The sequence below is a fragment of the Tupaia chinensis genome, unplaced genomic scaffold (assembly GCF_000334495.1).
Source record: "Tupaia chinensis unplaced genomic scaffold, TupChi_1.0 Scaffold000418_1, whole genome shotgun sequence".
NCBI lineage: Eukaryota > Metazoa > Chordata > Mammalia > Scandentia > Tupaiidae > Tupaia > Tupaia belangeri.
The window spans coordinates 478,999-534,580 of record NW_006159923.1 but is presented as its reverse complement, the minus strand read 5'-3'; the positions used below and the strand labels follow the sequence as shown (position 1 = coordinate 534,580).

The 55,582-nt window shown below is 38.7% G+C and overlaps 2 protein-coding genes across 3 annotated transcripts; both read left to right on the top strand.

Annotated features, from left to right (window-relative positions):
- Positions 1 to 17,419: 17,419 nt before the first annotated feature.
- Positions 17,420 to 25,316, top strand: LOC102477470 (beta-defensin 129-like). Its single transcript, XM_014590211.1, has 2 exons — positions 17,420 to 17,517; positions 24,717 to 25,316. The coding sequence occupies exons 1-2, from the start codon at positions 17,460 to 17,462 to the stop codon at positions 25,154 to 25,156; spliced, it is 498 nt and encodes a 165-aa protein (XP_014445697.1). The 5' UTR covers positions 17,420 to 17,459; the 3' UTR covers positions 25,157 to 25,316.
- A 14,945-nt stretch (positions 25,317 to 40,261) lies between these two features.
- Positions 40,262 to 43,000, top strand: LOC102477052 (beta-defensin 129-like). 2 transcript variants are annotated; one of them, XM_006154700.2, is made up of 2 exons: positions 40,262 to 40,400; positions 42,407 to 43,000. In XM_006154700.2, exons 1-2 carry the CDS (start codon positions 40,280 to 40,282, stop codon positions 42,844 to 42,846), a joined length of 561 nt encoding a protein of 186 aa, XP_006154762.1. In that variant the 5' UTR covers positions 40,262 to 40,279; the 3' UTR covers positions 42,847 to 43,000. The 2 variants fall into 2 exon arrangements, with proteins under 2 accessions (XP_006154762.1, XP_014445698.1); XM_014590212.1 differs by having other exon boundaries at positions 40,313 to 40,410.
- The last annotated feature ends 12,582 nt before the right edge of the window (positions 43,001 to 55,582 follow it).

Genomic DNA, 55,582 nt, shown 5'->3' with positions numbered 1-55,582 from the left:
GAAGTTAACATTCAACTCCGAACTTGTCCCTACCATTAGGCTGGCCATTCTTTTGGTTGTTTCTTGTACTCTTATTTCTGTGTACCCGACTTTAGTTTTCCTGGTATAGCACTCCCTTCAGCACTTTTTGGAGAGCTGGTATGGTGTTGATAAATTCTTTCAGGTTTTGTTTATCTGAGAATGTTTGTGTCTTTTTTTCCCATGTGAGAGATAATCTTGCTGGGTATAGTATTCTTGGTTGAAATTGTTTTTCACTTAACATTTTGAAAATATTTTCCCATTCTTTCCTTGCTTTCATTGTTTCTGATGAGAGGTCCACTATTAGACTGATGGAATATCCTTTGTAGATAACTTGATATTTCTCTCTTGCCAATCTTAGTATCTTGTCTTCATCTGTGGTTTTGGTCAATCTGACTATGATGTGCCTCGGGAAGATCTTGGGTCGATTCTATATGGGGTCCTTTGTATTTCTTGGGTCTGGATATTTGAGTACCTCTCTAGGTTTAGAAAGTTTTCTTCCAGGATTTCATGAAATAGATTATCTATGCCCTTATTAGTTTCTTCACCTCTGGGGATATCAATGATCCAGATGTTTGGGCATTTAATGGCATCTAGTATAACTTGTATGTTTTTCTCATTTTGGGGGGATTCTTTTCTCAGTCTTTTTGGTGAATTTCTCTAGGTCAGAGGTTCTTTCTCCTACATCTGAGATTCAGTCTTCCACATGGTCTAATCTGCTTTTGATATCTTCAGCAGAAGTTTTGGTTTCCTGTATTAGAGCCTTCATCTCTAACAATTCCACTTGGTTCTTTTTTCTGACGTGTATCTCGTCTTTCAGCTCTTGCACGAACTTCCTCACCTCCTGGAACTTGGTGTCTCTTTTCTCCTGCATCTTCTGGAGTTTGTTGTCTCTATTCTCTTATGTCTCTGTTAGCTTTGTCACTATGAATATTTTAAATTCTTTATCTGACATTTCTATAAGTACCCTTATATTCTTTGTGGAGGAAGAGGAGTTATTATTTTCCATTAGAGTAGAGATGTGGGAGGCTGCGCACCAACGAATATCGCCCTTAGGTTTCGGTTTCTCAGCAAACAATTACACAATGCCAAAGGTCACAATTGGCTCCCCTTCAAAACCTCACTTTCAAAACCATACTCTGATTGGCCACTAGAATCCCTCAGATTTGTATATCCGGCACCTCATGATTGGTCCAATCAACCAATCATAACCCACCTTTTACAATCCTTCATTTACATATAGAATAACCAATCACCGCCCACCAACATGTATATAACAACGATCCCTGGCCCACACTGCGTCGTCTCCGTGCTGCCCACAATAATTGGATGACCCTGAAGAGTTGTAACACTGCGCCATCTCCGTGTTGTAACACTGTGCTGTTCATCCTGTCTCTCACTCCTTCCCTCAAGAAACCTGTTCGACTGTCCTGTGGGTCCAGACATAGAGATAATGTCTTTGTTTCTCATATTTCTTGTGCTTCTGTGATGGTTTCTGGTCATCTCATGGATTATACATTTTTTTCCTATTTTTTGGAGTTAAATCTGAGCAATCAGAGGAATGCAGAAAGAGATAACCTGCATGTACACAGTACCATTTCTATCCCTTTACACAACTGATTCAATAAAAATTGAGGATTAGTCTGACCCTAAAAGTATTCAAGTATTTGGCTATTGAGCACCTAGACCTGTCTAGAAAATGAGTGTATAGAGTCTGAGCAGGGAAGTGAGAAAAGTAAAAAGAAAAAGAAAAGAAATAGAAAAAAAAGAAGAAGAAGAAAAGAAAAAAAAAGGCAAAAAAATAAGAAAAAGAAAAAAATTTTTGTCAAAAAAGAAAAAGAAAAGCGCGCAGTAAGCTAGCATGCCAGGCGAAAGGGGCTGCTTTAACTGAGATGTAGATGGTTGCTGATTGGCTTCTCCTATGGGGGCAGGGAAAAAGTAAGAATTAGAAAGACAAAAGGTCAGCAGAGAGCTAAGTTTAAATTAAAAAAACTAAAATAGAGAAAGATGGAAAGAGACAGAATAAGTAGGGTCTTCTAACCTGGCTCCTGACTAGACCAGGGAGCAGGAGGATGAAGTCTGAGCAGAGAGTCTTCCATCCAAAAGATAAAATCTTTTCAGCACAGTATTCAACTCATTATTATGAACTGGTCCTTGTTCTCTCTTGGGGTATTTTATGGAACCACTTATTTTTCTTGCCAAACAGGTCTCCCTATTTGACTTGATACTTCCATAACCTGTTTCTTTTCACATTGAAGTTTTCTTCACAAATGTTACCATATTCTTCTTCCTCTCCACCTCATTGGCCCAGTGAGCTCCTATTTTCCTTCAAGACCAAATTTAATCATTGTCTACATCGTGGAGTTGCCCTGGCACAACTAAATAGAATTACAGGCCCTCTTCCTTGCACCACCACTATACCTTGTACATATTTTTATTGGTGGTCACACTACATCATGTTCCAATTCTTTTCTTTCTTTTTTTTTTTAAGAGAGGTTTTGCTATAAGGCACATGCACTTGCCAGAGAGACAGAAAGCGAGAAATCACCCCCGGGGGGTGGAGGGGTGGCCATGCCAAAATCCTTTCTCCTCCAGTCTCCCCTCAGGATCTTGGGCATGCACACACACACACACACACACACACACACACACACGCCTCATGTGAGTTTTAAGCCACTAGGTCCAGGACTTGAACTGCGGTCGACTACGTGGGAGTCCAGCAATGTAACTATTATGCCATCTGCTGGCCCCTATTTTCTTATTTTTAATAGTCTGTGAGCACCTCAAGAGCAGGCCTTTCTGGTCTTGTTCAATTTGGAGATCTAAATTTATAGCATACACTCAAGATTATCTAAATGTAGAAAGGAGAGCCAGAAGAGTCAGCCTCCTGTCAAGATCCTGAAGTGTCACCAGAGAAAGAATTGATGATGCTGCAGGATTGACTTTGAAGATGGAGAGAGGGATCATGAGCCAAAGTACCCAAGCACAGAATCCGGAAAAGACAAGGAATTCTCTTCTAGAGCCTTCAAGGGAACAGAGTCTGGCCAACACCTTGATGGTAGCCCAGTGAGCCCATTTCAGAATTTGGAACTGTAAACCCAGATCACCCTCAGAACTGTCAGACGGTACATTTGTGTTGTTATTAAGTCACTAAAATGTGGCCCTTTGTCACAGTAGCACTCCTTACAGTGATCTGGAATAATCCTACAGCTGGATCAAGAGATCATAAGAAAGCAAGTGCTGCTAGAAGAGACATTTTGCCAATGATCTTTCACCCCCAAACTGAAACTATTTACACAAGACTAGGGGTGTCTTCTAGCCTAGAAAGTAAACCTTGGAATAACTCAGCTGTAGGGATTTTTCTTTGGGAGTTTCCCAAAGTTTTCTAAACCATAGACACATCTAATCTTTTCATAGCTTACTCCAGAAAGATCAGAGGTAGCTCTGGACTGATTTATAACCAATTACCAAGTGATGAAAGCTTGTGCTCCCAGAAGAGGGACTCTACCTATATATCCAAATGTTCAGAAAAAGTTTTAAATACATTTTTTTCCTAGAAAAATAATTTTGGCTTAAAATATTATTATTATTATTATTATTTTGGAGAGGTTTTTGCTATAGGGCGCACGCACTCGCCAGAAAGACAGAGAGAGACATAGAGACAGGAAGCGAGAAATCACCCCGCAGGGGGGATGGCCACACCGCAATCCCTTCTCCTCCATTCTCCTCTCGGGATCTTGGGCACACACGCGCCAGGCATGAGTTTAAGCCACCGGGTCCGGGACTCGAACTGCAGTCGATTACGTGGGAGTCCAGCAACATAGCCATTATGCCAACTGTTGGTCCCTTAAAATATTATTTTTTAAACATTTATTTATTTATCTGCTTATTTGTTGTGATTGTCAAGCTCCCAAGTCCGAAATTCAAACCACGACTGGTCATGTGGAAATCCAGCACCTTAATCACCACACCTGCTGGCCCCTTAAAATATTTTCTTGAAAGCCAACTATTGAGAGAAAATTATGTATCTGGGTGAAGATTCAACAAAACAGCTACCTCAACTGTTTTAGGTATAAAACAGTAGTTACAAATGGTTGTAAAATTTGGGGAGCAAAAAAATGTATATACTTCAAAACATATAGATAAGCTTTTATAAAGTTAATCCATTGCTTTATATCAGACCAAGATACAACAGAAGATAGTAGGCATACTTTTCCCAGTTGAAATAAATATATCATTCAATAATCCTGCAGTCCTTACAAAATTCATTACTGTCATGCTTCTTTGTCTTTTTCTTCAATCAGAAACTCCTTAAATAGCCCCAATTTTTATTGTCTTCTATTCAAGTGCAAATTCGGGTACTCTGGATTTCAAGTACCACTTACTGGCTAAAGCAAATTCTCTCCCCAGCCTGCTAACTAACTCCAAAACGAATATTCAGAAGGAAGCTACGTGGACAATGTCCAGCATCACCTCCAGTCTGCCCCACCAGATCCAGCAGGTTGGGAATCATGGATTCATCCCGTTCCTCGTCGGCATGCTCTCCCAGGCTGACTTTAAGACACAGAAGGAGGCTGTGTGGGCTGTGATCAACTACACAAGTGGCGAAACAGTGGAGCACATTGTATGCCTCTCCACTGTGGCATCATAGAACCGCTGATGAACCTCTTCACTGTGAAAGATACCAAAGTTATTCTTGTTATCTTGGATGCCATTTCAAATAACTTTCAGGCTGCTGAGAAGATGGGAGAAACTGAGAAACTTAGTATAATGATCGAAGAATGTGGAGACCTGGATAAAATTGAAGCCCTACAAAACCATGAAACTGAGTCTGTGTACAAGGGTTCATTAAACTTGATTGAAAGTATTTCTCTGTAGTGGAAGAGAAAGATCAGAATGTTGTGCTGGAAACTACCTCTGATGGCTGCACCTTTCAAGCGCAGGGGGAAACTACCTCTGATGGCTGCACCTTTCAAGTGCAGGGTGGGATTCCTGGGCCCTCTAACTTCTAGACTGCACAGCTGAAGCACAGAGGTGTTTGTCGTGTGTTGTGTTTGGTATCAGTTTGTCTGTTTCTCTACCAAGAACTCTTCTTAAATGTGGTTGTTATTGTAGCACTTTTTACAACGAAACTATACTTGAACAGTTCCAAACTATACATACCGTATGAAGCTTGTCCTCCAAATGGGTTTCTTATTTCTATGTGGAATTTTATACTTTGCAATGTCCTGTAAATAAAATTACATTCCAACTTTTTCTTAAAAAAAAAAAAAAAAAGAATTAATTTATTTTAGCTTTGTATGTATGTATGTATTTTAATTTGACCAGAGAAGGACAGAGCAAGAGTGAGAGAGAGAAAGTTGACCAGAGGGAATCCAGCGCCCTTAACCACCATACCACCAGCAGCCCCATTATTCTTTTACATTTATATATATATGTATACGGCACAGGCAGTCACCAGAGAGAGAAAGCAAGCTGCCAGGTCCAGGACTTGAACTGTGGGTTGGCCATGTGGGAGTCCAGTGCCTTAACCACCACTCCACCTGCTGGCCCCTTAAAAGATTTTTTTTTATTATTTTAAGGCACTAATTCACAAGAGAAAAAAATTAAAAGCGAACAATATAATGATAAACTTTTGGAAATGGGAAAGCAAATAGATAAATGAGAAGTATTTGAGGATATCACAGAAAACTGGATGCTAAGCTAACAATGGGGAAAAAAAGAGTCAACTAATTTCCTGAACAAATTCCTTTTCATAAATAACCTCCAAACGTGTGAAAAGATAGCATGTAGATAAATGGTAGACGGGGGAAAGCTTTCAGGGTAGAAACCGCTCTGTATCTTAGCTGTAGTGGCATTATAGTTCTGTATGCATTTACTAATATTATTCTGCTTGCCCAAAAAAGGAAAATTTATTGTATGTAAACAATACCACAATATCTTTAAATATATTGTTTATTTATCTAAAAGGCCTTAAAACATGTATGAAGCTTATTCAACAAACTCTTAACCTTAATTCTTTCTGGAGAGGGAGATGAGAGGAGTATCGAGGATGAAGGAACCCGTTTATCAGGTTTCTTGAGTCAATGAGGACCAAAATTCCCTACCTTGTGAAGTGATGCTTTGGTAAATGTTTTTCTTTTCTTCAGCCTCACTTTTCCCATCTGTAATGTGCATGGGTTAGACTAGATGTCCACCAAAGTCTTTGTATTTTAATCTACGAATGCAGCTTAGCCCCCGGCCATGCAGGAGAGGCCCACATAATGTCAGGTACAAGAAATCACTGGGTGGTGAGTGGACAGTGTCTCCACCATGTACACTGTAAACAGAGCCAGATATCTGAAAGTTTCATCCTCAGTATTTTCTTCTTCTGGTGACCCCCAAATTCTCCACACACATAAAGATCACAAAAGTTTCTTTTGCCTCTCTTCCCTGTTCTCGCTGCCATTAATTTTGTACCCTGACACCCAGTGTGATTCTTTTATTTAAATTTCTACAGAGCACACCCAGGGTGACTTTTTTATTTAAATTGCTACAGAGCACACGTGCTTGCCAGAGACAGAGAGAGGGAGGAAGAAAGCACCCGGTGGAACATGGTCACATGGCAATCCCTTCTCCATCTCTCCATCCTATTGGGATTTTGATCACATGTACATACATGCCTGGTGTGTTTTTCACACCACCAGGTCCAAGATTTGAACCACAGAGTCTGCCATGTGCTATCTAGCTCCCTTAGCCACCAGGCCACTGGGATGGCCCTCTTTTTTAATTCACATAATAATTGTCCATATTTATGAAGTATTGTGGGATGTTTTTGATACATCTGTACATTCAACAATCAGGTCATGGTAACTGGCATAGCCATCATCTTAAAATACTATGTGATTTTATATGAAAATTAAATTAATCTTTAAGTACTAGGAATGTGAAGGCCAAATAGATTGTTCATACCAATTAGGAAAATGAAATCTGTAGTAAACAGAAGATTAAGACTCATCAGACAAAAAACAGCTTGTGGGGCCAACAGGTGGCACGGTGGTTAAGGACACTGGACTCCCACATGACCTACTGTGGTTCAAGTCCTGGACCTGGCAACTTGCTTTTCACTCTCTCTCTCTCCCCCCGCCCTGATTGAATTTATAAATAAGTAAATAAATATAAATAAAGTTACATAAAATAATTCTTTTTAAAAAAGAAAGAAAGAGCTTGTAAAATATCCTGTGATTCCTTCAGAGGGCTCACTGGTCAGACATTCACATGCTACTCATGGGGTTAGATTATTGTAAAGTATTATGTTCCTACAAAATGCATCATGCCAACCATTACCAAGGAAAAGAGCCTCTGATGATCCATCCTAACAAGCAGGATTATGACGTACGGCAACACAAGGGCTGGGTTTCCATTCGCTACATTACAGAAGGGCATTGGCAGAATCTTACTTGTAGAGGTGACCACGACATATATCAGAAAGCCACTGTGATGTATATCAGAAAGCCTGACTACCTGGATCTACATCTCCCACTGAAGGTGATCTTCTCTGATGATTTAACGACGTCAAATACTTGCTTTGTCTTTCTGTCATAAACAAATCAATGAGTTCCAGACTTTTGGTACAAATCTATAAAAACAAAAGGAAATTATACCTCATTCACACTTAACCCCAGAAGTGATGCCCACTTCACTTCACATTCCACTGGCAAGAACAAATCACATGGCCACACAGAAGCGAAAGGAATGGGACCCCGGCAACTGCTTCCTACTGGCAGTGACATGCTATGGGAAGGCACCGTGCATTTGAGAGGCAAGTTGGTCATCTCTGCCACAGCATAGAATTCTGCAGCTATAGGGAGGGTGTTGAAAGGAGCTCGACAGTTAAAAGAAAACGTCAAACATCTAACACATAAGGTCATAGGTACTAAAAGATATGTAAGTAGAAACCCCTTTTATGTGCAAACGATAAGTCATCTGGGAAGAAAAGGCAGCAATTTCTGTTGGATATATCCCAGCATTCATCAAAACGAGACTTTTTTTTTTTAAGAGAGAGATTTTTTGCTATAGCACGTGTGCACTTGCTGAAGAGACAGAGAGAGACAGAAAGCAAGAAGTCACCCCCAGGGGATGGCCATGCCTTAATCCCTTCTGCTCTATTCTCTTCTCCAGATTTCGGGCATACATGCACATGTGCCCAGGGTGAGTTTTAAGCCACTGGATCCAGGACTCAAATCACAGTCAACCACGTGGAGTCCAGCAATGTAAGCATTAAGCCATCTGCTGGTCCCAAAGAGGCTTTTTTTAAAAGTTTATTCATTTCTTCCATGAGTAAGAGAGACAGAGAGAGAGGTAGGATTGGAGGAACAAAGAGATGGCACCCTCAAAAGTCTTGAAACTTCAGTTCCACCCAGCTTCAGATAGCCCCAAATCATGGGCACATACATGCTCAGCAATCTCAGACAGATCTCCAACACAAACTATAAACTTTGCCATGAGTGTCGGCCTTGCAAAGCATTGTCTTACTCCACCTGGTTTCAAGAAGACACATTTCTTGGACCAGCAGATGGTGTAGCGGTTACGTCACTGGATCCCCATATGGCTAACTACAGTTTGAGTCTCAGATCCGGTGTCTCAGGCCCACATCTCAAAATCACGCCAGGTGCATGTGCTTGCATGCCCAAGATCCCAGGAGGAGAATTGAGGAGAAGGGATCATGCCATAGCCATCCCCCCCTCCGAGGGGGGGATGATTTCTCACTTTCCCTCTCATTGTCTCTGTTTCTCTCTCTCTCTGGCAAGTGGGTACACTAAGATAAAAAAAAAAAAACTCTTAAAAAAAGAAAGAGAGAAAAGAGACATTTCTTACCAAAGTAATTCAAGCATCTCTGTGAACAGTTAACTAACTATAGGGCTAGATAGTCAGGACACTAACTGGCTTGGGATTTTTCAAAGTGTCTGTGTATGTTGTATGGTACTGACATGTTTTCTTTATATTTGCAGTAATAATGCAAAAGTTCTTTTCATTCACTCAAAACAAATGGCATCGTTACTTCTACTGTTTTTGCTGCTGTTACATAGTTTTATAAGCTAATCTTTCATGTTTCGGACACTTAACACATATCATTTCCTCCTCTAGGGAGTTGCAGGAGCAACTTGTCCCCATCCCACAGCAACCTGTGCACAGTCTCAGTGACTTGCAGAAGGCGTGCTGTGCTACCTTAGCTGGAGGCATGATGGTAAGTCTCTCCTAGGGCTTTGTTCTCTGGCCCATTGCAGAAGTGAGTGTACAGATCATGCTGTGCCTGGGGCGAGGGTCCATTCGTAGGACTGGGAGATGTAAGTCACAGGTACAAGGAGTTTGAGATCGATCTATCCCGCCTGGTGGGTGATTAGAGGCTCCCTGAAAAGCTCATTGTACTTTCCGCTCTGAGCTACCTTGATCACTGAAATCACCTTAGAGTCATATAACCTAGATGGAGGACCTGACTCTGTTTCTAAATGAGGAGAATCTTGGGGCCCTTTATTCTCTAGTTCCCTCACCTGCCTTTGGCATAACAGTTTCTGTATTGCCTTGTTTTGTTTCAGGGAATCGTCACCTCACTGGGACTCTAACAATAACAGGAGAAAGCAAGGGAACAAAGGAGGAGGACAAGAGGCTTCAAGGGGAGGGTGAACTAACATTCCGAGGATACCCACCACATCTAAATACTGTCATTTATGTAATAACGCAACTCAACGGAGTTTGGGCATGGCATCATTGCCGCCGTTTTTAAAATAAGAAAACCGAGGCTCAGAAGATATGAAATTAATTGTCTACGGTCTCATTAATGGATCTGCATTGCCAGTTAAATTAAACCCATTCTGTCTGACTCCAACATTCTGTGTATTTTCCTTCTTTCCCTCTTTATAACCATTTCCATTGGTGAATAAAACCTCTACAAATCAAAATTAGTCTTTCTTCCTCCTCAAAGAAGTGAAACTGTGGTTGGGCAGTGATAAATGGGTAGCAGGGGTGACAGTTTATAGAAGTTATATCACACCCTCAGTAGATTATTGCCGTTTTTAGACTTGAAGCGGTGTTGTGGGAGACTTTCTCAATGGATGTTCCTCATCTGAACCACAGATCATAGAAAATTATCTACATGCCATCTTCTCAATTCTCCCAAATATGGCACAGAAATACCATTTTGATGATTAGAAGGGAAGATAATCCAGTAGACACAATGGACATATTGGAGTGTTAGGACTTAATTCACTTGCAGAAATTTAGTTGATAAAGAAGAGTAGAGGATTTTCTAACATTAGTCAACTGTAAAATAGAGGAAATAAGATCAATTCACTTTGTCCACCAACCTGTGGAAATAAAGAGACTTGGTGGAACTGTAGAGAGAGAGTGACAAAGGTAACTTCCCGTGGTCTGGACAAACCTGAGTCCTTCTATTCGTCACATACTTGGAAGGAAACCTACTCCAGTGAACGTTGCCAGGAGTTATCACAATTAATTCTTATCTTCTTGGGAGGTACTGAAACAAATCTGTACGGAAATCTTATGACCAACAAACACCAATCTGTCACTTTTCCTCCATTTCAAACTTTGCCACTTTTAACCTCTGAAAACCCTGTTGGAAGATAATTAAATCCTGAATAAATAGAATCTCTTCATTTAACTTTCTCATTTCTCTTGTCTTAAACTAATCCTGCTTCTACCTAAAGAGATCCCTTCAACTCAGCACTCTCACTGTGAGATGAGATGCTTCTGAGCATCCAAACGATATTTCTATGCAATGTTCATTTTCCCACTCTTGCATGACACAAGGCCTAAAGGTGGGTATGGCATCTTCACCTCTCTTCATTTTTTTTTTCAATTTGCTGTCAAAAGAGAAAATGGCATCTTCACCTCTCTTCATTTTTTTTTTTTTCAATTTGCTGTCAAATGTGTATGCTCACCAAAGAGAAACAGAAAGAAACAGAGAGGGCAAGTGAGAAAGACTGCCCCAGGGGGTGTTGGTCACACAGCAGTCCCTTCTCCTGAATTCACCTCTTGGGATATTTTAGATATGTAACCATGTGTTTTTTTAAGTCATTGGGTCTAGGACTCCAACTACACAATTGACCATTTGTATCCAGCTTTATTAACCACCACACTACTGGTTGGCTCGCCAATGCTATTTTGAAAGCATTACTTGTCTAGTCTAAAATCTCTAACTATTCAACACTCACATTAGCTCCCTTTAACATATCTTTAGCATCTTCCCCTTTATATTCTAATAGCAGCCCCTCATCTATTGAGGACTTGAGCATTTTGCCTGGTTATGTCTATTCTGATTCTTTCCTTTATTATTAATGATTTCAGCATTCATGTGAAAAGCTACCCAATTCTACAAATTATCAGTTATTTGTCCTCTTTAATGTCAATAATTCACATGCTACTTCACTCCAGATCCCATGGTCATACCCTTTTGCAAACCATCACCAGTGACTACATACTCAAAATCTGAAGTTCAGATAGCACCTTCTCCAATCACACTCACACTCCCTTTCAGCTCCCCTCATTTTGCTATTATGGAATATCTTTTCTTTGAATTTATGAAGACCTCTACGTCCTTAACTCAAATACATTCCATGTATCAAGCAGACTCTTCCCTCTTCACTTTTCTTTATCAGCCTCAACTCCACGGTTCATCACTTCAAGAACTCCCTTGTCAACAACCTCAAATTCCAAACATCATTACTCTTCCGCACCCACCAGTGTGAAATAAATACGACTCCAGATCTTTTTATGTTTTTAAAGTTTAGTTCATTTCTTTTATTAGCTCATACACAATTACTTGTCTTCTGGTTTGTTGAAGCAGTGAGTCAGACAACATTTACCACAATAATATCTGTCAAAATGGCTGTCCATAAGAACTCCAGCACCACATTCATCTGAAGGGCACTCCCAATAAAGGCAACTAATTTTGCCCTTTTCATCCATCTTACTATATTTCAGGACGGCCAGCTTAACCTTCTTTCTCTTATGCTTACTCTTCTTGGGAGTGATATAAGACTTCTTAGCACCACCATGAAACCTCAACACAAGATGAAGCATGGACTCCTTTTGGATGTTGTAGTCAAAGTAACTCCATCTTACAACTACTTGCTAGCAAAGTTCAATCTTTGCTGGTCAGGAGAAATTCCTTCATTATCTTAGATTTTGGCTTTTACATTTTCTATAATATCTGACATTTCAGCCCCGAGGGTGATGGTCTTCCCCATAAAAGTTTTGTCAAAAATCTGCATATTGATGATTATGGTAAAATAGCTTAGTGCCTTACTATAAATCAAAGCAATATCTAGAAGTTAGGTGTGTCATTACCAAGCACTCACATTCTTCACAATGCCACTTTTATTAATACTTAATTAAGAATAGGCTTGATAAAACAGAGAAATTATTAATTTTATTGACTCTCTTGAGTAAAGTCTTTCTTCTTTTGTTAAAGAATTATATAATTTTTTAACTTATTGTTATTATTATTATTTCTTAAGTTGTTTTAGGGAGCTTGCACTCACCAGTAAGAGAGAGAGAGCAAGAGAGAGAAAGTGAGAAAGCAAGGCATCAAATCCAGGACTCAAACTGTGCTCAGTCATGTGAGAGTCCAGCTCCTTAACCACCATGCCACCTGCTGGCCCTGAGTAAATGTTTTTCTAATTTTCAAGTAAACTAAAGTAAACACAAGACCTGAAGTATCTCTGGGCAAACAAAGACAGGTAGGCCTCATAAATGATCTTTACTTTGTTCAATTGGCAAACATAGCAAAACTTAATTTCAGCTATATCTTGTAAATGTTTCTATGAAAGGAAAACAGAACTAAACTCAAACAATTAAAAGTAGCCAGCTACCTCATAATTATATTACTAGGGACTCTGGAGCAGAACAGGCCTAGTGGAGCCAGCAATTGGCATGATGGTTAAGGTGTTAGATCCCACTTGGCCGACCGTGGTTCGAGTTCTGGACCTGGTGGATTGCTTTTTCATTCTTCTTCTCTCTCTGTCTCTCTCTAGTCAAATCAAAGATACTAATAACTAAAATCAAATAAATAATTATTTTAAAAAGAAACAGGCCAAATAAGATAACTTTATAACTGTAACCAGCCAAATACTTTCTTTCTTTTACTTCCATGTTCACTGTAGAAAGCAGAGACCTCAAACCACTTCTGGTTTGAAACTACCTGATTCATAAATCATTGTTTGCACAAATAAATTATTTTAAATTGTGTTGTTTCTCAGTTTACTTTATAAAACCAATATTCTGTGTAATAAAATGAAATGTGTATATAAAGCATTTCTGGAGTATAAGGTATGATGGTCATCTTTAGAAAAATCATTTGAGCAATTATATGGACTTAAAACTGAACTAGTCACTTTTTTACGAAATGTCCATTTTACTTGAAAGAATGGCCAACAAAGACTCAGATACACGGCAGACATTTTCCCAGAAATTAGCAAAGTCAGTTTGCCATTTCAAAGAAAATAGCTGTCATCTTTACCATTGTTCTTCTAACAATGTATGGCCAAAATTCTTCTATCAAAAAATGAGGTCAAGGCTGTCCTCAAGGGAGCTGGACCCCATATGGATGGCTACAGTTCAACTCCTAGCCATAGTAGCTTGAAAAACGATCCAGGCACAAGTGTGTGTGTGCCCAAAATCTTGTTGGAATGGAGAAATGAAGGAGAAGATACTGGGCATGACTACTACACTCCTTTGGATGTGGTCTTTCACATGAGTGCACACACCCTCTGGCAATAAAAAGAAAAAAGAAGTGAAATCAATGTTGAATCAAATTTCATTCTTTTGTAAAGCACCACAGTATTCGAGAATAACTAATCACCTATTAATCATGATAAACATTTATGTTCATTTTATTTTGCTTTCACTCTTCTTTGCAATATACCAGCAAACATCTTTCTTCCTTGACTGTGTATGTGTTCAAATATTTTTGAAAGAGGATTGCCGAATAAATTGGTGGGATAAAAAGTATATACATTTCAAATTTTACAATGTTGAAGGAAAACACTATTAACACAAAATTACATAACCAGTAAAAGTATTCTTCTGAAATTAAAGATTAAATAAAGACATTATCAGATGAAGGAAGACTAGCAGAATTCCTCTAAGAGAAGTGCCAAAGAAACATCTTCAGACAAGAGAAAAATGGAACTTCAAATGAAGAAAGAACGACAGAAATGATAAATATTTGTGTAAATATAACAGGCTAGTTTTCCTCTTAAGTACTTGAAAATAGACATGGCAATGCTTCTAACACTGCCTGGTGGAGTTTTGGGTGTATGTAGATGTACTATACATGACAAATATACCACAGAGAAAGCAAAGTAACTTATAAAATGGCAAATTTTCTATCTTTCACTTGAAATGATAAAGTACTAATTTTATCTAGACTGTTTAAAATTACCTTGTACATTCTAATCCCTAGATAAATCATTTTAAAACTACATAAAGAAATATAGTCAAGGGCCGGATTCATGGCTGGGTGGTTAGGGAGCCAGATCCCACATGGCTGACTGCATGTGGCTACTTGAAACATACATCAGGCACATGTGCATGTGTGTCCAAATTTCTAACAAGATGAAGAAATAGAGAAAAGAATGCAGTATGACCATGCCCCATTGTGGGGTGCTTTCTCCCTCTCCCTCTTCCTCTCCCTCTCCCTCTCTCTCTCTGTCTCTATGTCTCTCTCCGGTAACTGCACACAATCTCTGACAAATTTAAAAATAAAAATGTGAAAAACTCAATAAAGAGGCCCGACAATGTCACAGCAGTAAAACATGTCAGTCCTCTCACTAAAGAAGGCTGCTGGTTTGTGTCTGGAGACCACCCGGGGTGTACCAGGCTCATGTGTGTCCATGATCCAGACAGGATGGAACTGGAGGTTGGACTGTGACGTCTAGACCCTACTGAGGTTGCTGTATCTCTGTCTCTCTCATTCATGGGATAAATAAATAAACATTCTAATAAAGAAATTCTTTTTTTTTACCTAATTAACCCATTTATTATAGGCTGGCGGTATTCCAAATGTCTATGGAGCTTCTACTGGTCTTTCAATTCCTTCAGTCTTCTGATGGCAGACTTTACTGTGACAGCCGAAGTGGTGTCGTAGGTCCACGCCCCACTGGCTACCGTTTTCATGCAGGAACCACAGTGCCAGATCCCCACAGCCCGTCTCTCCATCTCAGTTTTGCCACAGAAGGAGCAAGTGTACTTGGCGTGATTTCAGTTTTCTTCACCATTTTCTGGAGGGAGACACCATAGCGGGTCCCATATTTACCAATAATGCTGACCTTTTGGTCCGTTTAGCCATATGGCCGTCAGCCAGGTCCCAGCCCAGAGAGCCTAATAAAGAAATTCTTAACAATAGTAATAATAGTAACTTGTATTTATTTAGATTTTTTTTAAATCAATTAAAAAAAAAAAAAAACCTGAAGTAAACCAATGTTATTCTATTCTTGTTTCCTTGTCCCCACCTTTTAAAACCCACTGCTCTGAAGCAAGCAGGTGGTATAATTGTTGGGGCACTGGACTCCCACATCAACCGTAGTCCAAGTCTAAGACCTGGCTTTCTCACTTTCCCTCTCTCACTCTCACTCTGGTGGGCGTGCATGCCCTGCAGCAAATTTAAAAATAATAATAATGATAAATTAAATAAATAATTCATTTTTTAAAAATCCACTGCTCTGCCATTGCTCAGTGGGAGCTCTATATCTATTTTGCTGGTGAACAGAAGCTGCCCTAATTTGTAAATGACAAATAAAACCAACCAGATCTATATATTTTTTAAAAATACAGAAATTAAAAGGGATTTTTTAAATAATTATTTTATTTAACTTTACTTATTTACTTATTTTCATTTATTATTTTAATTTGACCAGAGAGGGACAGAGTGCAAAAGAGAGAGAAGGAAAGTGAGAAAGCAAGTCAGGACTCAAACTGCAGTTGGCCATGCGACAGTCCAGCACCCTTAACCACCATGCCACCTGCTGGACCCCAAAAGGGATATTTTTAAAAATTCAAATAATCGGGACCAGCAAGTGGTATTGTGGTTAAGGTGCTAGATTCCCACATGGCTAAACACAGTTCAAGTCTTGAATCTGGCAGCTTGTTTTCTCTTTCTCTCTCTTTCTCTCACTCTCTGGTGAGTCCACATGCCCTACAACAAATTAAAAATAAATAAATAAAACTGGGTTCAACAGGTGGCATAATGGTTAAGGGCACTGAACTCCCACATGGCCAACCGTGGTTCAATTCCCAGACCTGGCAACTTTCTTTCTCTCTCTCTCTTTCTATCCCTCTCTGGTCAAATTAAAATAAATAAATAAAAATAATAATTCTTAAAAAAAAAGAACTACAATATACATTAAATAAGTTGAAAATTCATAAGAACTGTATTTATTTTTTAAATATGCTATAAACAAAACAGAAATGTTGGAAAAATGCAATGATAGCTATTGAACTCATAGGAAGGCTTGAACATCAGGAAGGCAAATAACCAGGGAAACTCTAAAGACTTAAACAATTACTGATGTGCAAAGCTGATTATCTTAAATATCTGGGTTCCTTGGAAAAATTATCAGAGGGACTGGCAGGTGTCATGGCGGTTATGGCATTGGACTCCCATGAGCAGATCATGGTTCAATTCCCAGACCTGGCAGTTTGTTTTCTCACTTACCCTCTCTCCCTTTCTCTGTCTCTGTCTGGTCAAATTATTAATAATAATAGATAAATTAAATTAAACTTTAAAAATTCTTTAAAGAAAAAATATTGCAGGAAAAAGCAGCTTATTGGTAGGCTTGGTTCTCCTCTTTCCCCTGGGTCACATCAGTTATGATCAAGGAATCATGGCAATATACTATAATATTCCTGCTTCTAGAGGATGTGAGAATGATCATAAACTCAAAAGTTGAAGTAGGCCAATAGATGCCTCCAACAAACTTATTCAAGAAACATGTTTGCAAAGTTTGTATGTTGATCCACTATCATGCTGGCTACTGGAGACGCCTGTAAAATTAACTAAATAATAATAAACAAGCTAGAATCCCTAATCTCCTCCAACTCTTCTGATTCTCATGTACCAACTGTCAATTCTAGGCATAATTGGGCTGACAAACAGCAAATCATATCTGTAGCATTGGCCCTGCTCTAACATTAAGGATAAGTACAGGTGGATCACTCTTTTGTATCTTACGTAGCTTATGCTTCCTCCTAGAATCAAGAGAAGGAAATTCATTGCATACTGGCATTTGGGAAAGGCTGCTATCCAATGTAAGTACTGTGTGCAGCACACAAACCTCCTTTGGCTGCACATCACTGCTTATAGCCGGAGGCCATGAAGAGGCCAATAAAGGCCTGAGCTCGAGATCACCCACCCAGACCCAAGCCTCCCTCTCTGTCATCCAGCCATGAAGCTCCTCTTTCCTATCTTTGCCAGCCTTATGCTACAGTACCAGGTGAACACAGGTAATGTAGACTATTGGGTTTAAGAGGGGTCAGTGTAAGGAAGCAGAGACTCGGCCATCCATGACAATGGAAATCCAAAGAAATAATAAAAGATGGATTGCTCAAACAGATGGCCGAAGAGCTTACCTATTGCATGAAATATGTACCATCCTCAATGCATCCCCATAGGCGCCAATCCAAATTCATGGAGACCCCCAGGGGGTTATAGGGAAAACAGGGTATTTTTGGTATATTTAGCAGCCTTTTTGCTGTATACATATCTATCATTCTGAGACTCGGTCCAGGTCTACCTCATTTTTCCTCTATTCTAATTTAAGCCATCTCTTGAAGCAAAGGTTTCTATGTTTATCCCATGGTGAAGGAAAAATGAAGTCCTTATTTTCATGCTTAGGAAAACCGATTGGGATCCAGTAAACAGATCCAGGTCTGTGTTCTCCATCTCAACTTTTTCAGGTTTTTAAAGTCTTCTTCCTTTACTCAGCCTTTGTCTTCTTAGAAACTGCCAAACTACCTGGGGCCAGCAAGTGACATGGTAGTTAAAGGCGCTGGACTCCCACATGGCCGACTATGGTCCAAGTCTTGGACCTGGTGGCTTGCTTTCTCACTTCCTCTCTTTCTCTCTGTCCATCTCTAATCAAACTGGAAAATAATAATGATAATAAATTTTTTAAAAGTTAAATAAAATAATTCTTTAAAAAAAAAAAAAAGAAAAGAAACTGCCAAACTACCATAAGAACATCGAGAAATGCATTATAGCCGTAGGCTGAACCAGAGGACTCGTCATTGGTTTTGGAAAAGCAGGGAGAAGTACTGAGACTTGTTGCACAATACAACTATCTCCCAGATATTTAGAACAATTAACAATGGGTCAGGGAAGGGAAAGTAAAAGAGTCAACGATGTTTGTAATGTTGTTTAGGGTTCTGAGACCCAAAGAGAATAGTATTACCAACAGCAAGTATGACTATTGTGTTGGATAAAGTAATTTAACCACTTTGAACTTTAAATTCTATATGAATATGTGTGCAAGGGAATATTATTCAACAAAATGTCATTTGAGATAACAAGGGTAAGCTTAGAGGACATTATCATTAAGTGAAATAAGACAGGCATAGGAAGAGAAACATCACATGTTCTCATATATGGAAACTAGAAAGGGTGACCTCATAAAAGTGGAGAACAGAGGGGCCAGTAGGTGGCACCATGGTATAGGCTGGATTCCCACATGGCTGACCACAGTTCGAGTCTCGGACCTGGCAGCTAGCTTTCTTACTTTACTTCTCTTCTCTCTGGTCAGCTTCAAAAAAAAAAAAAAAAAAATGGATGGTGGCAAGGAATAAAGTAATTCTAAAAAAAAAAGAAGTAGAGGGACCAGCAGTTAGTGTAATGGCTATGTCGCTGGACTCCCATGACCGTGGTTCGAGTCCCGGACCTGGCGGCTTAAACTCAGGCTGGACATGTGTGCATGTGTGCCCAAGATCTGGAGAGGAGAATGGAGGAGAAGGGATTGCAGCGTGGCCATCCTCCCTGGGGGGTGATTTCTCGCTTTCTGTCTCTCCGTCTCTCTCTGTCTTTCTGGCGAGCACACACGCCCTATAGCGAAAAACCTCTCAAAAGAAAGAAAGAAAGAAAGAAAGAAAGAAAGAAAGAAAGAAAGAAAGAAAGAAAGAAAGAAAGAAAGAAAGAAAGAAAGAAAGAAAGAAAAAAATAGCTTAAAAATTAATTCTAGAGGCTGGTAAGAGAGGCTAAATAGAGATGTTGGTTAACAGAAGCAAAATTACAGATAGATAATAGGAACACATTCTAGTGTGGTAAAGCACAGTAGGGTAACTGTAATTTAGTAGGTACCAAACTCCCATATAAATAGCTAACAATGTACTGTATATCTGAGCGTATCTAAAAAAGAGGATTTTTTTTTTATTGCTAGGGAGCATGCATACTGTCCAGAAAGAAAGAGAAAGAAAATACCCTCCAACAGGGCATGGCCATGCTACAGTCCTTCTTCCTCCATTTCTCCTTCCGTCCAGGATTTGGGCACATGCATGCCTGGCATGTTACCCAAGCACTGGGGACTGAGACTCAACTGCACTTATCCACATGGGGTCCAGTTCCCAAAAACAGTACCTAACCTACATTATGGGACCATCCCTATAAAAAGAAGATTTGGAATTTTGCAACAGAGTAATGATAATGATAATGATGAGATGATGGGTTTTAACCATGACCTACTTTACTCTTATACTGAAAAAATCATATTGTACCCCATAAATATGTACAGTTATTATATGTCAATTTAAAATGCTTCCCAAAATTTCACATGAATGTAACGAGGTTCTTAATACAAATGCTTCCACTGAAAGAATTCTGTGTTTTATATTTGGTATTTGAGATGACAGTCTGGAAATGTATCTGAACATTAATTAAAAATTATTTGAAGTTATATGGAAAATCAGTTGAATAATTAAATGAGTGAGGGAGAAGAGTTTTCTTGATTCAGAAAGAAAGGTGAGATAAGTTGGATATGTCATACAGTTGGTGAAGATGAGAAGCTACACTGCACAGGGAATTTAGAGCTACAGACGACAATAGAGGAGTTATCTTTTGTTTGTTTTTGGAGTGGTTTTTGCTATAGAGTGCATGCGCTCACCAGAGAGACAAACAGAAAGTGAGAAATCACCCACTAGGAGGGATGGCCATGCAACAGTCCCTCCTCCTCCATTCTCCTCTTTGGATTTTTTTTTTTTTTGAGAGGTTTTTTGCTATAGGGCGTGTGTGCTTGCCAGACAGACAGAAAGAGACACAGAGACAGAAAGTGAGAAATCACCCCCCCGGGGGGATGGCCACACCGCAATCCCTTCTCCTCCATTCTCCTCTCAGGATCTGCGGCACGCACGCACATGCGCCGGGTGTGAGTTTTAAGCCACCGGGTCCAGGACGTGAACCGCGGTCGACTACACGGGAGTCCAGCGACATAGCCATTACACTAACTGCTGGTCCCTTGGATCTTTTTTATTTTTAATATTTTAGATTATTTAATGATATTGTGGTTGTGGGTTTTTTTATTTTTTTGTTTTTAATTAATTAATTAATTTACATTCATTCATTGAGCATGGTCACAGCATACAAAATGTGATTTCCCATCCAGAATATGCTGCATAGTGGCTTAATCATACATGTTATCATCAGTAATTTTCCATTTCTAGTTTCATATATATATTTTCCCCCTATTTCTTACCCTCTGCCATTTCCCACCCTCCTCCCACACTATATCAGGTGTCCACAGTTGTTTTCCATTCCTTTTTTCCCCCACATTTTATTGATCCACAAAATTTATTAAATAACTACTTTCAACAACAAGCTCTGCTGATATATACATATCTATGAATACATGTCTGACTTTAGGCATGAACACTCTGAGTATGAATATACTATAAGGTAGCACCTAGCTGATGCTATCTAGCTTTCTATGGTCATTATGTATGTATTTTTACTGTATTTTTTAATTTCAAGAAAAGCAGATTTAGCTTTAATAAAGAAATGCTAAGGAAATATGCTTAAAACTTAAAGCCAGGAAACAGGTTAGGATTCTGTTAAATAGTAGGTACATGAACCTATGGACAGCTCAAGACAGGACAAAAATCTTTAAAGCTGGACAACAAAGGCTAGAAGAAAATCAGCAATATTTTAGTCAAAAGTCACAAAATGCTATTTCACAGGTTCAGTCTCATGTACTTAATCTATCTTCTGTTGTGGTTCGATCTTCCCAATTGAATTCTGGGATATAATATTCAACTCCAGACTTGTCCCCACAATTAGGCTGGCCATTTTCTTAGTTTTTGAACTCTTATTTCTGTGTGTCTGCATTTAATTTTCCTGATATAGCACTCCCTGCAGAACTTCTTGGAGATCTGGTCTGGTGCTGGTAAATTCTTTCAGGTTTTGTTTATCTGAGAATGTTCTTGTCTTTTCTTCCCATATGAAGGATAATCTTGCTGGGTAAAGTATTCTTGGTTGAAATTGCTTTTCCCCTAACACTTTGAAGATATTTTCCCATTCTTTTCTCACTCATATTGTTTCTGATGAGAAGTCTCCTGTTAACCTGATGGGATATCCTTTGTAGCTAACTTGCTGATTTTATCTTGCCAATCTTAGTATCTTGTCTTTATCTGTGGTTTTGCTCAATCTGGCTATAATGTGTCTTGGGGAAGATTTTCTTGGGTTGATTCTATTGGGGGTCCTTTTTATTTCTTGGAACTGGATCTTCGAATGCCTCTCTAGGTTTGGAAAGTTTTCCTCCAGGATTCATAGAATAGATTGTCAATGCCCTTATGAGTCTCTTCCCCTTCTGGGATCTTCTGGGATACCAATTATCCCAATGTTTGGACGTTTGATGGTAACTAGTATTTCTCATATAATATTCTCATTTTGGGGGACAATTTTCTCAGTCTTCTTGGTGGATTTTTCTAGGCCAGTGATTCTACCTTCTACATCTGAGATTTGATTTTCAGTAAGATCTAGTCTGCTTTTAATACTTTCAAGGGAAGTTTTGACTTCCTGTATTATAGTCTTTATCTCTAACAGGTTCATTTCATTCTTTTTTATAGTGTGAATTTTCTCTTTTAGATCTTGCAAGAATTTCCTCACCTCCTGAAGCTCATCGGCTCCTTTCCCCTGCCTCTTCAGCAGTTCACTGTCTCTCTTCTCTTCAATCTCTGTGAGCTTTGTCACCATAAAAATTCTAAATTCTTTATCTGACATTTCCATGAATTTCATCATACTGTCTGAGGATGAAGAGGAGTTATTATTTTTCCTTGGAGGAGATGTATTTTCTTGTTTTTCCCTATTTCTTGTGACTCTGCGGTGATTTCTAGTCAACTGATGGATGGTGTGTTTCTTCCTATGTCTTGAAGTTTAATCTTAGTGTTCAGAGGTGTGCAGGAGGAGGTGATCTGCAATCTTTCTTCCATTCTGTTCTCACTTTTTATGCATCAGAATCAGTGGTAATACAGGAATATTCTGACCCTAATTGTATCCAGATGTTTAGGTCCCGTTCACTTGGACCTGTCTAGCCACTTAGTAGTGTGTAAGGAGAAAAGACAATGAGGAAAAAAAAAAAAAAAAAAAAGAAAAGAATGAGAGAAAAAGAAAGAAGAAAATATAAAATAGGGGCCAGCAGTTAGCGTAATGGCTATGTCACTGGACTCCCACGTAGTCGACCACGGTTCGAGTCCTGGACTCTGTGGCTTAAACTCATGCCGGGCGCGTGTGCATGTGTGCCCAAGATCCCAAGACGAGAATGGAGGAGAAGGGATTGCGGCATGGCCATCCCCCCTGGGGGGTGATTTCTCGCTTTCTGTCTCTCTGTCTCTCACTGTCTGTCTGGTGAGTATATGTGCCCTATAGCAAAAAACTCTCCCCAAAAAAAAGAAAAGAAAAAGAAAATTTAAAGAAAAAGAAAAAAGGATAATAAAGAACTATAGATTTTAATTTTAAAAAGTAAAAATTGAAAACAGTGTGGCACACAATATTCACAGCTGAAGTTCAGGATCCTATAGAGATGGGCCTGGGTTTGTGCCTTTCCTAAATAGAATGGGGAGAAGCACCTATTAACACAATAAAGGGGCTTGAGAGCCCAGAGAATACTTAACCTTAAAAAAATTATTTTTTAATTAAAAGACTAGAGGAGACACAGAGAGACAGAGAAATGGAGAGAAAGAGACAGGTAACACTACCCACTAGAAATAAGTGAAAAAGAAGTCTCAGCAGAAAATCTTCATTTTAAGTCTCTGAAAGCACTAGTTCACAGCTGAAGTTCAGGATCCATGTAGAGCTTCTTTTGAGATCTTGGGCACGCATGTACACGCACCCAGTGTGAGTTTAAGCCACCTGGTCCAGAACTCCAACCACAGTCAACTACATGAGAGTCCAGCAACATAGTCATTCTGCCATCTGCTGGTCCCTAGAGGAGTTATCTTGATAGAGATGACTTCTGTGGGACAGTGTTTAGAGAGACTGACAGTGATAGAAGACCAGGTTCCAGGAGTAACAGGGATAGAAGATGTTAAACAAGGAATGGTCCAGGACCACTGGGATCGGGAAGCACTCTGAAAATCATATTGATTTGGGGCCAGCAGGTGGCGTAGTGGTTAAGGTACTGGACTCCTGCCTGCCAGTCGTGATTTGAGTAAGCAGACCTGGCAGCTTGCTTTCTCACTTTCCTTCTCTCTCTTTCTCTCTATTTCTCTGGTCACTTTTTATATAATAATAAATAAATAAATAAATATTTTTAAAAGTCTTATTGATTCTCTTTTGAAATTCTTTCTGATATTAGTTTTTATTTTTCTGATATTAGTTTTATGACAGCTCTTACTCTCATTTGTATTTCCTATGATCGTGGGAATGGGATAGTGATGTCCCACAGTGTCCAGGCTTGAGTTAGAAGTCTACAATACCGGGACCAGCAGTTGGTTTAATGGCTATGTTGCTGGACTCCCATGTAGCCGACCGTAGTTTGAGTCCCAGACCCAGTGGCTTGCATGTGTGCCCAAGATCCCAAGAAGAGAACAGAGGAGAAGGGATTGCAGCATGGCAATCTCTAGAGGGTGATTTCTGGCTTTCCGTATCTCTGTCTCTCTGGCTAGCACATGCACCCTATAGCAAAAACAAAACAAAACCCTCTCCAAAAATAAAAAATGAAGCCTAAAATACTTTCCTAAAAACAAATGATTGGGGGCCCGGCAGGTGGTGTGGTGGTTAAAGGCGCTGGACTCCCACATGGCCGACCATGGTGTGAGTCCTGGACTTGGCATCTTGCTTTCTCACTTTCCATCACACTCTCTCTCTCTCTCACTCTGTCCCTCTCTGGCCAAATTAAAATAAATAAGTAAAGTTAAATAAAACAATTCTAAAAATAAAAGTTAAGAAAAAATTATTGGGCTCTATATGCATCTTTCCTCTGTGTGTCCTTAGATTTGTAAAGTTATTCAAGGAAGGAAGACGAAAGAGGGGATTTATTTTTAATTCCAGTGGTACACAGAGATCCTCTTGGCCTGCCCCAGTGCCTCCATCCACATCCCTCAACGCTAGACTTAAAATTGAGTTTCACAAATTCTCTTATACTCTGTTCATCTCCCTCTAGCAATTCTGACATCATTTCTAGTTGTTAACCTTGGCCCAATGGTTTTCTCTTTTCTTTGTGCAGAATTCCTTGGCATAAGAAGATGTTTGATGGGTTTTGGGAGATGTAAGGACAATTGTAATACAGATGAAAAAGAGATACAGAAATGCAAGAAGAAAAAATGTTGTCTTGGGCCAAAAGTGGTTCAAGTGATAAAAGCCTACCTACAACACGAAATACCCCATGTCCTTGGTGACGATTCCCCAGAAATGCTAAAAAGTGCCAAGAATTCTAGTCCCATGATACAATCAAAACATATTTTATCTGTTCTCCCCAAAATCAAACTCGGCCTTTTTGACAGTACCAACTCTGTTATACCAAATGCCACCCTTGTGAACTCCGCCATCACCAATGCCATGACTTCAAGACATATGCCATATGCTGCTACTTCTACCAAGAGTGACACCAAGAAAAGCAGAGATTCTGCCATTGCATCCCCACCACCAAAATCACCACCACCCTAGGTGCTGCCAAGACCGCTGCTGGTGCTGGAGGAAGCAGATGAGCAAGTGATGCGGGTCTCTCCCCTGAGACACCAAGTTCCTCTCTATTTCATGTAACTAAAATGAAACATAGAACTGTTTCTTTTGTCATCACTGATTCAATAAATACTGTTTAAGCACCTACTGTTTACATAATGTTTTAGTTTTCACAGGAGCCTCACAGAGGATAGAGAGCTAAGGAGACGTGGGATTTTAAGTTTACATGTCCAGGAGAATGCAAGCACCAGCAATACTGACTACTGACTACAGCACTGAGCCAAGGATGATCCATATGAGGGCTCTGTAACAAGCATTCATAGCTCTCCAATGGTGTGTGATTCCTGGGTCCACAGGAAGGAAAACATCAAAAGACATATTCTTTTCTTATACATTTTGGGGGTAAAGGCTTATATGCAAAATAGAAAATAGAACAGGAGAAATCAGGCACAGGTTTTTTTTGTTTTTATTTTTTTGGTTTTTTTAGAGAGAGATGTTTTGCTATAGGGTGTGTGCACTCGCCAGAGAAACAGAGCCAGAGATAGAAAGTAAGCAATCATCCCCCAGGTGGGATGACCATGCCATAATTCCTCCTCCTCTCGGAATTTTGGGCACACACATACACTCACCTGTTGTGAGTTTTAAGCCACTGGGTCTGGGACTTGGACCGAGTCAATGGTGCAAGAGTCCAACAATATAACCATCATGCCATCTGCTGGTCCCCACAGGTAGGTTTCTAAATATTGGGTTGTCAGAAGTCATATACATTTTTACATAGAAAAACAAACAAAATAGGTCATGACTTTTCCAACAACCAAATATATTAAAAAAAAAAATCCTAATTAGAAAAAAAGGCAGAAAAACAATTTTTTAAAGAATTATTTATTTTATTTTATTTATTCAGTCACTTATTTTGATTTGACCAGAAAGAGACACACAGAGACAGAGATAGAGGGAAAGTGAGAAAGCAAGCCACCAGGTCCAGGACTCGAACCATTGTCAGCCTCATGGGTGTGTTCAGTACCTTAACCAGCATGCCACTTGCTGGTCCCTTGGGAAAATAATTTGATATATATAAATAACTTTATAACTTTATATACATAACTTATTTATTTATTTTGCTATGGAGTAAGTGTGCTCACCAGAGAGAGAGTGGGAGGTGGGGAGTGAGTAAGCATTTCCCAGAGGTCTGGGATGGTTATCCTTCAATCCCTTCCCTTTATTCTCTTCTCAAGATCTTGGGCACTCACACAAATGGACCTGACATATGTTCCAAGGTGCTTGATCCAAGATTTGAACCATGCAATCAGCCATATGGGATCTAGTCTCCTTAACCATCACACTCCTGGCTGGCCCAATAATATGTTTTATTTAATGTACTATATCCAAAGCATATCAACATGTAATCATCAAAAATTATTTGTGAGGTTTTCTCCTTCAATTGCCAGAGAGCACGTGCACTTGTGAGAGAGGGGGATAGAAAACCCCCTAGTGGGGCGTGGTCATGCTGAGGTCACTTTTCCTATATTTCTCCATCCTGCAGGATTCTGGAGCTTACACGAACACATCTGGCGTGTTTTTAAAGCCACTGGAGCCAGGATTTGAGCTACAGTCAGCTATGTGGGCTCCGACTTCCCATGCACTATATGTAACCACTGCACTACAGGGTCGGCCCAGTGAGATCTTTTACATTATTTTTTTGTACTAAATCTTTTAAACCATGTATGTATTTGTCAGACTGGACAAACAACGGTGATCTGGTTTTGTGATCCCTGGTGATGACTAACCTCTCTTTGAGAAAGGCAGGTTCTTTTATTCCCAAATCAAATGACCAGCCAAATGGAACAAGTATCATTTCTGAATAACTCAGTTTATTACAACACACATACAAAAGAAACAATAGGCAGGGCCAGCAGGCGACATGATGGTTAAAGTCATTGGACTTCCACATGGCCGACCATGGTTCAAGTCCCAGACCTGGTGGCTTGCTTTCTTTTTCTCTCTCTCTCTGTCTTTCTCTATCTCTCTCTGATCAAACTGGAAAATAATAAATAAATAAATTAAATTAAATTATTTTTTAAGAAAAGAAGTAATAGGCAAAAATAAAACCAAGTAAGTAAAAGGAAAGAAAAATTACTCAAGCACAAAGCACTAATAGCAAACCAAACACCATGCATCCACAGAAGAAACCTTGCAGTGTTCCAGGGAAACAGTCTCTTCAAGGTGACACCTGGTTCCAGATCTTCGAGTCAGGAAGAGGTCAATGGACCATTCAATCATGCAGAGTTTCTGACGGCCAATGTCATTTTAGAGTGAATACTCACAAGGATGGAGTCACAGTGAGATGTGTCTCAGATAATTCTGGAAGGCCCTAGTGTTTAAAGTTCTCCAAAAATGTGTTATCTCAGTTTTCAGGTGTCAGTTTTGGAAGGAAAGGTCCCAGATGCCAGTCATCTTATTTGCTCAGTGATGACCATTTGCTAAGGGGTTGTCAACCAGCCATTTGGCTTACTTATAGCAAATACTATAAGATAACATTTTTTGAAGAATTATTTATTTAGAGGACCAGTAGATGGCATAATGGTTATGTCGCTGGACTCCCACATAGTTGACCACGGTTCAAATCCCAGACCCAGCAGTTTAAAACTCATGCCAGGCACGTGTGTAGGTGTGCACAAAATCTCAAGAGGAGAATGGAAGAGAAGGGATTGTGGTGTGGCCATTTCTCCTGAGGGGTGATTTCTTGCTTTCTTTTCTCTCTCAAAAACAAACTGGTCTCATTCCTTTTATTGCCCAAACTACAGTAGCACAGATTCCTACTCCAGTTATTTTAACAGCTTTATTGTGTTATACCCCCATATCCAAAGAAGTGCATGGATTTCATGTGTACAACTGAATGCGCTTGGACATAGCAAATACTGTGATACTATCACCATAATTAAGGTCTGTTTAGATTCTCTGTGTTTTCATACATTAGTCTTGGTAGGTTGTATGCGTTTAGGAATGTATCCATTTCTTCTAGGTTATCTAATTTGTTGGCATATAACTCTACAGAATAGTCTTTTATAATTTTTGTGTTTCTGTGATATAAACTGTAATGTCTCCTTTTTCATTTATGATTCCATTTATTTGCATCTTCTCTTTTATTTCTTAGTCTACCTATTTGTTTTTTATTTTCTTTATCTTTTAAAAAAATCTTAGTTTCTTTGATTTTTACGAAGTTGTTTTCTCTATTTTTGCTCTTATCGTTCTTATTTTTTCCTTCTACTAACTTGGAACTTAGTTTGTTCCTGTTCTTCTAGTTCCTTAAAGTATAATGTTAGGGTCTTTTTTTTTTTTATTTCATGAGAGCACATGTGTGCTCACAAAAGAGTGGGAGTGAGTGAGTGAGAGAGAGAGAGATGAGCACTCCCCATAGGGTCAGCTCAAGCCATGGCTCCCCTCATCTGGTCCTCCAAACCATAGGATCTTGGGCCTTCATGCATGTGCCCAAAGTGTTTTCAAGCTAACCAGGTTGGGGATGGTCACTCTGGGATCTAGCTTCTTTCGAGCAGCAAATTACCGCCGAACCATGGAGCCAGCCTGACAATTTAGACTCTTTTCTTTGAGAACTTTTCTTTTTTGATGACATTTATTCCTTAGGACTGCTTTCATTGCATCTCATAGCATACATTTTGATATGTACTGTTGCCATTTTTATTCATTTTATTAAAGACAACAGATACAGTTTCTTTTTTTTACTCTAAACTCTATTATTTTTTATATTTTTATTTTCCATTCATTCACTGAACATTATCACAGCATACAAAATGCAGATAATTTCAGTCTTAAATTTGTTAAGATTTCTTTTGTGGCCGAACATGGTCTATTCTGGAGGATGTTTCACATCAGTTGAGAAGAATGTCTATTCTGCATCCATTTGATTGAATGCTCTGTATGTGCCTCTTAGGTCCATGTGCTCTAGCGTATAGTTTAAGTCCAATGTTTCCTTATTGATTTTCTTTCTTTCTTTTTTTTTGAAAATAGTGGCTTAATCATGTATGTTATCATCAATAATTTTCCATTTCTAGTTTTATATATATATATATACTTTCTATATTATATAAAATTATATATATATACTTTCTATAGTATATATATATATAAATACTTTCTTGTTCAAATAGTAGGTACATGAACCCATTGGGAGCTCAAGACAGGACAAAAACTCTTAAAACTGGACAAGAAAGCTTAGAAGAAAAGCAGCAATATTTTAGTCAAAAGTCAAAGAATGCTATTTCATCAGTTCAGTCTCATGTACTTAATCTATCTTCTCTTGTGGTTCAATCTTCCTGATTGAATTCTGGGATATAATATTCAACTTCAGACTTGTCCCTATGATTAAATTGACCATTTTCTCAGTTTTTGGACTCTTATTTCTGTGTGTCTACATTTAATTTTCCTGACATAGCACTCCCTTAGAACTTCTTGGAGATCTGGTCTAGTGCTGATAAATTCTTTCAGGTTTTGTTCATCTGAGAATGTTCTTGTCTTTTCTTCCCATATGAAAGATAATCTTGCTGGGTACAGTATTTTTGGTTGCAATTGCTTTTCCCTTAACACGTTGAATATATTTTCCCATTCTTTCCTTGCTCACATTGTTTCTGATGAGAGGTCTTCTGTTAGCCTGATGGAATATCCTTTGTAGGTAACTTGCTGTTTCTCTCTTGCCAATCTTACTATCTTATCTTTGTCTGTGGTTTTGCTCAATCTGGCTATAATGTGTCTTGGAGAAGATCTTCTTGGGTTGATTCTATTTGGGATCCTTTGTATTTCTTGGAACTAGATCTTTGAGCGCCTCTCTAGGTTTGGAAAGTTTTCTTGCAGGATTTCATGGAATAGATTATCAATGCCCTTATGAGTCTCTTCCCCTTCTGGGATGCCAATTATACAGATGTTTGGACGTTTGATGATATCTAGTATTTCTCATATATTATTCTCAAATTTTGGGGCAATTTTCTCAGTCTTCGTGGTGGATTTTCCTAGGCCAGTAATTTTCTCTTCTACATCTGAGATTCTATTTTCTGTATGATCTAGTCTGCTTTTAATACTTTCAAGAGAGATTTTGACTTCCTGTATTATAGTCTTCATCTCTAACAGTTCCATTTGATTCTTTTGTAAAGTTTATAATTCCTCTTTTAGATCTTGCAAGAATTTCTTCATCTCCCAGGACTCATCAACTCCTTTTCCCTTTCTCTTCTGCAGTTCATTGTCTCTCTTCTCTTCCATCTGTGTTAGCTTCGCCATTATGAATGTTCCAAATTCTTTATCAGACATTTCCATGATTTCCATTGAACTGTCTGTGAATGAAGAGGAGTTATTTTTTTCCCTTGGAGGAGAGGTATTTTCTTGCTTTCCTGTATTTCTTGTGGTCCTGTGGTGATTTCTAGTCATCTGATGGTAAGCGTGTTTCTTCCCAAACTTGAAGTTCAGTCTGAGCAACTAGGAGCATGCAGAAAAGGAAACAGAGAGAGAGAGAGAACCATCAGCAACAAAAACAACCAAGAAACAGAGAAAAGAGAAGAAAAAAATTTTTTAACTAAAAATGATTATTTAAAAAAAAGGCAAAAATTAGAAAACCGCATGATGCACTTGTCACTAGTTCTCAGTAGCCATGAAGGTGTCTTTGAGGCCTGTTCCTTTGCCTCTCCTGGATTGGGTGGGGAGAGGGGATTATTAACAAGATAAAGGGAAAGGAGGGGCTGAAAGCCAAGAAACTGCTTTACCTTAAAAAATTTTAAAAAAGGAAAAGTTATCAAAAAATGAGAAGACAGAGACAGAAGTAGAGAGAGACAAAGACAGAGACAGAAACAGGAGGCTTGAAAGTCTTTCTACCATGCAAATTTGTGGGCTGGAGGCTGAATTATCAGCGGAAAATCTTCGTTTCTCTTATTTCCCTGAAATCACTAGTTCTCAGTAGCCTTGAAGGTGTCTTCTCAGTTTTTTTTGGGTTTTTTTTTGTTATTTTTAACTATTCAGCAGCTCTGCATTCTTTCATTAGATAATAATCCATTTACATTCAAGGTAATCATTTATAGGTAAGAACTTACTACTGCCATTTTGTTAATTAGTTGTTTCATAGGTCCTTTGTTACTTTCTCCCTCTTCACTATATGTTTTTGTTTTGTGGTTATCATGAGGCTTACAAAAAAATACCTTATAGGTATAATACATTATTTTAAGGTGATAACACCTTAACTTTGATTTAAAAAACTAGACTTTTACTCCACCACCCTCCACATAGTTTATGGTTTAGATGGCATAGCTTACAACTTTTTATATTGTATAGTCTTTAACACATTATTGTACTATTACTATTTTCAATAGTTTTGTGGTTTTTAAGAATTATGTATTTAATCTTATTTATTACTATTATTTTATGTTTTGACAACAGAGAGACAGAGGGGGTTGGGGTGGGGAGCGAGAAAGCAAGCTTCCATGTCTGGGACTTGAACCATGGTGTGCCAGTGGGAGTCCAGCACCTTATATTACCACCATGCCCCCTGCTAGCCCTCTTTACTTTTATTTTAAACTATGTTGTTGGCACATAGAAGGCTTTATTGTGACTTGGGGAGAAAGGGTATTTGTCACTAATAGAATGCAAGGCTTAACCACTGCGCCATCTGCCAGCTCCTATACTTTTATCTTTTAACCTATGTATCTTCCTACTAAAGATACAAGTGATTTACCCATCATCATTACAGTATTAGAGTATTTCGATCTTGACTGTGAACTTAATTTTACCTCTGAGTTTGATACTTCCATATACATTCATGTTACTAGTTAGTGTCCTTTTCTCTCAACCTCAAAAACTTCCTTTAGCATTTCTTGTATGATGATGATGAACTCTTTCGTTTGTGTATGTCCAAAAAGTCCTCATCTCCTCTTCATTTCAGAAGGACTGCGTTTCCAGGTAAAGCATTGGTGGATGCAAGTATTCCCTTTAGAATATATCATTTTTCTTTGAATATATCATTTCTCTCCTTCCTGACTTGTAAAGTTTCTGTTGAGAAATCTGCTTGCCTTTTTGAAACTCCCTTATGTATAATATGCTTCTTTCTCTTACAGCTTTTAAGATCCTCGTTGTTTCTGATTTTCACAGTTTGATTATATGTCTGGGGGCAGTCTTTCTTAATTGGATCAAATCTGATTGGAGACCTTTGACTGCTGTACCTAGATATTTACATCTTTTTCCAAGTTTGGAAAGTTTTTTGCTACTATTTATTTTATTTATTTACTTATTTATTTATTTTTGAGAGAGAGAGATTTTTGCTATGGGGCACATGCACTGGTCAGAGAGACAGAGAAAGACAAAGAGACAGAAAGTGAGAAATCACCCATCACTGAGAATGGTCACATCACAATCCCTTCTCCTCCATTCTCCTTTCAGGATTTTGGGCACACACACACACATTCCCAGCATGATTTTAAAGCCTTCGGGTCCAGGACTAAAGCCACAGTCGACTATGTGGGATTCCAGTGATATAAACATTACAACATCTGCTGGTCCCTTATTTCTTATTATTATTCTTCAATTTGACCAGAAAGAGTGAGCGAGAAAGCAAGCCACCAGGCTGGGACTCAAATCACAGTTGCGGGAGCCCAGTGCCTTAACCACCATGCCACCTGTAAGCACCGCTACTGTTTTTATAATAAGCTTACAACAACTTTATCTTTCTCTTCTCTTTCTTTAACTCCAATGACTTAAAAATTTTGTTCTTTGATATTGTCCCTTGAATCCCATAAATTTTCTCATTTCATTTATTCTTTATCTCCCTCTGCCTATATATTTTCAAATAATCTGTCTTTGAGTTCACAGATTCTTTCTTCTTCATCAATTCTTTTTTCTAAAGAATTATTTTCTTTAATTTTATTTATTTATCTTAATTATTTTTTTACAAGAGAGGAACATAGTGAGAGAGAGAAAGAGAGAGAGAGAGAGAACGTGAGAAAGCAAGTTGCCATGTCCAGGACTCAAACCACAGTTGGCCAGGTGGGGGTCCAGTGCTCTCCATTATACCACTCGCTGGACCCCTGCATGATCAATTATGTGTTAATGCTATACTCCATTTTGTTGAATTTTTTCTTACTTCTTCCATGAATAAATGAAACAGAAATAAAGACAGAGAAACAGCACCCGTGGCAGTGTCCCAATACCGTGGTCCACCACTAGCTTCAGCCCGCTCACTATTATGGGCACACGTGTGTCCTTCATACTCAGGGAAGTCCTTGAATGCACACCTGAAACCTTCCTGTGTAAGTCAGCCTTACAGCATGTCTCATATTACTTTTATACCACCATTTAACCCAACTATTGCCTTTTTAATAGTCATTCATCGTATTTTTTAATCTCTAGAATTTCTGGAGCTTTTATTAAAATTTTCATAACAGTCACTTACTGTTTCCCTTATTTCATTGAATTTTATTTATTTTTAGAGAGAGATTTTTGTTATAGAGTATGTGCGCTCACTGGAGAGACAGAGACAAAAAGCAAGAAATCACCTGCCAGGGAGCACGGCCACTCACTCCTCCATTCTCCTCTTGGGAATTTGGGCACATGTGCTCGCACCCACATGCACCCGGCATGATTTCAAAGCCATTGGGTCTGGATTCAAACCATGGTTAACTATATAGGAGTCCAGCAACGTAACCATTATGCAGTCTGCTGGCCCCAATTTCATTTAATTTTTTGCCCTGCATTTTTGTAAAATTCAACAGGCTTTCTTAAAATACTTACAGGTTAAGCACAGCTAATCTGAAAAGCCAAAATCTGAAACGTTCCAAACTTCTAAACCTTTTGAGTGCCAACATGAAGTCAAAAATTTTATTCCTGACCTTATATGACAGGTCGCAGTCAAAATATTGCAATACAAAAAATCATGCATAAAACTGCCTTGAGGTATATATAAAACATAAGTAAATTTCATGTTTATACTTGAGTTCCATCTTCAATATAGTTCATTTTGTATATGCAAATATTCCAAAATTCAAGGAGGTAAAAAAATCTCTACACAATTAAATATTCATAGAAGAAATTAAAGAGGGGCCAGCAGGTGACATGGTAGTTAAGGGTGCTGGACTCCCACATGGCCAACTATGGTTTGAGTCCCAGACCTGGCGGATTGCTCTCTCTCTCTTTCTCTCTCTCTCTCTCTCTCTCCTTCTCTGGTCAAATTAAAACAAATAAATAAAGATAAATAAAATAATTATTTTTAAAAAAAGAAAGATGGGACCAGCAGTTGGTGTAATGGTTATGTCACTGGACTCCCATGTAGCCGACCACACTCTGAGCCCAGAACCGGTGGCTTAAACTCACGCCAGGCATGCGTGCGTGCATACCCAAGATCCCGAGAAGAGAATGGAGGAGAAGGGATTGTGGTGTGGCCATCCCCCTGAGGGGTGATTTCTTGCTTTCTCTTTCTCTGTCTCTCTCTGTCTTTCTGGCGAGCACATGAGTACTATAGCAAAAATCTCTCCAAAAGAAAAAAAAAGAAAAAAGAAATTGAAGAGGACAAAGATAAATGAAACGATATCCTGTGTGCATGGATTAGAGGGACTAATATTACTGGCTGCTCCTGTAGTGAAGCCATTAAGCACAGCACATGAGGAGGCAGCTCCTGCATGGCCCATCCTGGAGGCTTCATTCCCAACCTGGAGGCTTTGGGGACACATAAGGCATATGTGCATGTGTGCCCAGAGTCCTGATAAGATAGAGAAATGGGGATTGGGTGGAGTTGCAGGATGGCTTCTCTCTTTCTGGTAAATGCACACATCCTCTGGCAATATAAATAAATAAAATAAGGAAGAATTAATATTATTGAAATGTCTATACTACCCACAGCAATTTATAGATATAATGCAATCCATGAGAAAAATGCCAAAGACATACAAATGGCCATAAAGAAATAGAAAACAATTATAAAATTCATATGGAACCATGAAATAGCCAAGCGGCCTTGAGCAAAAAGAACAAAATGAAAGGCATCACACTACATGATTGCAAAATATACTGCATACCTATAGCAATCAAAATAGCATGGTGTTGCCATAAAAACAGACATATAGACCAATAAAACAGAATGGAGAACCCAGAAACAAATCCAAGCACCTACAATCAACTGGCTTTTGACAGAAATGCCAAGAATGCACATTATTTTTTAAGAATTATTTTTATTTAATTTTATTCATTGTTATTATTTTATTTTTATTAGTTTTTTTGAAGCTGACCAGAGAGAGACAGAGAGAGAGAGAAAGAAAGTGAGAAAGCAAGCTGCCATGTCTTGGACTCGAACCATGGTCTGCCATGTGAGGGTCTAGCTGTCTTAACCACCATGCTACCTGCCGGCCCCAAAGACAGTCTTTTCAATAACGGGAATGGGAGCATATGTGTATGCACATATGCAGAAGAATGGGACTAGACCACTACCTCTCATCATATACAAAAATTAAGTCAAAGTGGATTAAAGTCTCAGATGTAAAAACTCAAATCTATAAAACTAAAAAAAAAAACATAGAAAACATGCCTCACAACATGAGGCCGGACAATAATTTTTAGATAAGAACTCAAGAGCACAGGAAATAAAATTTAAAATAGACAAATGAGGAACCACCATCTGGTGTGGTGTGGTACTTAGGTGCTGGACTTCCATGTGGCCAACTACAGTCAAAATCCCAGATCTGCTACCTTGAAAATCACAGAGGTGCATGTGCATGGATGCCCCAAATTCTGAGAGGAGACTGAAGGGCAGAGGATTGCACCATGGCCAACTCCCATAGGGAATGATTTCTCACTTTCCCTCTCTCTTGTCTCTGGCAGTCACACACATTCTATGACAAAAAGCTATAAAAAAGAAAAAAATTTTTAAAAGGCCAATGGCATTATAGCAAGCTAAAAACTTGGCACAGCAAAGGAAACAATCAACAATTTGAAGAAACAACCTACAGAACAGGTTGGAAATATTTGCAAACTCTACATTTGCCAAGGATTAATATCCAGAATATACAAGGAACTAAAACAACTCAGCAACAACAAAAATTTATGTATTTATCTTATAAATTATAAAATGAGCAGATGATCTCAATAGACACTACTCAAAAAACTGTACAAATGACCATGGAGCTTTTTTTTTGGGGGGGTTTTTGCTATAGGGTACATGCCCTCACCAGAAAGACAGAGAGAGACAGAGAAACAGAAAGTGAGAAATCACCCCCCAAGAGGGATGGCCATGCCACAATCTTTTCTCCCCCATTATCCTCTCGGGATCTTGGGCACATATGCATACATGCCCGGTATGAGTTTAAGCTACCAGGTCTGGGACTCGAACCATGGTCAACTACATAGGAGTCCAATGACATAGCCATTACACCAACTGCTGGTCCCAATCAAGTTTTAAATTCAAAAAAGTTCAACATCAACATGCCAGGCACATGTGTATGTATGCACAAAATCCCAAGAGGAGAATGGAGGAGGGATTGTGACATGGCCATCCCCCAGGAGAAAGGGTGATTTCTCAATTTCACAAACAAATAAAAAACTTCAACATCATTAATTATAAAGGGAATTTAAAGCCACAACGAGATATCACCTCACACCTGTTTTCATGCTTATAATCAATAAGACAGAAACAAAACAAATATTGGTGACGATGTAGAGAAATGATAACCCTTCACAGTATAGGTGAGAATATAAATTAGTACAGCCATTGTGAAAAATGCAATAAAATTTTCTCAAAAAATGCAAAATAAAACTGCCATATAATCCACAAATCCTATTACTGGATATATATCAAAAGGAAAAAAAAAAACAGTACATTAAAGAAATATCATGTTCCTTGCATCATTATTCATGATAGACGAGATTTGAAATCAACCTAAATGCCCAGCAATGGATGAATGAATAGAAAATGTGATATGTCTATACAATGGAACACTATTCAGTCATATTAAAAAATAATACTGTCAGGAGCAGCAATTGGCATAATGACTATGTTACTGGATTCCCATGTAGTCGACTGAGGTTCGAGTCCCAGACCTGGTGGCTTAAACTCACACCGGGCACGTGCCCAAGATCCTGAAAGGAGAATGGAGAAGAAGGGATTGCGGTGTGGCCATCCCTCCTGGGGGGTGATTTCTCACTTTCTGTCCCTCTGTCTCTCTCTGCCTTTCTGTCTTTCTGGTGAGTGCACGTGCCCTATAGCCAAAAAAAAAATATCCCCAAAATAAGAATAATAATAATACTCTCTTTTTTTGTATCCTTTCCATTTACAAGGAGCTTTCATATTTTTTTTTAATCCTTACATCCACCCTGTAAGGCAGGCAGTTTCAGATATTCATACTAGAGAGGTATTATCTCCATAAACACTGAAAGATGACAAATGATCTGTTACTGTTTGTAGGCTTGACCCTCACCAGGCCCTACAGAAGGGTTTTGGAACCAGGAAAAAGCAGTGAGACTTCTGTCCTCTGTTGTAAGCTTGAAATTAATATGAAAGCCTAATATTAGGTAATGATTTCAGAGTACTCCAAACCTGATTTGCCAATCCAATCGACCTTTTGTGTTAATCAGGAAAAAAAGTAATTTTTTTTTAAATATATTGATCTTTAAGGGTCTCAGAAAAGATGCTTTCTTTATGTGGAAATAGCTTGACTTTTTCTGATTATGAGGTTATATGTGGTTATTGAATAACACGTACATGATACAGAAAACTACTAAAGGTAAAATAAGAATCACAGGGCTGGCCTCATAGCACAGCACTTCGGTGCTATACATAGGGAACAAGATCCCTCATGGCCAGCTGTGGTTCTAATCTGAGCTCTGGTGGCTTGAAAAACAGTCTAGGGGCATGTACACATGAGCCCAAAATCCTGATGAGATGGAGAAATGGAGGGAAAAAGATTGTGGCATGACCATTTCCCATTGGAGGCTTCTCCTCTCTTTCTCTCATGTTCATTTATGTGCCCTCCAATGTGGGAGGCTGCGCACCAGCGAGTCTGCCAAGGTCATCAGGTTTCGGTTTCTCAGAAAGCAAACGATTACACAATGCCAAAGGCCACAATTGGCTCCCTTTCAAAACCTCACCTTCAAAACCATACTCTGATTGGCCACTTCCCATAGCAAATCGGTGAGCTTAGAATCCTTCAGATTTGCATATCCGACACCTCATGATTGGTCCACAAAAGCAACCAATCATAACCCACTTTTTACAATCCTTCATTTAACCAATCACTGCCCACCAACATGTATATAACCATGATCACTGGCCCATAATCACCAGACAAACCTGAAGACCCTGAAGAGCTGTGACACTGTGTCATCTCCATGCTGCCCACAATAAACGGACGACCCTGAAGAGTTGTAACACTGGGGGGAACCAGCAGTTAGCGTAATGGCTATGTCGCTGGACTCCCACGTAGTCGACCGCGGTTCGCGTCTCGGACCCGGTGGCTTAAATCTCACGCCGGGCGCGTGTGCGGAGTTGTAACACTGTATCATCTGAAGAGTTGTAACACTGTATCGTCTCCGTGTTGTAACACTGAGCCTTTCGTCCTGTCTCTAACTCCTTCCCTTAGGAAACCTGTTCGACTGTCCTGTGGGTCGGGACACTCTGGCAATAGAAAACAAAACTTAAAAAAAAAAAAAAAAAGCAGGAACCAGCAGGTGGTGTGGTGGTTAAGGTGCTGGACATTCCCACATGGCCGACCAGAGTTCGAGTCCTGAATCTGGTGGCTTGCTTTCTCATTTCTTGTCTCACTCTCAACCTCTGTCTCTCTCTGGTCAAATTAAAAAATAAATGAATGAATAAATAAAATTAAATAAATATTAAAAAAAAAAGAAGAAGAATAATCATGGGGCCAGAGGTGGTATGGTGGTTGAGATGCTGAACTCCCACATGGCTGACTCCGATTGAAGAACCAGATCTGGTGGCTTATTTTCTCACTTTCTCTCTCACTCACTATCTCTGTCTGATCAAATTAAAAATAATGATAATAATTAAATAATTTTTTTAAAAGAAAAGAAAAATTATTAGGGAAAAGCATCTGATTGGTAGGCTTGATTCTTCTCTTTTCCTGGATCAGTCAGTTACAATCAAGGGATCCAAGCAATGTATTATATTACTGCTTCTGGAGGATGTAAGAATGATTATAAACTCAAAAGCTGAGGGACCAGCAGATGGCATAATGGTTACATCACTGAACTTTCACAACGTCAACTGTGGTTCAAGTCCCGGACCCAGTGACTTGAAACTCAGGCAGATGCATGTTTGTGTGTGCCAAAAATCCTAGAGAAGACTGGAGGAAAAGGAAATGCGGCATGATCATACCTCCGGGGGGTAATTTCTCGCTTTCTGCCTCTCTGTCTCTCCACAGAGCGCACGCATCTTATAGCAAAAACCTCTCTAAAAAAATTTTTGTTTAAGTTGACATTATCACAAAAGTTGCCTAGGGACCAGCAGTTAGTGTAATGGCTATGTCTCTGAACTCCCAAGAAGTCGACCGCAGTTCTAGTCCCAGATCCAGTGGCTTAAACTCATGCCGGACGCGTGTGTGTGTGTGCCCAAGATCCCAAGAGGAGAATGGAGAAGGAATTGCAGCGTGGCCATCCCCCCGGGGGGGTGATTTCTCGTTTTCTGTCTCTCTTTCTCTCTGTCTTTCTGGTGAGCACAAGTGCCCTATAGCAAAAACCTCTCCAAAAAAAAAAAAAGCTGCCTCCAACAAACTTATTCAACAAACATGTTAGGTGAATCTGTATGTATCATGCTAGCTACTGGAGACGCCTGTACAAACAAGATAGAGTCTCTAGCCTCCTCCAACTCTTCTGATTCTCATGTACCAAGTGTCAATTCTAGGCACAACTGGGCTGAAAAATAGCAATCATATGTGTAACTCCAACATTAGGAAGGTGAAGTACAAAGGACTCTTTCTTTAGCTTATGTTTCCTCCTAGGATCAAGGAAATTCCTTGCATAGAAGCATTTGAGAAATGCTATCAAACAGAATCAGAAATAACATAAGTACTATGAGCAGCACACAAACCTCCTTTGGCTGCACATCACTGCTTATAGCCGGAGGCCATGAAGAGGTCAATAAAGACTGGACTTCAAGATCACCCACCCAGACCCAAGGCTTCCTCTTTATCATCCAGCCATGAAGCTCCTCTTTCCTCTCTTTGCCAGCTTTATGCTACAGAACCAGGTGAATACAGGTAATGTAGATTCTTGGGTTTAAGAGGGGTCAGTGTAAGGAAGCAAAGACCCAGCTGTCCATGACAATGGAAATTCAAAGAAATAACGAAAGATGAACTGCTCAAACAGATGGCTGAAGGGTTTAAGACATGTACCATCCCCAATGCATCCTAATATACGCCAACCTAGATTCATGGAGACACTAAGAGTGTTACAAGGAAAACAGGGTAATTTGGGTGTATTTAACACCCTTTCTGCCGTGTATATATCTATCATTCTGAGACTCAGTCCAGGTCCACTTCATTTTAGCTCTATTCTAATTTAACCCATGTCTTGAAGCAAAGGTTTCCATCAGTTTATCTCTTGGTTTAGAAAAAATGAACTCCTTACTATCGTGCTCAGAAAAATCTATTGGGATCCAGTAAACAGTTCTGGGTCAATGTTCTCTATCTCAACATATTAAGGTTCTTAAAGTCTTCTTCCCTTTCTCAGTCTTTGTCTTCTTAGAAACAGTCAAACTACCATTAGGGCATCAAGAAATACATTATAGCCATAGGCTGAACCAGAGAACTGGTCATTGGTTTTGGAAAAACAGAGAGAAGCATTGAGACTTTTTGCACAATACAACTATCTCCCAGATATTTAAAATAATTAACAATGGGTCAGGGAAGGGAAAGTAAGAGTCAACGATGTTTCTAATGTTGTTTAGGGTTCTGAGACCCAAGGAGAATGGTACTACCAACAGCAAGTATGACTATTGTGTTGGATAAAGTAATTTAACCACTTTGAACTTCAATTCTACACAAATATGTGTACAAGGGACTATCATTCAACAATTAAAAAGAATGATTTCTTGTTATCTGAGGTAACAAGGGTAAGCTTAGAAGACATTATTGTGAAGTGAAATAAGACAGGCACAGGAAGAGAAGTATCACATGTTCTCAAATATGGGAACTTAAAAGGATGACCTTGTAGAAGTGGAGAGCAGAAAAATGAATTCTAGAGACTGGGAAAGGTTGAAAGTTGGGGAAGGGTGGATAAATAGAGAGATGTTGGTTAACAGAAGCAAAATTATAGATAGATAATAGGAACGCCTTTTATTGCTATAAAGCACAGTAGACTAACTGTAATTTAGTAGGTACCAAACTCATATAAATAGCTAATAATGTATTGTATATCTCAGAGTATCTAAAAAAGAAGTTTTTTTTTTTATTGCCAGAGAGCATGCATGCTCTCCAGAGAGTGAGAGAAAGAAAATACTCCCCAACAGGGCATGGACATGCTACAATCCTTCTTCCTCCATTTCTCCTTTCAGTCATGACTGACCATCGTTCATGTCCCAGACCTGTAAGTTGGATTTCTTACTTTCTTTCACTCTCTTTCTCTCTCTCTGGTCAAATTTAAAATAATAATAATAATAAATACAATTAAATAAATAAATCTTTTTTTAAAAATCCTATTGATTTTATTTTGCCATTCTTGTATTAGTTTTATGACAGTTCTTACTCTTTTTTATTTCTTACAATTGTGGGATGGAATAGTAATATCCTAAAAGTGTCCACATTGTTGGGGACTGGCACTTCTTGTAATGGCTACATCGCTAGACTCCCATGTAGTTGAGGGGGTGGGGGGGTGGGGTGATTTCTCGCTCTCTGTCTCTCTGTCTTTCTGGCGAGCACATGTGCCCTATAGCAAAAACCTCTCTCAAAAAAAAAAAAAACCTACATTGTTAAATTAGAGGTCTAAAATCCTTTCCTAAAAGCAAATGATTTGGCTAAGTATGCATTTTTCCACTATGTGTCCTTAAACTTTCAAAGTTATTCAAAAAAGGGAGACTAAATAGGTCTACAGAGACCCTCATGGTCTGTCCCAGTGCTTCCATTAACATCCTCCAACACTAGACTTAAAATTTAGTTTAGCAAATTTTTTTATACTTCATTTATCTCCATCCAGCAACATTGACATCATCTCTAGTTATCAACCTTGGCCCAATGGTTTTCTATTTTCTTTGTGCAGAATTTCTTATCCAGAGAAGATGCTTACTGGGTTTTGGAAAATGCAAGGGCAGTTGCAATGCAAATGAAAAGGAGATACAGAAATGCAAGAAGGAAATATGTTGTCTTGGGCCAAAAGTGGTTCAACTGATAAAAAGCTACTTGCGACATGAAATACCCAACGTCCTTGGTGAAGACACGCCAGAAATGCTAAAAATGGCCAAGAACTCTAGTCCCATGATGCAATCAAAACATATGTTGTCTGTTCTCTCCAAGAACAAAATCAGCCCTTTTGACAACACCAACTCTGCTATACCAAATGTCACTCCTATCAACTCTACCATCACCAGTGCCATGACTCCAAGACATATCAGATATGCTGCTACTTCTACCAAGAGTGACATCAAGAAAAGCAGAGATTCTGCCATTGCATCCCCACCACCACAATCACCACGACCATAGATGCTGCCAACACCGCTGCTGGAGCTAAGGAAGCAGATGAGCAGTGATGCGGGTCTCTCCCCTGAGACACCAACTTCCTCTCTATTTCAATTAACTAAAATGAAACATAGAACCGTTTCTTTTGTTATCAGTGATTCAATAAATACTGTTTAACCACCCACTGTTTACATAATGTTGTTATTTTCACAGGAACCTCACAGAGGAGACAGAGTTAAGGAGACATGGGATTTTTTTAGGTATTTTATTTTATTTATTTTTATATCACATTTAATCACATATATCTTTACAGTGTATAACATTTCTTTTTTCAGCATGATTATCATGGATATCAGTCAAGAGAAAGACATGACTATACACAACAGCAAATAGTTTTGTTTTTTTTTTTTTGTCAATAGAAGACATGGGATTTTCAGTTTCGAAGCCCATGAGAATGCAAGCACCATATCGTGACCCAACACCCAGAGAAAAGCCAGAAATCAAGTGCATCTGAGGTAAACCTAGTCCTGCCCCTTGAACCAGAAAGGCTCTGCCCTAAACCTCTCATTCCGGCCCAACACTCAGAAAAAAGCCAGGTAGGGTGGTCTCTGTCTTCTTTCCATCTCTATCTCTCTCTCTCCCTTTCTCTCTTTTTTTTTTTTTTAACAATTATTTTTTTATTATCATCATAATCTTCTTTATATTACATTGGATTACATATAACTTTACATTGACTTCCATTGCTTTTTCAAAAGGGAATGCCATGCATGTCAGTCAATACAGAGGCATCGATCTCCCCGCTTTATCATTCAAAGTCTTTTCCATGCATTTCCCAATAATTATTATTATTATAATTTTTTAAAACAGTCAATCACTATTTCTCATTTTGCTTGTTAAAAGACTTCACCCATCATGAAATACTTCCCTCTCCCTTTCTCTTGAAATTTTTCATACACACACACACACACACGTTTTTAAAAAATCTGTAGTTACTGTCTCTTATCTATGATCTCTCCTTCCTCTTGCTAATTTCAGAATCCATGTACATCTGAGGTGGGCCTAGACCTGCCCATTTTATGCAGCATGCTAGCACACCACACAGTTCTCACTTTTTCATCTTTTTCTTTAAAAAATTTTTCTCTTTTCATTGTTTTCTTTTGTCTTTTGTTTGTCTGTTTGTTTTTTTGTCTTTTTCTTTTTGTTTCTTTTCTTTTATCTGACTTTCTCACTTTGCTTCTCATCTTCCACACATTCAGTGTCTAGGCAGGTCTAGGTGCACAGTAGCAAAATATCTGAATATTTTTAGGGTCATAGTAAACCTCACCCCTCACTTAACTGATCCAGAAAGGGAGAAACTCATATTTAAAAATCTAAATTGAAATTTCCTTTTTGTGGATACCATGTTGCAAAACACAGTAGTAGAGAAATAGGCATAGAAGTACCTCAAAGTAAATTGAAGCATAGGCAGCAGAAATCTCTAACAAATTAGCCAAAAGTGAATATATCATCAAATGACTAAAAAATCAGAGAAGAGAGCCTGCAAAGTGAGCAGCTGGTAGAAATACGGAGCTGCAGTAAGCACAGATCATCTTGTCTCACACACCTCTGAATTCTTAGTTGAAACCCCCCAGCTCAGCCCAGATGAACCTATACCCTTGAAACTGTGAGGCCTTTGTAATATCCAGTTCCATTGACAAAAGTGCAGATTGCTTGGTGAGGATCAGGGAAACAAAACTGCAGAAATATTGCAGGTCATCTCTTTCTGCATGACTCTAACACTCAGAATTAACTTCAAGAAGGTAAGAAGTAATATACAATCCATCAGGTGATCAGAAACCATTACAAACACACAAGAAATATGGGAAACCAAAAAAAAAAAAAAAAATCTCTCCCCCCAGGGGAAATAACAGACCTTTGTCATCCACAGACTGTACAATGAAATTTGTGGAAAGGTAAGATAAGAAATGTAGGCTATTCATAGTGACAAAGCTAACAAAGATGCAAAAGAAGAGAGACAATGAGCTCTAGAAGATGCAGGAGAAAAGAGACAATAAGTTCCATGAAATGAAGAAGTTCTTGTACAATCTCAAAGAGGAAATACACACCATAAAAAAGAATCAGATGGAACCATTAGAGATGAAAGTTGTAATACAGGAAATCAAAACATCCCTTGAGAATATTAAAAGCAGATTAGATCATACAGAAGATCCAATCTCAGATGTAGAAGATAGAACCTCTGACCAAGAAAAAAATCACTAAAAGAGAATACTCCTCCATGGCTCCTGAAAATTAGTGATTTCAGGGAAAAAAAAGAAATAAAGATTTTCTACTTATAATTCAGCCCACAAACTTGAGTGACAGATCTAAGGAAACCATATCCAAATATCCAAATACTATTAGCATTAACATATTCCTCAATATCCACTGAATCTGCTGCAGAAAGGGATAAAAAGGGAACAGCAAAGAGATTCCAGATCTCCTCCTCTGCATGCCGCTGAATGCTCAGATTGAACTTCATGAATTAGGAAAAAAAAACACCATCCATCAGAAGAAATCACAGCAAGGCCACAAGAAATATGAGCAAGCAAGAAAATACCTCTCCTCCAAGGGAAAAGAATAACTCTTCTTCATTCACAGACAGTTCAACAGAAATCATGGAAATGTCTAATAAAGAATTTAGAATATTCATAATGATGAAGCTAACAGAGATGGAAGAGAAGAGAGACAACGAACTGCTAAAGAGAAAGGAGAAAGGAGCTGATAAGTTCCAGGAGGTGAGGAAAGTCTTGCAAGACCTAAAAGAGGAAATACACACTTTAAAAAAGTATCAAATGGACTTGTTAGAGATGAAGGCTATAATACAGGAAGTCAAAATCTCTCTTGAAAGTATTAAAAGCAGACTAGATCATACAGAAAATAGAATCTCAGATATAGAAGAGAAAGCTGCTGGCCTAGAAAAATCCATTACAAAGACTGAGAAAATTTCCCCAAAAAATTAGAAATACTGGATATCAAACGTCCAAACAGCCATAAAATTGGTATTCCAGAAGGCGAAGAGACTCACAGGGGCATTGATCATCTATTCCATGAAATCCTGCAAAAAAACTTTCCAAACCTAGCGAGGCACTCAAAGATCCAGTCCCAAGAAATAAAAAGGACTCCAAATAGAATCAACCCAAGAAGATCTTCTCCAAGACACATTATAGCCAGACTGACCAAAACCACAGACAAAGACAAGATACTAAGATTGGCAAGAGAAAACCAGCAAGTTACCTACAAAGGATATTCCATCAGACTAACAGCAGACCTCTCATCGGAAACAATGCGAGTGAGGAAAAAAATGGGAAAATATAGTGAAAGTGTTAAGTTAAAAACAATTTCAACCAAAAATACTATATCTGGCAAGATTAACCTTTATATGGGAAGAAAAAATAAAAACATTCTCAGATAAACAAAACCTGAAAGAATTTACCAACACCAGACCAGCACTTCAAAAAGTTCTGAAGGGAGTATTATACCAGGAAAACTAAAGACAGACAAATGAGAGAACAAAAAATGACCAAGAAAAAGGCCACCTTAATGGTAGGGACAAGTTCTGAAATATCAATAATAATGTGGAATGTTAACGGAAAGGTCAGACCACAGTAACACTGCAAATTTAACAAAAGAGAGATTGCATAAGACTGAACTGGTAAAATAAAATTCTACAATTTTTTTCTAAAACATTATTGATTTTCTTCTATACTTTGTCTTCCAGATTTAAGGATTTTTGTTTTCTTCTGAGTTGTTGATAGGTTCAGCAATTTGTTAAAAAAAAAATTTTTTTAAAAGAATTTTTAAAATTGAACCATAAACTTTTCTCCTTTCCTGACCCCTTTCCAATTAGGAAATTTTTTGAGCATTGTTATTTTGTGGCAGAACGGTTATTTACATAAGTTCAATTATACAATAGTATCTGTTGCCTTGCATCAGAAATTGAATTCTTATGGGGCTTTTTGCAAATAACAGACCAAATTAGGATTAACTTAATTTTTTTTTACAAATAAGTTACTTTATAACCTCTCTTTAGTAAAGGGGAATGGAGAGAGAAAAAAAGTTTCAGAAGAAAATTACAGTGCACTTGTCACTAGTTGCTAGCTTTGTCCATACTTTTAGTGTAATATCTTTTGTGAATCAATAAAATGTGAAAAAAAAAAAAGTTTCGTATGGAAGGGAGGGGGAGTGGAAAAGGGAAGGAAAAAACTGGTAAAAGTATGCTTAACTGACAAAAAATAAGAAGCTATTTGCTGATGATAATCTATATAGTAATATCTTTGTCTTGATTGACATGCATGGTATTTGTGTTGGAAAAAGAAATGTATATTGTAAGGACATGATTAAATGTAAATAACTTTTTTAAAAAAGATGAAAAAGAAAAGAAAATGAATGCAAACACCAGCAATACTGACTACAGCGTTGAGCTTGGGCCAAAGATGAGCCATACAAGGGCTCTGTAATAAGCATTCATGGCTCTTAGATGATATGCTTTTCCTGGGGCAATGGGAAGAAAATCAAAAGACATATTTTCTTTTTTCACACATTTTGGGGATAAAAACTCATGCAAAATAGAATAAATGAGAACAGTCATATGTGCTCACTTCAGTTTTAAAGTATTAGGTTGTAGGACCAGCATTTGGTGTAATGCTATGTCACTGGACTCCCATGTAGTCGACTGCAGTTTGAGTCCCGGACCTGGTGGCTTAAACTCACACTGGGCACGTGTGTGTGTGTGTGTCCAAGATCCCAAGGGAGAATGGAAGAGAAGGGATTGTCGCATGGCCATCCCCCCGGGGGTGATTCCCTGCTTTCTGTCTCTGTTTCTCTCTTTCTGGTGAGCACACACACCCTATAGCAAAAACCTCTCCAAAAAAAAAAAATATATATATATATATATATTGGGTTATCAGAACAGTCATGACAATTTTTGCATAGGGAAATATTGAAAATATATCATGACTTTTCCAACAATCCAATATATAATAGCCATCCTAATCAGTTAAAAAAAAAAAAGGAAAGGGAACCAGTAGTTAGCATAAAGGCTATGTCGCTGGACTCCCACGTAGTCAACCGCGGTTTGCATCCCGGACCTGGTGGCTTAAATTCACGCCAGGTGCGTGTGCGTGCGTGCCCAAGATCCCGAGAGAAGAACGGAGGAGAAGGGATTGCGGGGTGACCATTCCCTCTGGGGGGTGATTTCTCACTTTCTGTCTCTATGTCTCTCTCTGTCTGTCTGGCGAGAGCGCATGTGCCCTATAGCAAATAAAACCTCTCTAAAAAAAAGGAAAAAGGAAAATAATTTCAATACCATATTTTTTTTTTAATTGCTATAGGGTGCATGTGCAAACCAGAGAGAGATGGTGGGATGTGGGGAGTGAGTAAACACTCCCTAGAAGGGATGGCTCCACTTCAATCCCTTCTCCTTTATTCTCTTCTCAAGATTTTAGGCATTCAGGGAACCAGCAGTTAGTGTAATGGCTATGTCGCTGGACTCCCACGTAGTCGACCACAGTTCGCGTCCCAGACCCGGTGACTTGAAACTCATGCCAGGCGCATGTGCGTGCGTGCCCAAGATCCCGAGAGGAGAATGGAGGAGAAGGGATTGCGGCATGGCCATCCCCTCGGGGGGTGATTTCTCATTTTCTGTCTCTATGTCTCTCTCTGTCTGTCTGGCAAGCACACGCACCCTATAGCGAAAACCTCTCAAAAAAAAAAAAAGAATTTTATGTGGCTTTATTTATGTATGTACTTATTCTAATTTGACCAGAGAAGGCAGAGAGAGAGAGGGAGAGAAGGAATGTGAGAAAGCAAGCTGCCAGGTCCAGGACCTGAACCGCAGTTGGCCATGTGGTAGTCTAACACCCTTAACCAGAAAGACAAAATACTCAGACTGGCAAGAGAGAAATGTCAAGTTACCTACAAAGGATATCCCATCAGGCTAACAGTGGACCTCTCATCGGAAACAATACAAGCAAGGAAAGAATGGGAAAATATATTCAAAGTGTTGAGTGAAAAACAATTTCAACCAAGAATACTATATCCAGCAAGATTATCCTTCATGTGGGAAAAGAAGACAAGAACATTCTCAGATAATCAAAACCTGAAAGAATTTACCAACACCAGACCAGCTCTCCAAGAAGTTCTGAAGGGAGTGCTATCTCAGGGAAACTAAAGTCAGACACACAGAAATAAGAGTTCTAAAACAGCTTAAAAAATGGCCACCTTAATGGTAGGGACAAGTCCAGAGTTTAACGTTATCTTCCAGAATTTAAATGGAAAGATCGGACCACAACAGAAAATAAAGTACATGAGTTTGAACTGGTAAAATAGAATTTTAGGACTTTTGACTAAAACATCACTGACCTTCTATGCTTTGTTTTCCAGTGTTAAGGAGTTTTGTCTTCTCTCGAGTTGTAGACAGGTCCATGTAACTACTATTCGAACAGAATCCCAACCTGTTTCCTGGCTTTAAGTATTAAGCAAAGTTCTCTTAACACTTTTTGATTTTGATTTATTAAAGCTAAAACTGCCTTTCTTGAAATTAAAAAATGTATTTAAAAAAAATTTATTTAGTAACCACAATAAGCTATATAGCCTCAGTTATGTGCTTTTTTATAGTATATTCATTCTACTCATAGAGTTTAATGCCTAAAATCAACTTTTGTTCACAGATATGTATATATCAGCTGAACTTACTATTGAAAGTATTTAGATTAATTAAGATATTTTATGAATCATTACAATGTGGGAAAAATAAAAGAATGGAAAGCAACTGCAGATATCAGAGACAGAGTGGGAGGAGGATGGGAAATAGCAGAGAGTGAGAAATAGGGGGAAAATATATATATACAAAAAAACAAGGAATGGAAAAATATTTGTTGATAACGTGTATGATTAAGCCACTTTACAGTGGCTGGAAAATTGCATTTGGTATGCTTGGTGATGTTCAGTGAAAGTATATAAAATAAATAAATTGATAAAAATTTCAAAAATAAAAAGTAAGAATCATGGGACCAGCAGACGCCATTACGTTGCTGGACTCTCACATGGTCAACCATGGTTCAAGTCCTGGATCCAGTGACTTCAAACTCATATCAGGCATCTGTGCGTGGATGCCCAGGATTCCAAGAGAATAGAGAAGGGATTGTGGCATGGCCATCTCCTCTGAGGGGTGATTTCTTACTGTCTGTCTCTCTGGTGAACACAAGCACCTTACAGGAAAAAAATCTCTCTTAAAAAAAAAAAGAAGAAGAATCACAAAACAATTCTTCCCAAAGATAAAGACCCTAACAATGTTTTGTTCTTCAAAACATATTATTGTATCAATTTAAGCTCATAAGAATGACAGTACACAACTGTCCCTGTTTTTCCTCATCCTTGAGGACAGTAGCTAAAAGGTGTATTTTCTTTCTTTTTATTTTTTAAGAACTATTTTATTTAACTTTATTCATCTTTTCTTTTTCTTTTTCTTTTTTTTTTTTTTTTTAAATTTGAGCAGAGGGAGACACAGAAAAAGAGAGGAAAAGTGAGAAAGCAAGCTGCCAAGCCCAGGACTTGAACCATGGCCAGTCATGTGGGAGTCAAATATCCCACCCATTATATCACCTGCTAGCCCCGAAGGTGTATATTCAAAGACTTAGATGCTAGCCTTCTAGGTATTCTGTGAGTGCTCCATTTATGTAATAGACATTAGCTGGTTTGACCTGATAGTAGAAAATTCTACTTTATCCCTGCTTCACTGCCCCACTTTTTATCTCAATTGCACTCCAATAAAGTTTGGAGCTCCAGGCCAGTGACACAGGTAGCTCTGTTCCCATCCACACCACCGCATTCTCCCCAGGCATGTCCTCAGCTTTCAGGCATTAAGTTCTTGCCTCTGGCTTTTACTTCCCTCTTGTCCCTGGATTCAATGACCTTGAATAACCTGGAATCTTCGGTATTTAGAAGAGACTACAGAGGGAAGGAGAGATTAAAACAAAAGCATTAGATAAATCTATTTGTAAATGGAAAAAATACATATATGAACATCTAAAGGAGGAGAAAGAAACAAGACAGTGCAGTTTAAGGAAAGATGGCAGGAAAAGAGCTTGTGGTGAAGAGTGAAGAAAAAGAGCTTGTGATGTGGCCATTCTCCCCACCACCCACCTCAAATCTTAGTGGACTATCCTCTCTATTGGGAGACTTGTTAGTCTTTTTTTTTCTTTTTTTCAGTTTTGCCATAAAGCACATGTGCTCATTAGAGAAAGACAGACAGAAAGGAAAAGTGAGAAATCACCCCCCAATAGGAGATGGCCATGCCTCAATCCCTTTTCCTCCATTCTCTTCGTGGGATTTAGGGCACATATGCACTCGTGCCCTGCGTGATTTTCAAGCTGATTGATTGTCCACGACTCAAAACTGAGCAGACAGCCTTGTGGAATCCAGCACCTTAAACTTTATGCCACCTGCTGGCCCTAAGACTTGTTATTAGTAGTACTTTCATAATTGCGTTTATAATCCTTTCACTTCTTGCCGCTTTTTTTTCTTCTGGTGATGTAGGAATTCTCTCTCACCGGTTTGTTTTCTGTGTGTGTCTGTGTGTTTGCAACTGCTGGAAAAATAAAATTAAGAAATCTCCTCTCATATGAAAAAACATACTGTGGGGACTAGCAGTTGGCATAATGGTTATGTCACTGGACTTCCATGTAGTTGACCATGATTCGAGTCCCTGACCCAGTGGCTTAAACTCACACCAGGTGCATGTATGTGTGTGTGTGCCCAAGATCCCAAGAGGAGAATGGAGGAGAAGGGATTGCTGCGTGGCCATCGCCCCTGGGGGCTGACTTCTCGCTTTTTGTCTCTTTGTCTCTCTCTGTCTTTCTGGCGAGCGTACACGCCCTATAGCAAAAACCTCTCCAAAAAAGAAGAAGATCTCCAAGGCACATCATAGCCAGATTGAACAAAACCACAGACAGAGATAAAATACTAAAATTGGCAAGAGAGAAATGTCAAGTTATTTTTAAAGGATATCCCATCAGGCTAACATTGAACCTTTTGTCAGAAACAATGCAAACAAGGAAGAATGGGAAAATATAGTCAAAGTGTTAAGTAAAAAAAAAAATTTTAACTGAGAATACTATGTCCAGCGAGATTAGCCTTCATATGGGAAGAAAAGCCCGAAACATTCTCAGATAAACAAAACTTGAAGGAATTTACCAGACCAGCTCTCTGAGAAGTTCTGAAGAGAACACTATACCAGGAAAACTAAAGTCATATAGAAATGAGAGAACAAAAAATGATCAAGAAAAAGGCCAACTTAATGGTAAGGACAAGTTCAGAAATAGCAATAATAATGTTGAATGTTAACATCCAGGATTTAAACAGAGATATCTGATTACAGTAACACTACAATTTCAACAAAAGAGGGATCACATAGACTGAACTGGTGACAGAATTCTATGACTTTTGTTTAAAACATTACTGATTTTCTTCTTTGATTTGTCTTACAGATTTAAGGATTTCAGTTTTCTTTTCAGTTGTTGATAGGTTCAGCAATTTGTTAAAAAAAAAAAAAAAATTTTTTTTTCTTTTTTTGGACAGGTTTTTGCTATAGAGCATGTGCACTCACCAGAAAGACAGAGAGAGACAGAGACAGAAAGCAAGAAATCACCCTTCGGGGGGGGTATGGCCACGCTGCAATCCCTTCTCCTCCATTCTCCTCTCAGGATCTTGGGCACACATGCACATGCACCCGGCATGAGTTTAAGCCACCAGGTCCAGGACTCGAATCGCAGTCGACTACATGGGAGTCCAGTGACATAGCCATTATGCCAACTGCTGATCCCAAAAAAGAAATTTTTTTTAACTGAAGAACTTTTCTCCCTTCCTGACACCTTTGCAATTGGAAAATATTTGTAAGCATTCTTATTTTTGTCACAGAATGGTTATTTGCATAAGTTCAATAATAAAAATAGCATTTGTTGCCTTGCAAATAAATAAATAAATGCCCAAAGCAACTTTACAACTGTCAATGTCCATAAATTCAAAATGAGAAACTGCTAACAAGATTATGTATCCCAGTTAGTGATTTTCAAATATGTGACCACCAAATCCTGGTATGTGTATTCTTTTTGTTTATTATATAGTTAAATATACTGTTGTAATTCTAGTATTTATTGATTCATGTACATGATACCTAGTTAACAATGGTATATTTTATTTAGAATAGTATTAATATTTCTCTTTTGATTCATAAGCAATTTATATCTTTGAGCATGATGTGTTTTCTCTTTGATTTGGAAGTCCAAAGTCAAAAAGAAAGTATTGCAATTACTAAATGAGAATTTTCCAGAATAAACTACCTCCATGTTAATGCATATAAAAGAAAAGAAAAAGAAATGTAGATTCTTAGGGACCAGCAGATAGTGTGGTAGTTAAGGCACTGAACTCCCACATGGCCAACCATGGTTCAAGTTCTGGAGTTGGAGGTTGGCTTTTTGTCTCTCTCTCTCTCTCTCTCTCTCTCTCTCTCTGGTAAGAGCACATGCCCTATAGCCAACTTAAAAAATAATAATAATAAATAAAAATTCTATAAATAATCCTTTTTTAAAAAATTAGAAATGCAGATTCTTAAGCCCTTCCCAGATTCACTGAATTAGAAACTCTGAGAATGCACACCCTATTTTCTTTTCATTTACATTCCATCTTTGTAGATTTTTATAACACGCAATATGTTTTTTCAAAATATGCATGTAGTGCATTGCAATCAAATCAAGGATATTTCCATATGCATCATTTTCTTTCTTTTTTTTTTGTTTTTTTTTTTGTCATAGGACACATGTACTCACTGGAGAGAGACAAAGAGAAACAGTAAGAAAGAAAGTGAAAAATCACTCCCCAAGGGAAATGGCCATTCTACAATCCCTTCTCCTACATTCCCTTTCTGGAATCTTCCGCACATGCGCATGTGCCCGGAGTGATTTTCAAGTCACAAGGTCTGGGACTCAGACTGCAGTCAGCCATATTGGAGTCCGGTGCCTTAACCACCAAGCCACCTACCTGTCTCCATTTATTTCTTTTTTTAAGTTATTTTTTATAAAGCAAAAACTACAAAATTTTTCAACACAGAACTTTACATTCTTTTTTCTGTTAAATGTTTCTTCCTTTTTCCCCTCCCCCCATCCTCTACCATCTACTCCTCTCCCTTACAGTCTCTGGTATCTACACTTATCCTTTCTACTATCAAATCTTTGGATCTTTCCATCTCTGCCATAGAGTGCAGGCATTTGGTACATATTGAGAAGGGATATACAGTGTCTTTCAAAGTCTAGCTCACTTCACTTAACATTTTCTTCTATAGTCATCTACTTTGAATCACATGACAGAGTCTCATTGTTTCTTATAGCTGAGTAGTATTCCATAGTATATATGTGTCAGTTTTTCAACCCAGTCATCTGTTCTTAGACAATTAAGTTGGTTCCATGTCTTAGCAATTGTGAATAATTCTGCAATAAACATGTGTGTGCAAGTGTTTTTGACTGAGTGTTTTCCTGTCTTTTGGGTAAATACCAAGGAGTGGAATTACTGTGTCATATGGTAGATTATTTGTAGGTTTTAGAGAAATAATCCCTCCTCCCACACTCCAGGTTGAGCAGGGAGCTTCGAAGATCAGCCTCAATATACATCATTTTCTCTCTTTTTTAATAATGTTTTATTTTATTTTATTTATTCATTCACTTATTTTAATTTTACCAGCGAGAGACACAGAGAGAGAGGGAAAGTGAGAAACCAAGCCACCAGGTCCAGGACTTGAACTGTGGTCAGCCATGTGGGAGCATCCAGCACCTTAACCACCATGCCACCTGCTGACTCCCTCAACAAAGAACTACATTTTAACAAGCCTCTGGGTGTTTTGAATGCATGAAGTGTTTGAGAACCATTGGATTAGGCAGTTAGATCTGAGCACCATTCACTAACACCTAGAGGACCTACTGGTGAGTATATGTGGAATTACTATACTGAGGTGACCACTCAAGAGGCTCCAAAACATACAATAAAAATCCCTTATGGAGGCGGCATTTCTGGAATGGTGTGTGAGAAGCTTCATGGACCCCCTTCATTCTCACTGTTTAACTAGTTGGCAGGGTCTGGCAGGTGGCGTGGTGGCTAAGGGTGCCAGACTCTGACATGGCTGGCCGCAGTTCAAGTTCTAAACCTGGTGGCTTGCTTTATCACTCTCTCTCTCTCTCTCATTCTGTCCCTCTCTGATCAAAATAAATAAATAAAACAAAATATAACAACCCTTTAGTAGACTTAAAATCTACTGAAGCTACTAAATCTCAAGTGAGAAAATGAGATTCTCTGGCATTGGGAACAGAACTTGCCCCCAGAACACAGACACACACACACACATATGGTCCTGCTTATGGAAACTACTCCAGGCAGGTGCAGTGGAGAAGACAAGGATTCCCTCACTCTCCAGCCCCTAGTCACAGGATTATACTTCACCCCAGGACAGGCAGGCCGTGTGTGATCTCATCCCAGCACTCACATCCCAGTTCTATTCAAAAAGACTGGAGCTCCCTTCCCCAACCCAACTCCCACTCAGGGTGGAAGCTCTACCTCAGGAGCGAAAAGACCACAGATACTTAGACTGCAATCACCACCTCCAGCTCCCACTCATAAACAGAGGTTGCAAGCCAAGTGGGGCAAGCTAAGAAAACCGGGCTACCATTCCCCACACACA

Coding starts and splice junctions, on each gene's coding strand:
- LOC102477470 (XM_014590211.1), top strand. CDS start 17,460: ATGAAGCTCCTCTTTCCTATCTTTGCCAGCCTTATGCTACAGTACCAG. Junction 17,518..24,716: donor ACAGTACCAGGTGAACACAG/GTAATGTAGACT, acceptor TTCTTTGTGCAG/AATTCCTTGGCATAAGAAGA.
- LOC102477052 (XM_006154700.2), top strand. CDS start 40,280: ATGAAGAGGTCAATAAAGACTGGACTTCAAGATCACCCACCCAGACCC. Junction 40,401..42,406: donor GCTTTATGCTACAGAACCAG/GTGAATACAGGT, acceptor TTCTTTGTGCAG/AATTTCTTATCCAGAGAAGA.